This window comes from Cyprinus carpio, chromosome A16 (genome assembly GCF_018340385.1).
Source record: "Cyprinus carpio isolate SPL01 chromosome A16, ASM1834038v1, whole genome shotgun sequence".
In the NCBI taxonomy this organism is placed as follows: domain Eukaryota; kingdom Metazoa; phylum Chordata; class Actinopteri; order Cypriniformes; family Cyprinidae; genus Cyprinus; species Cyprinus carpio.
In genome coordinates, this window is record NC_056587.1 from 2,398,015 (window position 1) to 2,461,375 (window position 63,361).

General features: G+C 37.7%; 2 protein-coding genes across 5 annotated transcripts; one reads left to right on the forward strand and one right to left on the reverse strand.

Moving 5' to 3' along the window:
* The first annotated feature begins 7,024 nt into the window (after nucleotides 1–7,024).
* Nucleotides 7,025–18,172, forward strand: LOC109056576 (CCR4-NOT transcription complex subunit 10-like). 4 transcript variants are annotated; one of them, XM_042772001.1, is made up of 19 exons: nucleotides 7,025–7,208; nucleotides 7,681–7,775; nucleotides 7,893–8,054; nucleotides 8,131–8,281; nucleotides 8,450–8,589; nucleotides 9,005–9,091; nucleotides 9,275–9,358; nucleotides 9,492–9,609; nucleotides 9,850–9,999; nucleotides 10,171–10,376; nucleotides 11,067–11,188; nucleotides 11,486–11,665; nucleotides 11,825–11,905; nucleotides 14,482–14,595; nucleotides 14,997–15,127; nucleotides 15,216–15,251; nucleotides 17,113–17,240; nucleotides 17,389–17,464; nucleotides 17,638–18,172. In XM_042772001.1, exons 1-19 carry the CDS (start codon nucleotides 7,190–7,192, stop codon nucleotides 17,802–17,804), a joined length of 2,247 nt encoding a protein of 748 aa, XP_042627935.1. In that variant the 5' UTR covers nucleotides 7,025–7,189; the 3' UTR covers nucleotides 17,805–18,172. The 4 variants fall into 4 exon arrangements, with proteins under 4 accessions (XP_042627935.1, XP_042627937.1, XP_042627936.1 ...); XM_042772003.1 differs by having other exon boundaries at nucleotides 17,116–17,240; XM_042772002.1 differs by having other exon boundaries at nucleotides 10,174–10,376.
* Nucleotides 18,173–22,349: 4,177 nt separating this feature from the next.
* On the reverse strand, nucleotides 22,350–57,491 carry LOC109080398 (E3 ubiquitin-protein ligase TRIM71). The gene is made up of 4 exons (XM_042772005.1): nucleotides 55,963–57,491; nucleotides 37,363–37,530; nucleotides 31,655–31,789; nucleotides 22,350–28,347 (listed from the first exon to the last, which is right to left on the reverse strand). Exons 1-4 carry the CDS (start codon nucleotides 56,680–56,682, stop codon nucleotides 26,896–26,898), a joined length of 2,475 nt encoding a protein of 824 aa, XP_042627939.1. The 5' UTR covers nucleotides 56,683–57,491; the 3' UTR covers nucleotides 22,350–26,895.
* Between the last annotated feature and the right edge of the window lie 5,870 nt (nucleotides 57,492–63,361).

Genomic DNA, 63,361 nt, shown 5'->3' on the forward strand with positions numbered 1-63,361 from the left:
ACTACGCCGTCGTGGAGAAGGAGGCCCTGGCCATCAAGTGGGCAGTCCTGGAGCTGCGGTACTACCTTCTGGGACGCAAGTTCACCCTGGTAACCGACCATGCGCCCCTACAAGGGATGGCCCGCTCCAAGGACACCAATGCCAGGGTGACTCGCTGGTTCTTAGCGCTCCAGGACTTCCACTTTGAGGTGCGCCATCGGGCCGGGGCTGCCAACGCGAATGCGGATGGCCTCTCACGAATCTGGACAGCTTATGCAGGTCTGTCAGAGGTCATTTCCCGCCCTCCCCTAACTTCACCCCTACTTTCACCGTTTGTCCACAGGACCAGAGCGACGCTTAGGGGGGTGGGAATGTGACGAGCGTCCTAGGAGGAATCAGTGTCGCCCTGGCAACCAACGAGGCACACCTGCACGTCCTCACCGCCGGCTGATCGGTCACCGCTGCATCTCGTTAGAACACGGCTCTTAAGCAGCACCTGCTGAGCAGACAAGACAGACACTGGTCTCGAGCCGATGAAACGCTGGACTAACGCTCGCTCTCATTTTCTCTCCAGAAAGCAGCGAGTGACCGACAGCCCACCACTTTTGGAGCACGTTTGGACACCCACTTTCCCTTGGATTGAGCACTGAAGAGCACCGTTGCGCACCAGCCTACCCACACCGGCTTGCCACCCTGCACACTGTTTGTAAATATAAATCCACCCTCCGGGGCCTTTGTTGTTCACGAAACCAAAACTTGTCGAGTGATTCTTCCCCACGTCACATGCTTTATCATGTTTTTGTGCCTTTCGTGGGGCACAACAATAACACAGAATAGTATACACACAATATCGAATTTGGATCGGTCTCATCTGACTGATACCCGATCCGCTAGAAAATGCCAGTATCGGAGCTGATACCAATTCTGAGTCAAGTCAAGTCACCTTTATTTATATAGTGATTTAAACAAAACAGATTGTGTCAAAGCAACTGAACAAAATTAATTAGGAAAACGGTGTGTCAATAATGCAAAATGACAGTTAAAGGCAGTTCATCATTGAATTCAGTGATGTCATCATCCAGCCTAGTTCAGTTTAAATAGTATCTTTGCAATCTTTTGCAATCAAGTCAACGATATCGCTGTAAATGAAGTGTCCCCAACTAAGCAAGCCAGAGGCGACAGTGGTAAGGAACCAAAACTCCATCGGAGACAGAATGTAGAAAAAACCTTGGGAGAAACCAGGCTCAGTCGGGGGGGCAGTTCTCCTCTGGCAAGACGAAACCAGCAGTTCAATTCCAGGCTGCAGCAATGTCACATTGTGCAGAGGACTCAACAGGTTCATGTGGTCTTGTCCCGGTGGTCGTCTGAGACAAGGTCTTTACAGGGGATCTGTATCTTGGGCTCATCTAGTTGTCCTGGTCTCCACTGTCTTTCAGGGCTGTAGAGGTCCTTTCTAGGTGCTGATCCACCATCTGGTCTGGATGAGTATCGGATCGATGCATCCCTAGTCTCCATGCATCTGAGATCTACTCATTTGCATGATCACATCTGTCCTATTGCCTTGCTTTATTTCAACTTTGTTGTCAATGAACTGTGCTTCACTTGCAACTGAATTTCGAGTTCTCATTCCCAGACAGAATGATCTGACCAAGGATGGATCCAACAAGTGTTGCGGAACTTAGAGACATTCTTACGAGCAGCAATACTCGTAGATCAGGTGTGCCAAACCCTGTCTACTGCCTCCAACTGTCTACTCTGGCGAGCCCCTGTTAAGTTGTTCATTTCTGGGTACATGTTCTCTTCACATTGCTCTCCAGCCTTCACCTTTTCCCACAGAGGAGTCTAAAGTGGCCTTTGTGATCACTCTGCTATCTGGACGAGCGGCTCTTTGGGGAACAGCACTATGGGAGCAAAAGCACAACAGTTGCTCATCGTTTCAGTCTTTCTCGGAGGAATACAAGAAGGTGTTTGATCGTGCTGCATCTGGCAGGAAGGTGGCATGGGAGTTGGCTAAGTTATGTCAAGGAAATCGATCGGTAACTGATTACTCCATCGAATTTCACACGTTGGCAGCAGAATGCAACTGGAACATGGAAGCGCAGAGGGACATGTTTAGGCATGGGCTGGCCAACCGTATCCTCAATGAAATTTGTACTTAAGAATTGCCCACCTCTCTAGGTGGGTTGATTTATCTGGCAATCTGAGTGGACACTAGATTGCGACGTTATGATCAACAAGCTCTACAGAGTCCTGTTGTTAATGCTGAAGACCAATTCTCCGGTATTCCTAAGAATACGGTCATTAACTTTTTCGATCCTGAGCCCATGCAGGTGGGCAGAACTCATCTTTCATGGGAGGAGAAGGAGAGACGCAGGATCCAGGGACTGTGTCCTTACTGCGGGTCACATTGCGGCGCAGTGCCCGGTAAAAGCCAAAGCCCGTCAGTAGGGAGGAGGTTACTGACGGGTGGAGTCACTTTCGAGAAATCCTCTTCTACTGCTACTCTTCTCCCAGTTTAACTGCAGATGGGCCGCACTGCATTCACGTGTAAAGCTTTAATTGACTCTGGAGCAGATGGCAATTTTTTGGACCGTAAGACGGCGCTTAAGCTATCTCTGTCAGCTCTCTCTGCGGTCAGTCTCTTCCACCCGTCACCCATGCCACTGAGTCGGTGAGTCTCATCACTTCAGGCAACCACACTGAGACCATTTCCTTTCTCTTGACTGACTCCCTTTTGGCTCCTATGGTCTTGGGTCACCCCTGGCTCTCACGCCACAATCGCAACATAAATTGGTGCCAGAACACTGTTTCTTCTTGGAATGATTTTTGTCATGCTTCGTGTTTGTTGTCTGCTTGTTCTTTTGTGTCTTGTCCTGTGTTACAGGATGAACATATGGATCTGTCAAATGTGCCCATTAAGCATCTTGACCTGAAGGGAGTGTTCAGTAAGTCTTGGGCTGCTTCTCTTCCTCCACATCGTCCTTATGACTGTGGGATAGAATTATTGTCAGGTATGTCTCCACCTAAGGGCAGGTTATACTCGCTTTCCGCTCTGGAAAGGGAGGCCATGGAAAAATATATTTCTGATTCTCTGGCAGCCAAAATCATCCATCCTTCCTCTTCTCCTGCAGGTGCAGGGTTCTTCTTTGTGCCACAAGGATCTGGAGTGCCACAAGGATCTGTCCTAGGTCCTCTGCTATTTTCAATATACATGTTGCCCCTTGGTAATATCATTAGAAAATACGGGATTAGTTTCCACTGTTATGCTGATGATACTCAACTATATATCTCAACAAGACCAGGTGAAACTTCTAAATTATCTAAGCTAACAGAGTGTGTTAAAAATGTAAAAGATTGGATGACCAATAATTTTCTCCTATTAAATTCAGATAAGACAGAGATATTACTTATTGGACCAGAAAACATTACACAGAATCTCGTAGATTACAATTTGCAACTAGACGGATGTACTGTTACTTCCTCTACTGTAAAAAATCTGGGTGTTATATTAGACAGTAACTTGTCTTTTGAAAATCATATTTCCCATGTTACAAAAAACAGCATTCTTCCATCTTAGAAACATTGCCAAGCTACGAAACATGTTACCTGTTCCTGATGCAGAAAAGCTAGTTCATGCATTCATGACCTCTAGACTGGACTATTGTAATGCACTGCTAGGTGGTTGTCCTGCATCCTCAATAAACAAGCTACAGGTAGTCCAAAATGCAGCGGCTACCAGGTCAAGAAAATATGATCATATTACCCCAATACTACAGTCTCTGCACTGGCTACCTATTAAGTTCCGTATCAGTTACAAAATATTATTACTTACTTATAAGGCCCTTAATGGCTTAGCTCCTGCGTACCTAACTAGTCTTCTACCACGCTACAACCCATCACGCTCCCTAAGGTCACAAAACGCTGGACTTTTGATAGTACCTAGGATAGCAAAGTCCACTAAAGGAGGTAGAGCTTTTTCGCATTTGGCTCCCAAACTCTGGAATAGCCTTCCTGATAATGTTCGGGGCTCAGACACACTCTCTCTGTTTAAATCTAGATTAAAAACACACTTCTTTGGCCAAGCATTCAAATAATGCATCTCATAATTTTGGACTGCAGTTATATCTGATCAAATGTGCATTATTATTCTTTAGCTTGGGTTAAACGAATTAATTTTACTTGGCTGGAAACAGCAGCTACGCTAATTATGTCTCTATTTGTTTCTCTGCTTTGCCACGGGATTTACATCCCATGGTAACTAGGATTTACACAAACTCCAGTCTGGATACAGAACACCTGAGAAGAGATGATGCCAGCCCCTCAGAGGACCTCAGATGATGCTAACCCAGAGACAACATACAGAACTACCACATTTTGCTATAAGTTTGATTGCATAATTGCTGTTAATAGTGTTAATCGTCTGTTTGTTTACGTCTTTTTATTGATTTTTCTGAACATTTCTGCTATATGCACATGAAATGACAGTCACCACTGATAAGCTACTACTAAATATTGTAGAAACTTAATTTTCTGTAAAGTTGCTTTGTAATGATTTGTATCGTAAAAAGCGCTATACAAATAAACTTGAATTGAATTGAATTGAATTGAAAAGAAAGATGGTTCCTTTCATCCTCGTATTGACTACAGTGGGTTGAACAGCATCATGGTAAAGAATAATTAACCTTTCTCGTTGATGTCTTCAGCTTTCGAGAGTCTGCAGGGTGCTTTCTTTTTCACAAAGTTGGATCTTCATAATGCATATCATTTGTTTCGCATAAGGGAGGGGGATGAGTGAAAGACCACTTTTAATACCCCCAGGGGGCACTTTGAGTATCTTGTTATGCCGTTCGGGCTGTCCATTGCTCCCGCAGTCTTCCAGGCACTGGTCAGTGATGTGCTGAGAGACATGGTCGTTCAGTTCATATATGTTTACCTGGATGACATATTGATTTTTTTTCTTGCGTTCTCCTTGAATATGTTCAGCAAGTCAGGTTAGTGCTTCAGGGGCTTCTAGAGAATGGGCTTTTTGTCAAGGTGGAGAAATGTGTTTTTTATGCAAAGTCTGTCCCTTTTTCAGGTTACATTGTGTCGTCTGAGGGAGTGCGCATGGATCCCGGCAAAGTTCAGGCTGTGGTAGATTGGCCAGCTCAGGTGGTCCAGCTCAGTAGGCTGCTTTTCCAATCTAAAGAGTTGCTTTGTTTCAGCTCCAATTTTTGTTGCCCCTGATCCTTCTTGTCAGTTTGTGGTGGAGGTCGATGCGTCGGAGATGGGTGTTGGCGCAGTTCTTTTGCCATACGCAATTACGACATTGATAATAGAGAGTTGCTGGCAATCAAGTTCGCCATGGAAAAATGCTGTTATTGGTTGGAGGGTTTGGGAAAATCTTTTATAGTCTGGACCGACCATAAGGACCTTGAATACATCAGGTCTGCTAAAAGGTTAAACTCTAGGCAGGCTCAGTGGGCTTTATTTTTGGTCGCTTTCTTATAATCCAGGTTCTAAAAAAATTAAACCTGATGCTTTATCCCACGTTTTGACCCATCTGAGCACTCATTGTCTCCCGAGTTCATCTTGCCACAGAAAATCATGGTTTCTATGGTGACTTGGGAGATCGAATTGAAGGTCCATATGGCCTTACAAGGGGTAACGCCTCCACCAGGGTGCCCACCAAGTCGCTTGTTTGTGCCAGAGGATTTATGGGCCCATGTCATCCGTTGGGGTCATTGTTCCAAAATAGCTTGTCATCCGGGTGTTAGTCAAACAATTTTTCTCATGAACTGATTTCAGTACCTGGTGGACTAGGAAGGTTATGGTCCAGAGGAGAGGAGTTGGGTTCCTGCTAGAGATATATTGGATCATACACTTATCAGTGATCGCCAGGTAAGTTCCCCTGGAAGCGCTAATGAATGTGTGTTCATTCCTGCATCTCTGCGTGTTGTTGTCACATCTAATTGCTTGTTAGCGTTGCTCTGGCAACCTCCATGCTGTTGAGCTAATCAGCACGGCTGCACCTGAAGTGCATGATCCACTACCTTTATCTGTCTCGCGTTTGCTGTGCATGTTGTCAGATCGTTTTTAGGTCATGCTTGTCATTTTCTCCAGTGTCTCTGTTGTTCCTGTTTTTGCTTCCTGCCTTGGATTACCTAACATTGTGGATTCTACCAAGCTGTTGCTGGGTATCTCTTTCTGTGTTGGATAATCTGCATGACCACATCTGTCCAATTGCCTTGCTTTATTTCACTCTTGTTGTCAATAAACTGTGCTTCACTTGCAACAAGATTTTGAGTTCTCATTCCCTAACAGAAAGACAACCAAATACTTACCTATTACCACCTGTGATGTGGACGAGGAGAGTGGAATAGATGCCAGTGTTAGGCCAGAAGACATGGCAAGGAAGGCTGAAACCCGGAGTATCAAGGGTTAACCTGAAGTGAGGAGGTCTACTAGGGAGAAAAGGCCAAGACAGATTTAGGCTTATGACACCTTAGGTCAGCCTGCACTATGACCATACCTAACAATTAATGCAGTGACAACTTGTCCCATCACACATATATTTGTCTGGAGTATAGTTATATGCCACAAACTGGTTATCCCACTTAATACACTCATTACACACACATGCCTTACAATTTCACAGTGCCTGTGTGTTAGTTGAACATATGGGAAATGAGAATTTTTTCATGGTGGGATGTCTGATAATGACATAATGACATCTTTGATTTATTTATTTATTTTTTGACTCACTGCTCAAGTCTTTTTGTTTAACTTACAATAAAAAAATCTAATAGATTCCTGAAAAAAAGAAAGAAAAAAAATATATAAATATATGTGTGTGTGTGTGTGTGTTCAACTAGGTTTCCTCCATTTGATTTGTTTTCTTTCTTTCTTTTTTATTTTTATTTTGATAATATCTCTTGTTAGTATTATTATTTTGCCATTTGCCCTAGAAAATGTTATAGACGCTGAGCACGCTTTAAGCGACAATCAGCTGCAATTCATCCTCCAAACCGCTCCGTGGCGAACGTGTACATAAAGGCTTGTTTTAAAAAAAACACTCGCACGGCGGTTGTGGGTAATATTCATGGCGGAATTCTGAATCTGTAGTGGAGAGACACACCTTCTACTTTTCGCTAAAGTGTTTTCAAATAGTGGAATTAACTTACATCTTTACGTGTTGTAAAATAATATTTACGTCCATACACTTGAAGGAATGGCTGAAACAGGCTCAGGTGAGCGGAGTGCGTAATATTCAGTCAGTCTGATAAACACTGCAGCTGTTACTGAGCGGTACCGGGACTGTAAACAGATGGTTTTCTATGAGCGAATACTTATTTAATAGTTGTATTCGTACACAATTATCTTATTAGGTTAAAATGTGTAATTTGGTTGATAATGAGTAAAGAGACCTAAGTAAATAGCTAACTGAAATGAATGAACCGGCCTTATATTGTTTGTACTGTACATGCAATACGTTGTCAATTATGTTTGTGTAATTTGTTTATGCGATTTAAAAAATGCTTTTAAGCATATTAAGATTTTCGTTTTTGACAGTTATTTTTTTAATGTATTTTCTTTTTAGCTTCCATTACAAAAGTCGAAGTTATATATGTTATACAAGTTTAAATCTGTAATTTCTGTCAGTAGGTACTGCATGATGTGAGTCAAACATCTGTCACTTAACTGCATCTGTTCCCTCTCAAGATCAAGCTGGAGACATGAAACATGACAGCGTTTCGTCTCCTGGGATCTCCGATCAAGAGAGGGAGATGGCAACCAGTGCTTTTGAGGCATTTAAGGTAAATAATAATAATAATAATCCTTTAAGGTAAACTAATAATAATCTGAGCAGGCGATTGTATCTATGGTTGTTTTTTGGAGGTCATTGTTGATGATATAAAATAATGTCTCTTTAGGCTGGAAGCTATGACGTGTCCCTGAAACACCTTGACAGCCTTCAGGAGCTTAACAAAGAGGACTACAAGATTACAATGAATAAAGCGATCACTGAGTTTTATAAAAGTGGGCAGACAACAACTAGCACCCTGAAGCAGACGTTAATGACTTTAAAGAATCAGGTTTGATATTACATATTATATCATTCTTATAAGCCTTGTCATTAGAGTACTGATGCTAATTGATCGTTGTTTGCAGATGCACACAGCTGTGGATGATATTGATGGTTTGGATGATGTCGAGAACAGTATTCTCAACTACAATCAAGCAGTGATTTATTACCACATGCGGCAGTATTCAGAAGCTATATCCATCGGGGAGAAGTTGTACCAGTTTCTTGAACCTTTTGGTACGTTTCAGAATGCATTAAAACTTCTTGTACATTAGAGTGTTGAACAATGAAGATTATTATTATTATTATTTTTACTGCACTTGGACTAGCGCCAAAATTATTAAGTGTTTTAACTAGTCTAGTGCAGTAGTGTGACATGGCTTGATGGGTTTCTCTGTCCTAGAGAAAAGTTTGCTCAGGCCGTTTGTTTCTTGTTGGTGGATCTATACCTGCTCACCTTCCAGCCAGAGAAGGCACTGCACCTGTTGGCTGTGCTGGAGAAGCTCACTGTGAAGGATGGGAACAGCAAAAATGGCAAAGGAGAGGTGAGAGATATATGGCTCTTCCCAACAAACAGCCAATATGCTAATAATATGCATGCTAATAAGCAATTACTAGTTATAAGTGAATAGCGTTTCCTAATCTAAAGTGATACTGATTAATTTAATGCATCCTTGCTTAATAAACATACCAGTTTCTTTCAAATATAAATCTTACTGCTTTCAGACCTTTGAACAGAAGTGCACCTTACATATTTGTCTGCCAAAGGGACAGAAAGCATTTTGAATTATCAGTCAGTGTTTGTAAAATTTGGCCTCTGGCTGTAGCTCATCAGACCATGCCCTAGAAAGTAAAGAATGGGTTAATATGCCAGTTTTGTGAGATGATAAATTGAGAGTTGTTGCTCCAGATTCTGTTCTCTCGACTTTTAACTTTTTTTGGGTCATGTGTCATTTGCAGAGCACCAACAGCGCAAATAAGGAGTCTTCTTCTCTGAAAGCAGAGTTCACAGCTATGATCGAGGCAGCTAAATCAAAGATGCACCAGGTGAGAGCTGTGAGCATAATGAATGTTGAACTTGTTCAGGGCTTGGTGCCAATTTACAGCATTAAGATTTAGCATAACTTGAAATAATAAAGGCTAACTCTGAATCTAAAATGCTACAATGTATGCTGATCAACAAAAAGCCATGAGCAACAACAGTTTGTCTAAAAATTGTGTGTGTTGCAGTATAAAGTGCGAGCCTATATCCAGATGAAGTCACTGAAGGCCTGTAAACGGGAAATCAAATCTGTGATGAACACATCTGGAAATGTGAGTAGATTCGCATCCAACCGATTCCCGCATTACATACGTACTGAAAATGTTGCTCGGATTTGCCTGCACATGTAATAAACTTGTAATGTAACTTTTGTTGGCTGACTGTATTTGCATATTTCCCCTTCAGTCTGCGCCCTCACTCTTCATGAAGAGTAATTTTGAGTATTTGAGGGGAAATTATCGTAAAGCTGTGAAACTCCTCAACAGTTCAAATATCGCAGAGCATCCGGGACCCTTGAAAACAGGTACACAGTTAAAAACCATGCATATATGCTTTAAAAAGAAGATATCCCTATTCTAATCTCCAAATATTTATTTTTTGGTTTTATCTGAGATATTTGTACACTATAATCATTGTTTGTACAGTATAATTGATTCATGTTTTGTTCCAAGAAGTGATACCAAGCAACCTTATTCAGTAAACAAAAAGTTTTCTTTCCTAGAATATTTTTACTCAGATTTGTCTCTTTTTTTCCCATTTAAAGGTGAATGCATGAGGTGTATGTTCTGGAATAATCTTGGTTGTATCCATTTTGCCATGGGGAAGCACAATCTGGGTCTTTTTTACTTTAAAAAAGCACTTCAAGAAAATGACCATGTATGTGCCCAGCTTGGTGATGGCAGTAATGGACAGGGTAAGCAAAATTAGGACCCTTTACATGCCAGATCATACAACAGACTCTGTGATAGACCACACCTCTCAGTGTGATAATAGATATATATATATATATATATGCAGATTTTAGCAAACTGTTTAAGAAATTGCTATTTTGCAGCTTGTTAATTAATTCTTTTTTTCCCCACAGCAACTAAGAAGTTCACAGGCATCCCCATGTGTGCTCTGTTAGCTAATAAGCGCTATGAGCTGCTGTATAACTGTGGGATTCAGTTACTTCATATCGGCCGACCGCTGGCAGCGTTTGAGTGTCTGATGGAGGCGGTGCAGGTGTATCACTCCAACCCTCGACTCTGGCTCAGACTCGCAGAATGCTGCATCACAGCTAATAAAGGGGTACAGACATTAACCCACAAATGTATTTAAAAGTTATGATGAAAGACCTTTGGAAAAACTTGGTGTACTCAAACAGGTTGAACACTTACACTGCCGTTCAGAAGTTTTGTGTCAGTAAGGTTATTATAATTTTTTTTTTAAATAAGAAATTAATCATTTTTTATTTTTATTGATGGTTTCTATTTGTAAGGAAGGAAAAATTAAAAGAATCATATCAAAGAATCTTAAAGAAAAAAATGAATCACTGTTTCCAAAATAAATAAATATTAAACAGCACAACTATTTTCAACACTGATAATAAGAAATATTTCTTGAGCATCAAAGCACCTTATTAGAATGATTTCTGAAGGATCATGTGAAGACTAGAGTAATAGTTGTTTCAGCTTTGCCATCACAGCAATAACTTACATTTTAAAATATATATAAAAAAATGAAACCGTTTAAAATGAAAATATTCAACAATAAAACAGATTTGGTGTGCTTAAAAGACTTTTTGTTATTTCTTGGTAATGTTATTAGATATATGTTATATTGGTATATGTTATACATATTAAATCTTACTGACCCCAAATGTTTGAATGAGTGTGTATTATTGTCAAAGACCTGTTCCCATAAAATGCCTATATGACAACAGTATAAAATATTTCAGATGGTGACGCATGCATTTATGACCTTTTTTGCTTCCTTCAGAGCTCGGAGCAGGAAACAAAAGGTTTACCCAGTAAAAAGGGGATTGTGCAGGCTGTTGTTGGGCAAGGCTACCATCGCAAGATTGTTTTAGCATCACAGTCCACACAGAACACCATCTACAGGTGAGGAAGAGTGATTCAACCTAATGGGCCTTGACATTTACTAGTTAATAATGGTGTTGTCTGCCTGGTTGGAGAAGTGTAACCAGTCTTCAAATTGCTGAAAATATTGTAATGTCACAGTGTCTCCAGAAGGTGTCATCGTATTGTTTTTCTTCACAGAAGTATCTTTTAAAGTGATTTCTTACAGAGCCATATCATGCCTTTCAGGATTCAACCTTATTAAAAATCCTTAGTAAAAAATCTTTCTGATGCACTTGGCCTGCTAAAATGGATTTACCCATTTGTGTTTGTGTGCAGTGAGGGCCAGTCAGCAGCAATCCCAGTGGCAAGTATGGAGTTTGCAGCAATCTGTCTGCGTAACGCTTTGCTCCTGCTCCCAGAGCACCAACAGCACGATAGCAAACCTGACAATGGCTCCAAGAGCTGCAGTCAGTCAGGCAGCACAGAAAGTGGCAGCGAGACCAGTGATGCCTGCAGGTACATGAACATACATGCATGCAACATGCTGACAATAACAGATCCCAAACTAGTTTGAATGCCGTAGAAGATTGAATTTGCACATTAAAGGAATTACCAGATAAACTCTTTTCACCCTTTGATCATTCGGTGATGTTTGAATTTTTCTTTGGCTGACAGTGGGAAGACTCAAGAGGGAGACAAGTTCATTCCTGCTGCCCCCTCGTCACCCTTAAGAAAGCAGGAGGTGGAGAATCTCAGGTGAGGTTACAGGAGACTTTTCTGGAATTAATTTCTCTCATATCATAAAATTAGCCTGGAGAAGGTTTGAATGACTTAACATTTGATTTGGCTAAGCCAATTGTGTGGCTGTTTATTTTGTTGTCCAGTACACCTTCTTATTTGATTTTGCAGTACAAATAAACATTCTTAAATCAAGAAAAATTTACTTAAGCAAAATGACATGAGATACTAAGTCTTATGTTAAACCAAGTTTAAATGTGTTTATGCTTAAAACAAGAATAAATATCTACAAAAGGGGTAAGAAAAATAAATGTGCCTTTCCTTTAAATTAAGCTTTTTTTCTTACCCCATTGGCAGATTTTCTTTTCTTGTTTTAAGAAAATGAAAATCACTTTTTCCTCAAGGGGGCACTTGCCCGCTCAGAAAGTTGAATCCTCCATTGGGCCACAAATCTTAAACCTTTTTTTTTTGACCCCTATTATGCCTGACTCATGAGAAACGCAACACGTTTTTGTAATATAAGTAGTATTTATCATATACAGTGGGTATAGAAAAGAACCACCCCCCCCCCCTTAAAATAATCACATTTTGTTGCTTTTGCCTGAAATGAAGACGGACACAGTTTTTGTTTTATCCAGCTGTATTTACTCAGTGCAACTTATAATGTTCAAGTGAAAGAAATAACACCAACATGTCAGAAAAAAAAAAAAAAAGAATCACTGAGTTCCTAAAAGTCAGTATTTTGTTGAACCACCTTTTGCTTTAATTACAGCCTTTAGTCTGTTGGGATATGTCTCTGTCTCTACTAACTTTGAACATCTAGACTTTGCAATATTTGCCTACTCTTCTTTGGAGAACTGCTGAAGTTCATATAAATTTTGATGGTGATTAGCTACACCTGATTGAGTTTACAAGTCATTTTTTAGGAGGGGGGTGTTTATTTGAACCTACACAGACTCCTGGCAACGAGCTTAGCTTCAGGCTTACCTTTAATGCTCTATAATTGTGAACAACCCTCCCCCGGCTAGCCCACAAATATACCTCTCTCTTATTTTATGCACTCACTTCACCATTCGCTCTCACAATACTTTTGCCTCAGGAATTGATTAGACCCCCTTGCTCCTATCTTTGATCCAGTGGGACAGTCTGCTCCAGAGGGCTGGCCGGACGTGGGTTCCCTGTGAAGGGAAGGGGTGTGGTGTGTGGATTGTGTTGACCCTGCACTGATACCCTGATACACTGACACTTTTACGAGCCCAAGCCCCATTTACTCAAAGGGCTGTTCCTGGAATCCTGCAGGCTATTGTGTCACAGACAGCCACTCAGAGCGTTGAGCAGTTCTCTGTTTCCCCCTCTTTTCTTCTACCCATTCTTACTCTCTTTGGCATTTGTAACAAAGCTTGGCATTTAGGAAACTCAGCAAAGATTATATTCAAAATAGTTTTCTTTAAAGTAAGTTTTAATATGCAAGTTCATATGCATTCACAATTGTTATAGTCCGTACACATCAGGATTGAATTTAAAAAGCTGAACAAATTACAAACAAAAGACTTAAAAAAAAAATGCTGCTGGGTATTGTTAGGGTGACCAGATGGGACTGTCCCCATTTTAGTGGGCTGCCTGTTCACCCAAGATTTATAAATATTACCACGTACATTTTGCATATAAATATTACCATTTGTAAATGATTGCTTTTCAAAGTAGTTTGTACTACACACAAATCTCCACAGACATGTGTTTGTATTTTTTAACCGGCTGAAGAAAAATGACTGGTCACCAGAAACAATCCTGTCATTGGACACATTTTTGTCCCTGGTTTTTGGAATTTGTTTACAGCAAATATTGATCATAAACTGTGTTTAAATGCAGTAAAATAATCTGTTAGAGATCAGATTGATGATTGATGGCTCAATCTGATAAAAAAAAAAAAAAAAACATGTAAACACTGTGATTTATCTGATTGTATCAAATCATATTGGTACATTGGTGTATATGTACAGTATATACTGAATATGTTGAGTATTTATGTGCCAATGTATTATTACATTAAAAAAATAATGTAAAATTGGTGAATGAACCAAAACATTTACAAACATAGAGTACATTTATTTAATTATCTGGCTTACCTCTGTCATTCGACACAAATCCAAATGTGTGCACAGCAAATTCCAAGATGTAAAAAAAAAAAAAAAAAAAATTCAAATAACATTCTGGAAAATATGATAAGTAAAAGAATATAAGACATAAGAATATGATTTATTTTTAGCTTGTATGGGTTTGTTCTGAAGGGACACAAGTATTAATTTTATTTGTGTGTGCTTTAAAAAAAAAAGGTATCAAAGTCTTAAATTCGATTTTGAAAACAAATTGCAATACCCTGACTACCTCTGAGTGTGTTTTACTGATCTCTTCTATAAATTATTTGGCCATTTGACACATTTCCTGTGGTTGGGTTTGTTATGGCTGATTCATACAAAGAGTGTATTTCTCAAAAAGGCCTGTGAAGAATCACCTAAAATCCATGAAATAATGTTGTCCTTGTGTTGAAAAGGGTTTCATGTGCTTACTTCTCTTTGGACTCTCTCTCTTCACAGATGCTCAATTCTAGCCTGCAGTGCATATGTGGCTCTTGCTCTTGGGGACAACTTAATGGCTCTGAATCATGCAGAAAAGCTTCTACATCAGACAAAGCTGTCAGGATCGCTCAAGTGAGTCTGTGGCTCTTCTTCTGGCTGATTTACATCTTTTATGGGAAATGCACTTGTAACACTCACAACATTCAGCAAATATTTACCCTCCTAAAATGGTCAATCCTGAGTGATACAAAATGCCTTTTTTTTTTTTTTTGGAGACCATTTTTCCCACCCAGTGTTTCACCTGAATTGCAAATGCTGTTTTGTAAATGTCCTGGAATTCCAGATTGTGATGCTTATTGTAAATGGTTGGGTTTATTTTAGCTAGATTTCCCAGACACAGATGAAGCTGAGACTAAGTGGGCAATACACAATGTAAAGCTGTCAGTTTAGCTGTAGTCTTTTACTTGGGAAGTGGCTTTACATAATATATTCCACTCAATTTTTGATGAGTTGTGTGGTGCTTATGTTCTCAGGTTCCTGGGTCACCTGTATGCTGCTGAAGCCCTGATCTCTTTGGACAGAATCTCTGATGCCATAGCACATCTTAACCCAGAGAACGTTACTGATGTCTCATTAGGTGTGTCCTCCAGCGAACAAGACCAAGGTATGAAAACACACTCATAACCAAAATATACAGATGTTGAAGGACGTGATGTGCGATTACTGATCAGTTTCTCTGCTGTTAATGACAGGTTCTGATAAAGGAGATCTGGAGCCTGTGGAGTCCTGTAAGTTATTATTATTATTATTATTTTAGTTTTTTTTTTTTATTATTATTGGATGGATGGATGGATGGATTCATTTATTAAATCAGTTTATTCCTCTTATATGATTGACATGTCTGAACATTTCTTAATTAAAATTCATTTTTATATTTTTTAGAGGATTTTTATCAAAAAAGTATATTTTATCATTAAAAAGATATAATTCTTTATAAGACAACCTGTGCATAATCTTTTATTGTTATTATTTCAAAAAAAAAAAAAAAAAACGGATTACTATTTCTATATATGGAAAGTCTGTGAAGCATTTTTGTAAAAATATAAATATTTGATAAAAGAAAGCAATGTGATGCAACTACCGTGCAGAAACATAAAAATACTGGTACTATTGATATTTGTTTAACATGAAGAATGTGTAAACTTTTTTTAAACAAAGAAAAATAAATTAATATTTGTACACATTATGTTATATATATATATATATATATATATATATATATATATATATATATATATATATATATATATATATATATATATATATATATATATATATATATATATAATTTTTTTTTTTTTTTTTTTTTTTTTTTTAACACGCTCTGATTAATTGTCCACAATTAGACCAGAGATAAGTTTGGTTTAAGTTTATTTGTATAGTGCTTTTCACGATGCAAATCATTGCAAAGCAGCTTTACAGGAAATGAAAGTTTCCACATTATATTTAGTAGTTAATGTTTATATGGCAGAAATGTACGGTAAAAATCAAGCAGTCAGTTAATGTCAATGTAATGTAATGTAATCAAACAGATGGTGAACACTATTAACAGCAATGATTATATGTTGCGATCAAACTCATAGCAAAATTTGGTAGTTTTGTATGTTGTCTGAGGGTTGGCATCATCTGAGGTCTTCTGGGGGGTTGGCATCATCTCTTCTCAGGTGTTCGGTCATCTCAAGTCTTTGTAAGAGCTGGTTCCAGACTGAAGTTTGCTCAGTTTCTAGTTACCACGGGAAGTCAATCCCATGGCAGAAACAGAGAAGGAAATAGAGAAAAATTAGCATAGCTGCTGTTCCAACTAAGCAAAAAATGATGTGTTCAACCCAAGCAAAAGAATGTTAGTGTGCATTTGATCAGATGTTACTGCAGTACAAGATTATGAGATGCATAATTTGAATGCTTGGCTAAAGAGATATCAATCTAGATTTAAACAGAGAGAGTGTGTCTGAACCCCGAACATTATCAGGAAGGCTATTCCAGAGTTTGGGAGCTAAATGTGAAAAATGCTCTGCCTACTTTAGTGGACGTTGTTATCTTAGGAAGTACCAAGAGTCCAGAGTTTTACGACCTTAGGGAGCGAGATGGATTGTAGTGGGGTAGAAGACTAGTTAGGAACACAGAAGCTAAACTATTAAGGGCCTTATAGGTAAGTAATAATATTTTGTAACTGAAATGGAACTTAATAGCTAGCCAGTGCAGAGACTGTAAAAAGCGGGGTAATATGATCAGATTTTCTTGACCTGGTAAGGACTCTAGCCGCTGCACTTTGGACTACCTGTAGCTTGTTTATTGAAGATGCAGGACAACCAGCTAGCAGTACATTACAATAGTCCAGTCTAGAGGTCATGAATGCATGAACTAGCTTTTCTGCATCAGAAACAGGTAACATGTTCTATAACTTGGCAATGTTTCTAAGATGCAAGAATGCTGTTTTTGTAAAATGGGAAATATGATTTTCAAAAGACAAGTTGCTGTCTAATATAACACCCACATTTTTGACTGTAGAGCAATGCAGTTTAGCAATTTATTTAATTTCTTTCTTATTCATGTATTTCTTTATTTCTTTACTTTTGGTTTGTGTTGCAGCAGGGAAGCAGACGCCTTTATGTTACCCTAGCTCAGTAAGTTCTGCCCGGTCCACAATGCTCTTCAACCTGGGCAGTGCGTATTGCTTGAGGAGTGAGTACGAGAAAGCCCGCAAGTGCCTCCATCAGGTAAACACTCCTCTCATGTTAAGCTGTCAAACTACAATGTCCGTGTATTTAAACACTTAAAAGGACAATAATTATCCTATCTGGATATTAGATACATACACTGTTTAACAGTCTTCAACCCATTTGTTTCTGATATCTGTGTACATAGGCTGCTTCAATGGTGAACACTAAGGAGATTCCTCCAGAAGCCATTTTACTGGGTGTTTACTTAGAACTGCAGAACGGTGAGTCACATACAGAGAGTGTAATTACACAGTGCCTGCTGGGAAATGCTGCTGTATTTCCAGAGGGTGGCCAGTCACCTTTTCTTACCTGAAATTATTTGTCACTTCAGACTGATTTTTTTTTTTTTTTTTTTTTGAGTAATCATTTAAAACTGTGATTGTTGCTTCTGCAGGAAACACACAGCTGGCGCTACAGATCATCAAACGGAACCAGCTCCTCCCGTCTGTCAAGCCCGCCTCCTCCCCTGACCTCCGTAAGAAACCACTTCCCTTCCAGTCGTCCCAGCCTGTACAACCCATACAGACCCCCTCCTCCTTTACACAAGTACAGCGCAAGTGATTCCACTTACACAAAGCCCCCAAAACATGCACAAACACATTTTTTTATTTTATTTATGAGGCTGCAGCAACTCAGGATGGATGGGGAGAAAAAAAAACAAAACAAGCAAGAAACGGTTGTCTGTCGCGGCCTGTTAGAAATATGTCTGTGTTTTGGGGTCTATGAAATTATAAATAAATTTTATTTACACTTATTAGTGGTGTGACATTTATGCGGTCAGTGACATACTGCCATATATGAAATTATACAGATTATGAATAAGTTATTTCTGGAAAATAAGATTGAAAATCTGCATGTAGCCCTTATATTGTGATGAGAGAGATCATGTGGTTGTCAAAAATCAATGGACCAAAGGTCACTGTAATAATCTTAAAAAAATCAACAACACTCTTACAACATCAGTTGTGGCAAAAACTCTTTAAAATGTAGCTTTTAAACATCTCAGTTGTATAACTTGATTCCTTCTCTACTGCATAAGACTCAAATAAATGTCCTGATTTGTGAAGGCTCGTCTCTGGCGTGGGTGGACAGATGTCGGTTTTCTTTTATGTGTGGTCTCACTTTTTTTTTTTTTTTTTTTTTTTCCTGAGGGTGGCCCATCACCTTTCTCATGCTGGGTCTTTCTTATGCTAAATCTCTCTGCCCCCACACCCACTCTCTTTCCACCCACATCTCTCCCCATTGTTGCACCGATCTGACGTGCTGTCAGTATTGCCTTGGAGAAAAAGAGCTCTTTTTTTTAAGCCTTTATGGGATTTTTTATTTTTTTTGTCAGCCATCTGACGCTAGTGCCAAATGCAGCTATTGTTCCCCAAGAGGCCTGTAACACACACAACACACACAAAAAAAATAATAATAACAATATTGTAAAATAATATTTGGTCTATTTTTAGAGAATCATGTGTAAACATTAACCATGCTATTACAGGTAAATCTCAGAGGTCAGCTGTTGGTTTTTTTACATACAGCCGAGCAAGTGTTTTTATTCATAGCCATGCTTTTTCATGCATTAAGGTTAAATTGGAATTTTGTAGGTGGGCAACCCCTAGGAGCGACTGCGGATGAATGATAAAGATATGAAGCGTGCATCTGAGCTGTGGGTGTGGCAACCCATGCTACCCTAAAAAACACTTTTACGAATTGGTAAAATAAAATGGGGCTGCACAGTTAATCAAAATAAAACTGAAACTGAAACATTTTAAACCTCATGTCATGGGAAAATGTAATATATGAATTTGTATAATGTGAATTAGATTTTTAGGAAAAAACTTGAGCATTAAAGGGTCAGTTCACCCAAAAATTAAAATTAGACTGTTTTACTTACCCTCAAAGCATCCTAGGTGTGTATGACTTTCTTCTTTCAGACGAATCCAGTCGGATTTATATAAAAAATTGTCCAGGCTATTCCAAGTTCTGTCATTGCAGTCAGTGGGTGTTACAGCTGAACAGTCCACAAGTCCTCAAATAAAGCGCATGCATCCATAATAAAACGTTCCTTATACAACTCCGGGGGGTAAATAAAGGCCTCCTGTAGTGAATCCATTCGTTTTTGTAAGAAAAATATCCATATTTCAAACATAATGAACACTTTTCTCTTACTTCTGTTATGTCATATGAGAATCTCGCCTTCTTTCTTTGAGTGAACATTTGGGCGGAGTTATGCAAATCTTCCCACATCGTGACACACACATGTGGGGGTGTGTTTAAACGAGGAGTTTTGGAGGGCGTGGACGAGTCTAAACTTTTATAAAGAATATCTCTTTGGGTTTGAGACTTTAGTCTTTGCAACTTTAGGGATCTTATCTATTCACGAACAGCTTGTAACACTCCAAAGAGAAAGGAAAACTTGAAATCGCATCATATGACCCCTTTAATATAACTCAGACTGGATTCCTCTAAAAGAAGAAAGTCATATATAGCTAGGATGCTTCGAGGGTAAGTAAAACAGTCTTATTTTAATTTTTGGGTGAACTATCCCTTTAAAGGGCTAGTTCACCCAAAAATTAAAATTTATTTAGAAAAACAAAAATTTAATGTTTATCTGCTTACCCCCAGGGCATCCAAGATGTAAGTGACTTTGTTTCTTCAGTAGAACACAAACGAAGATTTTTAACTCAAACCATTGCAGTCTGTCAGTCATATAATGTAAGTGGATGGGAATCATGGCTTTGAGAGTCAATTTTTGTTTGTAAACTTTTAAAATTTATATATATTTATTTTTCACCTCTGATTCACCACAATGTCTGAACTGTCCTGAGCATGTTCGGGTCTCCATTGCAGTGAATCAGAGGAGAAAAAACAAAAAAACGATATAAATACTGGTATTAATACAGTTTCTTGCACAGACCGTTCCTTCACGTCTTTACAATCAATGTGTCGTCACGAGCTGTAGGGTTTAATTTGGTTTCGTTTGTCAGTGTTTTTTTTTTTACTCTCAAAGCCGTGATTTCCATCCACTTACTTTATACGACTGAGAGACTGCAACGGTTTGAGTTAAAAATCTTTGTTTGTGTGGTACGGTAGAAACAGTCACCTACATTTTGGATGCCCTGGGGGTAAGCAGATAAACATCAAATTTTCATTTTTGGGCGAACAATCTCTTTAAGGTCCACCTAACCCCACCCCTAAACATAACCTACACAGATAGTATGAAAACATTGAAATGTGCAATCAGTTTGCCAAAAAATTTAATTGCTATGAGTGATATATCTTTCAATTTGTGATTATCAAATCAAAGGCTGCAATTTATACAATGTAGTCTGTATAAAGTCTATTGTGCCGTTTCAGAATAAAAGAGTGGTACTGTGTTTTACACGCATACAACTTACAGTACAATACTGTGTTTTCAGTGCTGCTCACGGATTTCATCTCCGCATGCGCTGAGTTTGTGCACTGGGAACATTTTTACATTATTGTTTTACATATTTGCATACTTGCCAACATTTTTGTGGATCGTTTACAGCATTGTGTAAATTTAAGAAAAATATGTTTTGTTTATATAAATATATGTATGTGTAAATATTTTAAAAGTATAAACATGTATGTTTGTGTATTTATATATATACATAATAAATATACACAGTACACACATATATAAACAAAAACGTTTATTTTGGATGCGATTAATAGCGATTTATCGTTTGACCGCATGAAAATATTTGTAATGTAATTTGTAGTGTTCGTTAGTTTTAGTGAACCCTAGTGTGATTACCCCTAAAAGTATCTATATTTATTATCAAAGTCTTTGTTCTCTGTCATTAGATGATTCAAACATTCCAGTCCAATTATCTATTTCTTATCATTATTTACATCTGTGTCTGTCCCATCTGCCAGACAACAAACATTTTCCTGCAGGCTCAAGCTGACCTTCTGGGCTGCACCCCGCCCCTCTCTGACCTTTGACCTGTTGGTATGCAGGGACGCCCATTCCTCAAACAGCATTGGTGGCCTTAAGAGGCTTTTGTTAAGTAATTTAGACAAAACAAAGAATCCTTGTGATAGAACTCTTTAAATAAGATGACAAATATTTCCCCGAGTGATTTAAGGAGCGGTGACCATAACCTTGCCTTTAAGTGCTTATCAGAGAAAAGAGAATTGTTCTGCAGGCTCTTTCATTAAGGTTAGCAAATAAAAGCAACAGATCTCAGAGATGGGCTCAAATGCCTCCCCTCCAGTCGTCAAATGAACGTATACAGCATCCTGAGGTTGCTTACATCAATCACAAGCTGGAGGGGTATTCCACTGTATTACATTGGAGTGCATGGCTCGATTGTCACTCAGAACAAATCTCATCGCATTACACACATTTCTAGAAGAAAGGTTTATTTGCAGTCACTGTAGATACAAGGAATATTTTATTACTTTTATTACGCTGGTCACTAAATATATAGAAACATTAAGTGAAATTAGTATGTCCAAATTCACAGTTTTCATTCAAAAAGTCCTCAAACAATGTGTAAATGTCTGGCAAACATTGCAACTGGCCGCATATTAAACAAATGCCAACCCGCAACCAATTGGAGATTATATAAATATAAAATATTTTGTTGGTCACATCAATCAGTAAATCTTAACCTCGACCATAACTCTGTTACCATATCATAAAAACTCATAAAAAAAAATTATTTTACCCAAAATGTGTATTCAAATGAACTTTAAAACTTTTCAGTATATAATTTATAAATCTAATGAATGTTTTTCTCATTTTGTCCCAATTCATTGTTATAGGCCTACCCCAAAATAATACATATATACACATAAATATTAGCAACTGCATCAAATTGCTAATAATATTAGATCAAAAAGTAAGATGAAATTCTGACAGTTTGTCATGTTAATCAGTGATGTCTTTAAAACAGTGTAGCAGACTACTTGCATAAAAAAATGCACATATAGATATATGGATAATCAAGAAAACATAAGCTGCTTCAGATCGGTAAGCGTTCATCTTAAAACATACTAACATAAGATATTTTTAAAGTAACTTAACAAAAAATCAGTAGGTTCAGTTGTTCTTCAATGAAGTAAAAACACTCAGCACAAATACAGGATCCAAAGAGGTATAACTTTATTTAAATCATAAACAACCAAACATTAAAAAATAAAACTGCATAGGAAATGTTTAAAGTCCACAAAGACAAAAGAACAAGACTGGAGACCACTACGTATTTCATATAGCCCCATCAGCCTTATTCAGAGAGTAATAAATGACTGTTCTGTTGCTTTGGTTGAGGGGGTGATAGATGGTGGGATAGCGTGAGTTGTGAAACAGAAAGAGATGGAAAGAATGGTGGGCCTCTTGGAGGGCCCCTAAACCAATATCATCCACCTGAAAAGACAACTGACCTGGAATCAGCATTTGCTACTTTTATTCTACGCTAATCATTTTATTTTAAAAGGCAAAACCGATTCCAGGTCAGAACTTACGAGCAGAATCTCCCCACGCCTCTTTGCTTAGCCTGTCTCACAGCCAAGCCTGATGTAAATATCAATTTTCAGTGCTGGGACAAGGAGTCTTAATATCTATTATCACTATAATTCAAATTTAGAGGCAGTCTGTTGACCTCAAATTTCTTGAAAACCTATTTTTCAAGTTTTTTTGATCATCAAAAGGCAATGAATTTTGTAACAGCCGTTGAATGCAAACACGTTTATCACAATATATCCATCCATCAATTAAAGAGATTAACGATTCCTTTAATTACATGAGGTTTAAATGAATCAAATCAAGTTAGGACTTTGTGAAGAATGCAAAGCTGAGACACGGTGTTGTAAAAGTTACAAATTGCTCACCCCCTCACTGACTGTTAACCGTCACATGGAATTCAATAACAGCATTTCTACAAACAAAACACACAAAAGCTCATGAGGTACTAACAAAGGATTCACTATCAAAGTGTAGGAAACAAATATTGAATTTTAATCAAATCTCTACAAAGCTACCTGAGTTGTTTTAATGTGTATACACATCTCTTTTTTTCTCTCCATAAGATAATACAATCATAAAAGGGTCTATGACCACACAATTCTGAACTTACATTTTCTGTTTTTCCCCAGTAAGGAAGAAGTCATAAGCTGGAATACACCAGAAATGGTGACAAAAACCCGTACAATTAGAGACCGGAGGTCCAACGAAAGAAAGAAAATAAAAAAATAATAATAATAAAAAACAACAACAAAAGAAAAAAATTTGCAATGATTTGAAATTCAAAGACAGACTGAGTTTGCTAACACTGACGTTCATGTCCACTGAGCCAGACAATGTCTAGATGACAAAGTATCAGTCCTAAAAAAAAACGAATCGATTCTCAAAGTAGAACTAACACTTTTAAAAGTGTCCAAATCACCGCTAAAGGGGTTTTATATAGTGGCTTTATCTGTACTGATCTCGCCCGATTCGTCACAGCTTTGTCAAATAAAACTCCACCAGCACACAGCTGGAACTGTGGGAGCAGGATTCATCTTTGGTCCTGTAGGCACCTGCTCAGAAACTCATGTTCCACACCGAAGCCATTGTCCAGGGACGTGTTCTACGAGCGTTTCAGCTCTATGTTAAGATATCGACAGCTTGTTGAAGTACAAGAATGATCGATGCCAAATGTATAAATCTTTGGGCAAGCATGAAAAAAAATCGATTTATAAATACATCCACACACTGAGGTTTCATTCAAACGAGGTCTTTGGCAGTTTTCCAGTTCTGATTTGATTCCTAAAGCTAAGGAGCTGTGGTAAGGCATCTGAATGGAGATCAGCGAGGTACCTTACTCTGTAAAGCTATCTAGAAATAGTACAATCATATAGTCAACCACTCACCATAAGCTAACAAACGATATTCTTTTTTTTTTTTTTTTTTTTTTGTACATTAAACATTTTTTCTTCCACCCTCCCTTTGTTTTCCAACATCCTTATTTTACACCCACCCGTCTACCAGGACCTTTAAATATACGTTTAGAGAGTGCAGAGATTCGGGGGGAAGAAAACTTTGGGGCTAAATATTAATCAAATCAAATCTGATATTAATACTGTAAGACAGGGAAGATCTGTGTTGGTGGAAGCAGCAAATCTTTCATTTCTTATTGCATAAGCTCCTTACATCCATTAAACGGGCTTCTGTTACCCATGCTGGTCCTTTTTTGTGCATTTATTATCATCTAATGTGAAGATGTCTATCAATTTTCATAAATCTAACTGCCTACTTCCCATTCTTACCAAGCGTAAAACACAACATTATCTCAATTAACATCTCTCCAACATAAATATGCCTGATGATCCACAATTTGAAGTCAATATTTTGTTTATAATGAGGTAATATTCATAAAGAAAAACCAAAAGCTCAATGCACCCGTGACTTTCTGAATCATTTTTGGCATTTTTTCCTATAGTCACCCATTGGCAAAGAAATTCATTTCCAATTTATCTAGCATCGCGAAAGGCACGGGTAACTACATTGAAAAGCACGTTAATACTCATGATAGGACACAAGATAACTGCAGCCAACAAGAAAACGGCGGGGCAAAACATCATGACCGCTTTCCAACATGTCATCCAGCTCTCCCACAATTTTCTGGTTTTAAATGTTACCATGCAAAGTAACCCCAAAGGTTAAAACTACAAACATATACAGTTGGTTCTGTAAGTGGGCCTGCCACACATATGTCCAAACAAGGTGGTATCACACGCATTCAGAAAGAAGTTTGTACAAAGCTCGCCCATTTCAAAATATCCAAATACACACACTTGATGCTTGCAAGAACAGGAACATACAAATTCCCACGGGCCACATAATACCAGAAAGGAAAAAACTAATGATTCTCATTGCCTCTTTGCAAACTTCATATTCTGAGTTATGACACAACTTCAGTGAGATACACTTTCCTGTTGGTCATAAAAGAACTTCCATAAGAAGTTCAGGCAGACTATAATGGGAGAGCATGTGCTTATGTTCTGCTGTAAACCAGTGCTTTATTATCATATATTATATTTATTCTTTTCCCAAAATGCTTTGCTTCATCTATTTTTTTTTTTTTTTTTTTTACTATTCAATTGAACACAGAAGCAAACAACACTTTAAAGTGGTTACCCACAAGTCAGGCACGAACTATCCAATTTCAAACTGGGCTCAATAGATTCTAAGTGTTTTCAAATGATGTTACACTGACAGAGTGAATAGTCTCCCTGGAGATCTTTCTTAAATGGACACAGGAAGCACTGTAGGCCATACTGTTATCAATAAAACAACAAAAAACAACTTGTGATCTAATGCAGCTGTTTGTAATGAGACTCTTATGAACCTGGTCTTAATATACATCCTATGTTGAAAGAACATATATATATATATATATATATATATATATATATATATATATATATATATATATATATATATATATATATATATATATATATATATAATCCTTACTCTGAGAGGAACTGAATTATATCCGTGTTTGCCAGTTGTGGCGATCAAGTTTACCTTGCCTAAATCATGCATTTGAAAAAGAAAAAACTAAACTATAGAAACACAAAGATAAGGGCTATGTCATTTTTACATTTAGATATACACTTTAGTGTCTACATTCTTTCAGTTTGTCCCTCCCAAAAAATACAACTTTTTTTTTTTTTTTTTTTTTTTTTTAAGAACACCCACCATTTTACTTTTTTATCATAACACATTTAAAATAATCATGGATATCTGTTCTTCTGCAAAACTCTTGATTACATAATGAGGGTCCTATTAAATTACTAAATTCAGATCATTTGTCTAGTTTAGAAGTCTTTTTCATTAGTTATTCAACATTAATTTTTGGTAACTACTTGCATAATTTTCAAATGGAAAAGACCATAAAGTGAGGTAAATGTGTAATGAGGCTCATGGACCCAGAGGTATAATATGGTAAATGAGGTAAAAGGTTTAGATGAGGTATGAGATAAAGATGAATTCTGATTTAAAATGTACACAAAATTCAAAAAAAGAAAACATAGCAGTAGATATATCAAAACGTTCTCCTAATGTTTCTGCCAAAACATGCAGCTTTGTTTTTTTCAATCATTACGAGAAACATTCAGGGACATAACTTGCGTTCTGTGCACAGTAACAATCAGGAAAAAATTGTGCGAACTGTGCAAATACCCAAACATTGCTTCATTTCATTTTCTTTCTTTTTTTTTTTTTTTTACATTCTACGAAAAAAAAAACACTGAGGTAGACGCTTCTTTATAAAACTTCATGGACTAAGTCTCTGCACAAATGTGAATACATTCATACATAAGCTAGATGAGGTAGGTGTAATGCAGAGAGAAAATATTTCAAGAATGCAAGAAATTCCCTGAGAAAAAAAAAGAAATGAAAGAAAAAAAAAGATTTGAAGACACATACAAAGAGCAAAACACTCTTAGCCTTTAGCAGTCAAAACTGTGTGCTGTAACGGCAAGCATTTGGTGTTACACAATCACTGAGAATCATACAAAACTATAAAGTCCCTACAACTGTTGTCACCTTGCTAAATAAAACTGCATTTGCTCCTGATAGATGTGCAAAATCTCCTTTTCCATTTGTCCACAGCTACAGTTTTGTATTTCAAGCCTTAAAAGGTCAGAACATGAGGATTCGGTTGTTTCCAAAGTCCACAGCTACAATCATTCCATCTGGGGTAACCGCTATACCCGAGGGGCGATCCATTTGCCCGAAGCCGTTACCGTGTGTCCCAAACTTGCATAAAAAGTTGCCGTTGGGTTCGAACACCTGAATGCGATGGTTGCGGGAATCGGCCACGATAATACGATCCTCCTGGTCCACTGCTACACCTTGAGGCCGCAAGAACTGGCCACTTCCGGTTCCCTCAGACCCAAGGAAGCGTGCTGACTGGCAGTCGGGCCTGATGACAAGCAGCCGATGATTGTTGAAGTCAGTCACAACAAGGTGGCCTTCCTGATTGAAGGCCACGCCGCGAGGAGAGTCAAAATGTTTCCAGAGGGCACCTTCGAATCCATATTTGTTAAGGAAAGTCCCGTCAGGTCCAAAGAGTTGCACGCGGTGGTTGCGTGTATCTGAAACCAGGATCTTCCCTTCAGAGTTGACGGCCACATCCCATGGGTAGTTAAACTGCCCATTTTTGGTTCCCTTCTCACCAAATTTGAGAAGAAACTGGCCATCAAAGGTAAAGATCTGGATGCGGTGATTGTCCTTATCTGCCACAATGATTCTCCTTTGGCTGTCACAGGCGACTCCAGCAGGGCGGTCAAACTGGCCCGGTCGTGAGCCCAAGGTGCCAAACTTGTGGTGGAACGTGCCACAAGGCTTGAAGATCTGCACACGGTTGTTGCTTCGGTCAGCGACCACCACGTAGCCCTCCTTATCCACGCAGATGCCCCAAGGCCGACACAGCTGCCCATCCCCATCGCCCTCTCCTCCGAAAGATGCAATGGGCAGGCCTACACCGCCGTAACTGCGACCGGATTTGACCATCACTTTGAAAGGACTTCCCTCAATGTGCTGATTGCATATAAGCACAGAGAGCAAATGCTCACCCTCGCACTTGGGCAGATAGCTGACTGTGTACGTTCCATCTTGGTGGTCGGAAACATCTGCACTGGACAGATTACCATCAGGACTCATAAGCACAACCGAGATGCTGTCAGCACCAGACAACCGAGGCTCACCGTCATGATCATACCCTATGACAGTAAAGGAAGCTAGCTTTCCTTGCAGTGCTCTCTTGAGGCCTTCACCGTGAGCTTTGGAAGCTGTGGCGAAGGCTCCGCTGCTGATGAGGCCCATGGACTTAATGGCAATCAGAAGAGCCTGGTCTGGTGGTGTAAACATAATGCGATCGTCTTCTTGGGGCTGCAGGATGCAGCGGATGGATTTAAGCTCCTGTAGCTGATTTAACATGTGCTCTCGTGCTAGCAGGACATCTATGCTACGGCCCTCTTCTAAAACCTGTGTCACTGTGGCGATAGTACTATCCAGCTTGGTGAGACTCTTGTGTAGCTTCTCAACCTGCAGGTAAAGTGATTTTGCCTTCACCTGGCGAATTTTCTCCACCTGTGCAGGAAACAAAAATGGTTCCTGATGTTACAAATACAGTGATGTACAGTTTTGGCAAAAGTTTTGGCAGTGACATAAATTTTGTTTTGCAAAGTTTGCAGCTTAAGCTGTTGTGGTGTTCATTCACATTGTTTCTAGATTATTGCAGAGTGATCAGATGCATTTTGAATAATTGCTAAAACCTTCATTGGCCCAAAAAAAAAAAATGAACTTTTCACAAAAAAAACTAAATCCACTGTTTTTTGATTGACAAAATGACCAGCTAACATTAATTGAATAATCATATCAGCAGCACATGCGAAATGAGTACGAGTCCGGTGAAATCACTATCATGCTAATTAGATTATAAGAGCAGACTGATTGCTATAAAAGGAGGGAAGAAGTGCTTCCAATCATTGTGTTCTTGTTAGCAATGGTTACCTCCAAAGAAACACATGGAGCCATCATCGCTTTGCATCAAAATGGGCTCACATGCAAGGAAATTGCTACAAAAAAATATTGCACCTGAAAGAACCATTTACCGGATCATCAACTTCAAGGAGAGAGGTTTGACTGCAGTGATGAAGTCTTCAGGACGTCCTAGAGTGTCCAACAAGCGCCAGAACTATCTCCTCCTGAGGAGTCAGCTACAGAATCGTGTCACTAGCAGTGCAGAGCTTGCTCGGAAATGGCAGCAGGTTGGTGTAAGAGCATCAGCACGCACAGTGAGGCCAAGACTTTTGGACAATGGCCTGGTGTTAAGAAGGGCAGCAAAGAAGCCACTTCTCTCCAAGAAAAACGTCAAGGACAGACTGAAATTCTACAGGAAGTACAAGGATTGGACAGCAGAAGACTGCAGCAGAAGTTATTTTCTCTGATGAAGCTCCCTTCCGACTGTTTGGGACATCTGGAAAATCGATTGTTCGGAGAAGAAAAGGTGAACGCTTTAATGAGTCCTGTGTTGTGCCAACAGTGAAGCATCCTGAGAACATGTGTGGGGTTGCTTTTCAACCAAGGGAATGACCTCTCTCATAATTCTGCCCAAAAATACTTCGATGAATAAAGAATGGTATCAAAATGTCCTGAAAGAGCGACTTCTCCCAACGATCCATGAGCAATTTGGCGATGATCCGTGAATTTTCCAGCATGATGGAGCACCACGTCACAAAGCAAGAGTGATAAAGGAGTGGCTGGAAGATCATTGCATAGAAATTTTGGATCCATGACCAGGCAACTCCCCGGATCTCAATCCCACAGAGAACCTGTGGTCAGTCCTCAAAAGGCGAGTGAACAAGCAGAAGACAATAAATTGTGATCAACTCCGAGAACTAAAAGACAAGAATGGATCGCCATCAGTCAGGATTTGGCCCAGAAGCTAATATCCCATACACCAGAGCGAATTGCAGAGGTTATGAAGAACAAGGGTCAACACTGTAAATATTGACTCATCATATTTTGTGCCAATATAAGTCTTTAAATCTTATGATATGCTTATTGTTGTTTTTCAGTATACCATAAAAACGTGGAATAATAATCTACAAATTCTGAAGCAGCAAACTTTGCAAAACACAAAATTTATGTCACTGCCAAAACTTCTGGCCATGCTTGTACAGTAATGAAGAGCAAATACATTGTTACTGTACTTAAGTACAGTTTTTGGGTATCTGTACTCTACTATACTATACTTTTACTTAGACCCTTTTGTTACATTTGCGACTGCAAAGTGCAAAAAAACAAAGCAATCTTTGCTGATCGGTCATAGCGATATCCAATTCGTGAATGAATCTTTTGATTCAATTCGGTTCTTCTGAGTTTGTCAAACTGGTTCGTGAAGAGGTGTAAATTATTCATTTTACAAATCACGAAACTAAAAAAACTCTGCATCAGCATAACGAGCAATGCATAATGGATCTCCACTGTGGATCTAAATTGAAGACTTTATTAGTGTAAGTTATAATGTGTGTTTTATCAATGTAAATGTGTTTTAGGCTTACTTAAACATTTTGATCTTATGATTACGTGTGATAAGATGGTAGTGCCGTGGTAGTAATAAAAAAAAAAACAAAAAATACCCTTTCATCTTTTTTGTCAATGTAAACATGCGTTAGATAGACATTAGAGATGCACTGGTCAACCAGCCTAAATCAACCTAAATATGAACCGGCTGATTCGGCCAAACTCTAGACTTGCAAACAAACTGCATTGCATTTTCCAAAATTTAATTTGTGTGGAAATAGTTCAAAGTCTGTACACAGGACGTTAACAGAGGCCAGGGATGCTGAAGATGGACGAATGAGAGAAAATACATCAGCAGGAAGAGCAAGCTTACTGTTCACGATGCGTGAAATATTGGAAGAAAATCTAAATATTGAATTCGGGATAGTGCTTATATGAATGCATCTTTTTGAGGGGATAATGCATATATAAAGCACAAAGCAGTGCAGCGCTGCTTTGTTTACAGCGGTAAACAAGGAAACACTATATCGCTGCTGTTCCACCTGCTGTCAGAGTCAATTTGTGTCTCATTCAGCCTTTCTGCTGTTTTTGTTTCATGCAAAGATGTTTTATGTAGCATAATTCCACAAGTTCCAAGTCATACCATTCTGTTTTTGATTCAGATTTTAAAATTATAGTCTAATTTAAATCAGAAAGTGCTCATGCCACATGTAGCATCTTTGTTTAAATCATGATTAAAATGCAGTGGTCACCTCTAATTTCCAATTGTTACAGATAGTTCTGCCTGTGATACAGAAAAAAACCATCTTGTCGGTTTACTCATATTGTAATTCTTTCTTAATTCTCTTGCTTAAAACGAAGTAATTAAAAAAAATGGCAATCATAACAAATGGCTCACTTGCTTGTAAAAAAAAAACAACAAAAAAAAAAAACCTTGCAGTCGGAAATCACCCACGAAAAAAATCAATTTCAGTGCATCTCTACTGAACATCTTTGACCATCTTGCATCACTTTTTTTCTACTGTCCTGCAAAAAATTCCTTTTTTTTGAACTCATATATTCTCTACATAAAACTATATATTATATAATAGATTTCTTGACTCTCAGTTAGGTTGCCACTGATACAATCAGCTGTGCCATTATTTATAAATTTTACTTAAGTAGTTTTATTATCAGTTACTTTAATACTTTTGCTTAAGTGTTTTTCTTATGAGCAACTCTAACTTTTACTTGAGTCAATTTCCATAAAGGTAGCTGGACTTTCACTGAGGTATGATGACTGGATACTTTATAAAACACTGCTAAAATATGCACAGACTTTCAAAAGGTAGTTGCTACTCCATGAATTAATGTTTGTTCATTCATTCACCTTCCAGAGCAGCTCACACTCGCGTTCCTCCAGAGCTTTCTTGTGACGAAGAGTGATGGTTTTCACTTCGGACTGCACAACCTTAGCCTTCAGTTCCACTTGTTCAGCAATGGCCTGGGCTTTCTCGATGCTCAGCTGAAACAAAATTTAATGAAAGGGCTTAGATTTAGGGCTTACATTTGTGAGGACCATTTGAACTCATTTAAAAGTTTGGGGGGGTACTAGATATATTATGACTGCACAAAAGATAGCTGAAAGTGCAATATCGTTGCTTATTTGAGCAGCTACAGTGCCACAGACTGTGACTGAACTTTACTGCAAAAACATAAAAATCTGCAACAATAGCAAGAGAACCATTTGTGGATTCAATAAATATCTTCAGGTAATTAGCTATGAACTTGTGAATGTCTACCTTCACCAGTTTCGATCAAAGCACACAGAGACTAAAAAGCTATGAGGAACTATATAATAAGGAAGTATATAATCATTTCTTGCACTATTAATTTATCCCGCAAAAAAAAAAAATTCTGCAAGAAAATCTAAATAATAATAAATAAACAGAACCTCTCCTCCACCAATCAAAATCGCTAATATATCTTAATAAAAAAATCAAAAAAAAAATCATGACTTCCTCCTTTATTATATACAAAAAAAGGGATATAAAAGGTCTACCTTGGGGACAATGACCTTTAACATTGGCTTAAACAGCGATTTGTACACAGCCCTACCTATGCATGTCAGCTGACATCAGAACTTCCCACCAATGTAACACATCAGAACCATAATATTCATCTAAATGAAATGTGCTTTCAGGGATTCCACTTTAATCTATTTAAGTGATCCCGGAATCTCAAAACTCAGCTGTGCCCTCTCAAAGGGGAAGTATCTTTTTTCTAGCTCTACGCTTGTGTCACATTTCAAAGATTATGGATGATAAATTACACAATGAGAGGAAATAAAGGACTTCTTGGTCTCATGACCTGGGTCAAGGGGCTTATCCATTAAGATAAAAAAGTCATTTAGTATAGAGCAGATAACTTAACCTGAGCCAGATTTAAGGTTCAAAGGGTCTGGGGCTCTACAACCTATAGTATAAACATAATCTTTAGCATAAATATAAACTTCAAAACAAATGCATTTACAACAATACAAAATCGATCAACAATCCAATTTTCCAGGAATTTCATTCACAAATGTAACTTTGACCTGAGCAACTATTAATAAATCATCAATTAATTTGAGTTTGAAATCTATTTGCGGCAAAATATTTAAGTAAATGCTGCTGCATTATATTACATTACATTGTCTGATCTAAATATTTATAAACTATATAGAGTCCATTAAATGGTTACTTTTGTTAGCATGTACTTGTGGTGGAGCCAATTATTTTCCAAAATTGCACCATTTATTTCCCACTGGTTAAAAATCAATTGTATAAATGTAGTTCTTGATAAAGAATGAAATTCCAAAAAAAGATAATAATAATAATAATAATAATAATAATAATAATAATAATAATAATAATAAGACTATTTATATATATATTTGCTTAAGACTTTGCACTGTTAAGGTTCTATCATCCTTTCATATTTACAAATTTCCTCTGCCAAAAATATTATCCCCATTCTAAGATTGAGCTGTCAATCACAAAAGTGCAAACCAATCAAGTCAGAAACAGGAACGGGGTGAATGGAATAAGCAGCTGCAAAATTACAGGCTAAAATCCAACAAATAGGATTATGCAGCGCTAAGGAAGACTGAGCTGTCAGGGGCTGGTTATGGAGTGGCCCCTTCATGGGCAGCGTGCTTCCAGAATAGAGATTATGGCCCCAAGCTGAAGCCATTGTTAAAACCCTGCATGCGCTTTCAAACCTCTAAACGTTTAGAGGCTTCCCATTTACACCATCCAGTAACAGGATTAGAGACACACTAGAACAAGCAGCCAATCAAGCGCAAAACACAGGTCAGGCTCTTTCAGATGATGCTATGTAGCTGAGCCTGATGAAGCTTTAGGACTGGACAGGTTTAGATAACTGCCTTGTAAACGCATGGACTATATTAAGAATAGAATACTAGCTCAATACTTAAATATACTACTAATGTATACTGTAACGGAAAAACAGTACTATGCTTTACCGAGGGCACAAGTCATAATTAAAGGCATAGTTCACCTAAAAATAAAATCTATCATCATTTATTCAATATCCCCCATTTTGATTCATTTGAGTAAAAATGTGTTTTCTTTACCAAGAAAGTGGCAAGATGTAAACCACTATTTTCTGTTTCAAACTTTCACATAGAATCTTTAGGTTATAACAACATAAAAAAATTAAATCCAGGTTTTGATTTTCAAAGATTTATTATTCTTTTCCCCAAAATGCAATAAATCCATGGTACTTTTTTTTTTTTCTCAAAATGCAATAAATCCATTGAATCAATATGAAAGTTAATTTTCATATTGAAACTGATGAAAATACACAACATAGTAAGTTGATCCACATATGACAGCCTCTGAACTTGGTCAATACTAATCTTATATACAGGCACTGGACTAAAAATACATTCATCAGTCATCGCTTCCAACATGAATTCAGTGGGTCATCTTGTTAATGCTGTAAATTACAGCAATAAAATCAAATTTCATCAAGAACAAGAACATGAACAATATCACATTAGACCACAAAAATACCAAAATGTTATTTCCCTTACATTCAACTTCCAAAAGTGCATTCATCTTTGCCATGTTACATTCATTTAGTTGATTAGTGCTATGTGCTGTATTAACAAAAACATAAATGGCATTAATAAAAACACACTGACAAGCTACGCAATATCGCGTTCATAATCAAATGTGATTTATCTAATGAACACGATATAGCATAGCTTGTCACTGATCTACAGCTCTGTGTATTAAATGCATCTGAATAATTTCCATCTGCAAGCACATGATGGAGATTTACCGGTACTAATAATCACAGAACCGACGAGATGCGCATGACAATCACATGCGATTTATTGTGCAGCCCTTGTTTGTTGATCACAAAGTACAAAGTATACGAGGAAAACTAGGATACCGGGTGTACTCAAAGCGCCGCCATTACGGTCTAGAGTGTGTGGAATGGTGCGCTGTGATTGGTTGAGAGGATATCGCATTCTGCAAAAAAAGGTAGACTGGCGTTTGTCGCGGTTTGGAAAAAAAGGGAGAAAACATAACCTAATAACTCTGCGAATATCGCATTTGCGTAAAATTAAAAATTGACTTTTCAATACCAACCAGATACAATACTGATTTTTGCGGAAACTCAATTTAAAAAAAAAAAAAAAAAAAAGGCATTTATCGCGTTTTGGAAGCAAACTCTTCTCATATATATATATATATATATATATATATATATAAATAAATGGTAGTCAAGGGTCACCAAAATGATTTGGCTTCAAACATTCTTCAAAATATCTTTTGTGCTCCACAGGGAAAAAAGTTATACATGTTTGAAATGATGTGGGGATGAGTAAATGAGAATTTTCTTTTTCGGGAGAACTGTCCTTTTAAGTTGCACTTGATCGGCAACCAGTTATCACTGGAATCAAAAACTGTTATTTTCCATTTTAAGCTACATTTTGTGTCAAAATGCCTTCACTTTGTTCACTCTGAGAAAATGAGTCAATGTGATGTATTAAGAAGCTGTGATTTTTGATTCCAGCCATGTGTTACACTAAAAATTGAAAGTCGAGCACATTGCATAGTGGAATACAGGATTCTGTGTACTGTGCTTTGTTGTGCATACTGTAGAAAAAGAAGAAGCAGTACGTTTGCATGATAGTATTCCAAGCACAGCCACTAAATATGGAGTGGTGTGAGATGATCAAAGGGCACGGGGAATGTTTTCCAACTGCCAATTTATACCTTGAACTCAAAAAAGGTAATATGTTGTATAAACTGGTACAAAATGTAATAAGAGAAATGAAAATCAAATGTGGCAAGACAGTTGGGGGCGTATTTAAATGTAACCAGCACATGTGAAAAGCTGAGGGGTATAAACTGTCATTGGGATTCACACTCTTTAGTGCCTTCCTTTAACTGAAACCTCTTCTGCCTTTCACTTTCAAATTCACTTTTGGGTTTCCTTGACAACGGACTCCATGTCACTAGAGAAGGATGGATTTGAACAGCCCTAATGGGTGCTGTTCTCTCCCCCCACCCCTCACCCATTGTGCCTCTTTGAAGAGTGACAGAGAAATATAAACATTTCCTCTGTGTGCGACTAATGATCCGCCCTGCTAGGGCCATCAGGATGCTGAATAGAGGCTGTAACCGAGCACTGGGCCAGTGCCCCTCCCTCTCGTCTATTCTCTTCATTCAGGCTGAGTGGGGGTGACACACAAAGTGATGCTAATGGGAAGTCAGTTTGATTCAACGGCCCTTTTTAAAAATCTCTTTACTTCCTTGAAGCAAAGACAAGGATCCTCAACACTATCCTATTTAGTTGCAAGTATGTTGTATGTGTGTCCGAAATCACACAGTAACAAAATAGTGACCACTGTCATTGAAATTAAATGTGGAAATAATTTGGACTAAAAAAAGGTTCAAGATTAACAACGTAAATCAATTTACAATGGATATCTAAAAGGCAACTTTACTGGAATTTCTAAAAGCAGAAATAATAACTATTACTATTAATTCACTTAAAGAGTTCCATTTAAAAATATGTTTATTGGTCAGTATATTTACCCAGTTTTTATTTAGGTATGGAACTACTGAATTACATTTCATGTTTATTTGGCTATAATTTTTTTTTTTTAAATACTTGATTATTTTTTACATTTATTTTGATGCTGTACACTTGCTCCTTTTGGTTTTGTAAATGCATTGCTGTAAAGGGCGGAAAAAACCTGAGCATGCCACAGATGCTGTCAAAAGAGCTTAAGTTGTATTGATCCGGAATATTCCTTTAAGAACCTATAGTAGATAAAGAGCTACTGTCATTTCTCTTAAGAATAATAATGGCATACAATACAGTTCATCCGTCTGAGTTAGTGATTATTTAATGTTATATATGTTATGTTTAACACAAACATTTATTTCTGTGATGGCAAACTGAATTTTCAACAGCAACCACTCACATGATGCTTCAGAATTCATTCTAATATGCTAACTTGGTGCTTAAGAGATATTACGTACCATCAATTATGTTGAATTGTTAATTATTACTTATATAATTATTACCAACTATCAAGTGTTGAAAACAGTTGGTCTTTTGTGAAAACAATGTTCAAAAGAACAGCATTTATTTGACCGTAGGAGTGACAATCTAAGAGTCTTTGTCACTTTTAATCAATTTAATGCCTCGTTGCTTGACTAAAGCTTCATATTTGAAAAAAAAAAAAAAAAAGACCCCAAATTTATAAATGTATTGTACCAAAAACACCAGCTCAACATGACACCGAAGCATTGACAATGACAGTGGACCGTAAAGAAGACGGCACAGTAAATGACAACCAATTAATTCTATAGTAATCTTTTTATTGCCCTTATTTATTAATTTTGGTATTCAGAGTAAGAAAAATAAAGCAAGTGCAAGTCTTGTTGCATCTGGTATAACACACTGAGGTCCAAGTAAAACAGCAGGAAGGATAAATAAAGAAATATCTGTTGAAATAGCCAGCAGGTGTTTGTGCTGGTGTATGAGAGACTGTAGTTGTTCACTAACCTGTACAGCCTGTCTGCCCTGCTGTGCGTCTGCGAGAAGCTGGATGGTCAGCGCTCTGGAGTCCTGCAGTGCTTCCTGCAGGTAGGTGAAACTGTGACCCGCATGTCTGCCTAAGCTGCACTCTCTACAGATTGGCACACCGCAGCTATCACAGAAAAACCGCAGCACCTGTGAAGGAAATCAAGAGAAATGATATGAAATTAACTGATTTGCAGTCCAATTGATTGAGAGATCGATTGTGAAGTACACTGCATGTGAATTTTGTAACCCTCAGAGAACCAAGCATTGATAATACTGACAATCATTATCAGTGATGATAATCAGCCTTGAAAGTGTCTTTAGGAAGACTCTGACTGGATATAAACATTCAGATGTTTGGGCATCTTGTTAATGAACTTCGAATTTGAGAAAAATGTGCTTGGAAGAGTGTGTGTGTGTGTGAGCATATGCCGAAATTCTATAGTATTAGTATACACTGTATACTACTTGTATATACAGTGTTGATATTCAACAGATAAGTTTAATTCTGCCACAAACTTAACACCTACATTTAAAAAGAATAGGAATCTATGCCATGACACAAAGAATCTGGACTCTTTCAAATGACTTGGCAAGAAGTAAAAGATCTCCCCCAAAATGGAAATTCAGCCCTGTTTTGGGCTTCCTGTGTTCCGACAGCCTGTTGATGGATTGCCTGAAGTCTATTGTTGTGTCACTCATCTGACCCATTTAAGGGTAACGTCATTGTTGTTTTAGATATATTTCTATATATTGCCTAAACAGCACTTTCAAAGGACAAGCCTTCTTACGCTCCATTAATGTTCCAAAATTAAGCCTTTAAGAAAACAAAAATACAATTATTAAATTATTATTTGTGCATTAATAAATAGAAAGGTTTTTTTTTTTTTCTTACTTCAAAAGCTAACAGATCCCTTCCCTGAGAATAATAAGCAGAAACAGTGTAATTGGCCTGAACTCTGTATCACCCAAACAAATTCTCCGTCTTCCTCCGAGTGAAGCTCAGTGTCAGGTACAGTATTCCTTTTCAAAACCTGCTAGACTGCCTTCCTGCAACCTAATGACTTTACCAAAGACCAGATCAAACGCTAATTATATCTTCACTCGGCTATATGGCGGCAGCAGCTGTGTGTAAATCTAGAGTCATGATTCCACTCGAGTTACCTGCTCGTAAAAGCGGGTCCCCTCTCTGTGGACCAGATGCTACAACTGCACTAGAGGTCACATGGAAGCACTTTTTGGGAAGCAGTTTTTCAGAGTGACTGGAATTAGCAGGAAGCAACAGAGGTGGCGGAAGGAAACTTACCACCCAAGACTCCCGTGTTCCATCTGAAACATTAATGTAGCAATGGCCCTGTTCAATTACATCAAATTTTACATGCACAATGTGTAGCACAACTATATTTGCAGGGGCTCGTGGATCCAGTGACTTTGCATAACTGTTTTTCATGCCTAGGAACTGTGTGGACATTTTTAGCAGAAGTGCCGTCTCCTGGTAAAGTACTAAATTATTCCCATGACGTAACTATTAAGCCCAAAGTATACCTCAGTTTTAACATGAATGTGTGGTTTATGCATACAGCAGAATGCATAGCTTTTTTTTAACGTATAGTCAACATATGCACACTAGGAAGTTTAATCTTTGTCCAGTGTCTGCACTATTTGCACTCTACAGTTGTGTTGTTGCAGTTCCCTGTTGTTGTTCCGCCTTCTTAGTTTCTTTCAACTGTGAAACACTGTGCCGGGCCAGTCTTATGGACCAACAAATTAGTTTTAAAAAATAAATAAGGGGTGTGAGCAAGACAAAGAAAGTGCAGTGTGATTAGAAAAACTTGGCTGCACCCAGTATATTCTGACCGTAACTTGCCTTATTTACTTACTTATTTGTTTATTCATTTTACAGGGAGTTTTTAGCCCCAGTGATGTGGAAAACAGCATGAGGGAATGGGATTTTCTTTGGCTGTGTGGATGATGCATTTTTTCCTCTAGTGTGCTATACATATACATAACTTGACTTTCCTGTTGGCCTCTTCTCCTGTACGCTAAAGCCATCACTGTAAGGACTGACTGGTATATAAATCTTTGACAAAGTACACATGCTTCTTTTCCTGCCTGTGCATAGGCCATTGTCCATTACCTCGTACACTATCTTCTACACTGGACCCAACTTCTTCACTCTTCCCCACCCCTCCACCTTTTCTCTCTCAGATGAGGGCCTCTTGTTGTCCCTGTGGCATCCACCAGTTTTTCCTTAAAAACAGGTGTGGAAAGATCAAATTTCTCCTTTTGGAGTTAAAGAAAATCTAGTTAATTTTTCAGAAACAATTAGAAGTGTTCTGCTGAATGAAGCTTCAGTTTACATACATAACATATATAATTATGACATTCCAATCCAAAGATATGGCTCTGGTCCCTTCAATTTATTTTGTAGGGCTGGTCCGAATTCCATTTTTTGAGCTTTGAAGCTTCGGTAGTAATCAACACCAAATATTCGAAGCTTTGGAGGGAGGGGGCTGAACATATTCTTCTCTCTAACACAGTGTTTACACCAGATGCGAGCGGCGCGGCATACAATAGAACCTAAAATCCATTCAACACATAACGACACAAACACCAAATAAATATCAACAACAGTAAACTGCTGCTGTGTTCTATTTATGACATACTGACACAAATTTCAAATGATTTTCAACGGTCGCTTTGTCGCGTCCAGTGCAGACAGACTTTTAGCTGTTGCAGCGCAACACAACACAACACAACACAACACAACACAATAACTGTCATGTCCGGTGTAGACACGATGTAATATAGGCAGGGACATCTGCATGTCTGTCTGTCTGTTTGCATTTTTATTATGTCAAGAACCATTCATCCAATCGACTTCACGCGTGACGGGTCTGTTGCTGCGGACCCAAGAAAGTGCAGTGTGGCATTTAGGTGCAATATGGAAATGCGACACGTTCAGAATTAATGAACTTTTAATAAACTACAGAACAGCGCGAGCCGGAAGGGGCGCGCCTCACGTGGGCAGGGCTTATATGCTCCAAGAACGGACACTGCACTAGTGATGCAAAACACACAGGTCCGTTAAGAGCAATACTTTTAATATAGACAAATCATCATAAGACCAGACAACTCTATTTTTTTTTTTTTTTTATGACCGCCGTATTCACAAGTATTTTCCAAGCAAATTAAGTGCACGGTTTTATCATGTGTAAAATTGCAGATTAACATGGCAGATAAAAGCAGCACTTTTTTTTTGTACCCACCAACAATATACTATAGGCTTACTACTTACAGAACTTACAGTGATTTTTCAAACTTGATGTGCTGTTGTGGTAGGCCAGTTTCAAATCGCATATTTGGCACACTTGCCTTTGTCTTGTCCTCACTCAATTTAAATTGCTTCCACACAGCTGAGGTCTTGGCATTTTTGTCTTCTCTTCCAGATGAACTGAATCATGATGTTCACTCATGGGCAATTCATATTCAAGGGCGAATTGAGAACCGTTTCGCGTGTTTAGCATGTTTAGTTATTTCAAAATTGAAAATCAAATGCCAACCCACCGAACAAATATTCAAATAATCGAATATTCTGGTCCAGCCCTAGAAATTTGTCTCTCATTTTATTGCATACAAGAAGAAAAAAAATAAAACAATTTGCAAGTCTCTTATGTGATGCAACAGCAATGATTCAAGTCTTTAGGACAAATGTTGCAAGACGAAGAATGTGCTGAAGCCTAACACTTTTTATTATGGGTTTTTCAAATCCGTAACCATAAGTATGAGCTATAGTTACAGTGATGCATTCCTTAGAAAGTACAAATACAATCAATGTTGGAAATACATAGATCCCAATGGTGAAAGTAAATGTATCTGAACAGATTCTTAATGTCTCAACCACATTTTTAGGTGAGCATGTGTGTTCACTTTATGGAATTAAAGAGAAGTTTTATCTAAAACATGTTTTCCTAAGTGATGCCACGTTACTGCAGTATAATAAAACACTTGATTTATTGCAGTGTATATCAATACTTCATGTATCACAAAAAAAAAAGACTACGAATCAGATCATGGCCCAAGTATCATAATAATGGATTGTTAATATCCAAGCGATTTACACCCTTATGACAGAGTATTCCTTGGTTGCAAACAGGTTTGAAAGCAATTCAATCCATCTTTCCGTAGTTCTACACCATTATAAAGTCAAGCTGAAGTAGAGGGATGTGTTTTACATTTTTAAAAGTTTTAAAATTTAGCATTTTCAATTCAAAACCACAGTGATTGCTAACTAACACTACATAACTTTGGTTATGAAGACCAGCTTCCCTCAAATGCTGGGCATACACTGCTCACAATTTTGCTGTCTTAGGACTTCGCAATATATATTTTTTACCAATCATTGATGCTTTATGAACCTCCCAAACTCTCTTTTAAATCATAAGTAATATTATTTACACGTATCATTTACACAATTTTAATATAAATAAGTTTGACCAATATATATGCTAGCCCCTAGTAGCCCCTATTCACAAATCACATGGGATACTCACTGTTAGGTAACCCTGTAACACACACACACACACACAAACTGTTTTGAGAACAGACATGCTAAATTCTCAGTTATTCAGCAAGTCATTGAACATGTCTTTGTTTTCTTTCTTTTTCTGAAGCTATGGCAGCAATATTGAAAATGTCCATCTCTTTTTAGTTTGCCAAGTCTTTCTTAAAACGTACAATATGCCATTTTATCCATTTACATATGCTGCAAAATCAACTAACAATTTAAGCACTCTGAATTAACCGTCAGGCAAACTTAAACTGCACTCTACTTCCTAATCTTTTTTCTGGGAAGTCACACATCCCCTTTGAGATTTCTGCTCTTCCTAAAACACACATGGACAAAATTTTCTCTCTGCACACAGAACCACATGGCCCTACACCCTCCCACCCGCTGTGAGAGGTGTCTGCCCATTTAAATGTCCCTATTGGCTGCTCGTGAATGACAAAAACAAAATCAGCTGGGCCCCGGTACACTGGATTCTAGAGTACACACGTGTGTATGTGCGAGTGTTTTAGTGAAGCGTGAATGAGTTTGTACAGACATGCCATGCAGGTGGTTGAGGTTTGGTCTGGCTTCTTTGAACAAAGATATGTATTTCCTTTGCACCTTTAAGTGCCAGTCTAAGAGAGGCTGGTACAACACTATATGACATTAGCATTGACTGGGTCAACAGTAATATTAGCTAAATAATAAATGGAAACACCAGACAAGGAATAGATGTCAAGCTAAAATCTCAGTGAGTATATATATCAGTGAGTATATCATCCTTGCGTGATAGGCTTCAGTCCTTTGTTGTTGTTGGCCTTTTGTTTAGTTTTAAGCTTTAACTGCAAATATCTGATCTAAACAGTGGGTCTTCATCACTAAGTGTGCACAAATTGGTGCGGGAAATCTGCGTACGAATGCTATCACAAACAAATTATGATTCACCAATAACTTTTGTACTGAAATTTATTCAAAATTCTATTGCCTTTATTATGCAAGAACCTTTTGGGGTACACAATTCTCATTGTCACACATTCTCAGATGGACCAGCTTTCAGCTGCTAAGCATTTCACACCTAAATGTTTACAGCCTAAATCTGATTAAATGAAAAATTTTTAAAACATCACAAAACAGTTCTAATCCAATTAGAAACAGTGGGTAAAGAACTAACTTCCTGTCTTATGATCAGTATACTGCCACAGGGAGAAGATCAAAACACATACACAAAGACATAAGTCTCTAGACCTATAGTCTCGCATAGCCAGACGGTAGAAGGTCTGGGAACCTTCACCACTTTGAATGGCCAAGGACCACCCAAGAGCCCATGTGACTGACAGGTAAAGCAACCAATCATGTTTCGTTTTGTGCTGCATCATGTTTAGGGGCGTGGAAATGTCCCCACAATAACAGTCCAGTCTGTAAATTTTATTTTAAAGATTCTATACCACAAACTTTACACTTTATCCTGATAAGTGCTCATGGTCACAGTTGTAAACATGACGGCTTCCTCCTGCCATGAGGAGGGTTTGGCGACATGGCATTATTGTTTCCAGGTGGAACATTAAAGAACGCAACACACATCTCCCGGAAATCCTGTATATTTCAGCCAATCCGATGAGGACTTCGAAACTCCTGAAGCGTTTCCAATTGTGTGTGCCATATGCATCAGACAGTCAGCCAACGTCTGTGACGTCTGAGGCTGAGATTACTAGACCCATCACTATCTCAAAACATGATCTGCGTACCCTTCTTTGATAAGCTGCCAGAGGTTTCTTATATAAAATTATGAAAGCACTTCCATGTGGCATTGCTGTATGTATGCTATAGAAAAGAAGAGAAGAAACTCCATCTGGATTGCCGCTAAACCCCTCAAAGCATAGACACAAATCTAGGCAGGTCTACGCTCCACATACTTGTCAGAGGGGAAGGCTGAACAGTTCTAATGATGAAGTCAGATTTGGAAAGGGCTTGAATTGCTTGCATTAGAATGCAGCACTGTCCACTACCACACAGTGATGGTATTTCCAGCATCTCCATGAATGAAGCAAATTCAGTGAGCTTACGTACAGATTAATATCAGCTCAAGCTCATAAAATCCATCTGCCACCAATGGATGGACTGTCCAGGACGACAAAAGGGCCGTTTGTTGCCTCCATGTGTGACAAATGGCACCCTACATAGCTCTTAATAAAATCTTGCTATTTGAGGTTTGAAAAAAAGCAAGTCTAGACAGAGAAGTGGGATGTCTGGTAAAATTTGCTGTGGAGTGTTTTGACTGGTGGAATTACTAAAAAGTTTCCACTGTGGGTCCTACTGAGTGCACTCCCTTTCTCCATCCTGCCTGGCTATATCTGTCTTTCTTCCTCTAACAGCATTAAAAGTTCAGACATATGTTGCGCTTTCACTGCATCCTGCTTTACAGCTCTGGGCAAAGCCTCTGGCCAGACACACTTTTAAAACGCTTTTAAGAAGGGCTTGGGGGAGGATGGAATATAGCAAGTAGGGCTGCAACTAACGATTATTTTGGTAATCAATTAGTTAGCCAATATTTTTTCTCTCTCTCCAATTACTTGGATATTTTTAAAAAAGCCCTTTTTTTTTTTTGACAAAAACACACTATTCCACATTCTGCCCAAATGTCCTTCAAACAAACGTGCCAACTTTATGCTATAAAAACATACAGTGCTTAATTTATTAGACCACCTTCCAAAATCAAGAGAAAACACAAATATTTTAGGAATCTTTTAAAAAAACTTTTTAAATCTAAAAATGTTTTTGTCTTTTTTTTGGGCAAATAACAAGAGACAAATAAATAGTATTTATTCACATTACAAAAATGGCCTCCTATGCCTTTTATAACAGCTTGCATTCTTGCTGGCATTGTTTAGGTATTTTTTGACTGTAATTGGGCATCTGAGAAGGCTACTTTTCCACCTTTCCTTCATAAACAACAGCAAAAATTATATTATAGCATTAGATATAGCCTACTGCTGTTACTAACCAATACAGAAAGCTAAAACATGATTTTGGTAATCAACAATACTGTTAGTTTAGAGCAGCAGTGGCACAAAACTTAAAACATAAATTTGTTTTAATAAATTTGTTAAGCACTGTATATTGAATATAGTTTAAATCTCTACATTAAAAATTAAAACAATAATAAAGACGAATAAAATCACAAACTCAGTGGTGACCAATATAAGAGTAATTTTCTGCTGGGACACACATTCACTTTGATCACAGTCACGTCTTAGTGTCATTTCCTTATCCTGTAAAAGGCGGTTATTAAGCATCTGATATTTATATTCAGACAATTACATGCTGTTGTTCCTTTACAGTTCCTATTCTCATAAAATGTGTGCACTGCATGTTGACTTAAACCTTAATTTAACATTCAATAACAGATATTTCAGCACAATAAATGTTTTTGCACCGAGTATTAATTGTCTCCCTCTGTCCGTGTTCCGTCTGTCTGCCGCGCAGGCGCTCATTCAGTAAAGATTTAAACTAAACACAGACTGTCGGGGCAGGCCTTTATGCAAAAATGGAAATGCTCACATGAATGTGATATTTACAGATACGAATATTACCGTAAACTGAAAGTTTTTTGCGCTGAGGACACACACGCATCTGTCAAAGCGCCTGACAGGGCAAGCCATTACACTAATGCATTAGCTTAAAGCTTAAAATAAAGAACTCTCATGTTTTGGGCAGCTTGGATCACATTCTTCTCACACAGCATCTCATTCTGTTTCCTCCACTATTTTTAGATGCATTTTGTCCATAGAAATGCGTAATTCAGTACTATAATTTGGCACGACTGGCTGAAGTTGGATGTGCACTGTGGGCAGACCCGACAAATCGATAATGAGAATCGTTGTCGATTTTCATTATCAATAATAAACTATTTTTTCGATTACTTGTTGGAGCCCTAATAGCAAGTCATGTTAAAATCATATTTAAAGCTCTTACTGTTAAAGATGCTCTTCATAAAACTCTACAGAGTAGAAATGTCTGTTTTTGAGCCCTTATGGGGAAATATTTAGAGGGAGTCTTATAGATGGCTAGACATTGTATCAGCGAGGGATCTGCAGCATAATGTGCTGACAAGTTCACATACCTCTCAGATGTCACCTCAATCAGAGGAAAACCCTCTCGGCAAACTCCTCTTAACCCCTGAAAGGCTCTCTCCTCCATATGGCTTGTGTCTTGGTTCCTGAGAGTTCCGTTTGTTTTAAGTGTGGACCACCAGATTCCATATCAAAGCACTGAGATGAACGCACGTGAAAATGGTTAAAAACAAAGAGTCCCAGGGTAATGGAGTTCCTGAGACAGGGCTGTAAAACACATGCCGAACAGCTCTTCTGGCCCGCGTTCATGAAGACCCCCTACTAAATCCAGATACAAGCCATGAAAAGTTCGCAAGACACTAAAAGATTCCTTTCAGGAGAAGAGCAGCAAGACAACTGTCAGTGATAAAACGGTTTTATCTTAACACTGAATTAGATCAGCGTAACAAGATGTGTTGCTTATGAGTAACAGTAGACTTTGGTCATATTTACAGCTGAGGGAGTCGTAATTTGTGTAAAACCTGATAATTTGGTTATTTTTCCATTCCTCGTCATAATTGTAAGAATTTAAGGAAATTTCTTTTATACTTTTGTTTCTGGGTCATATATTTAAGGCATTTGAAATGAATAAATAAAATTTGGGGTCAACTTTATTTTTCAAAAAGGCCTTATGAAGGCTGCATTTATTTTTTTCAAAAAATACAGTAAAAACAGTAATATTCTGAAATAGTATGAAATTTTTTTTTCTTCCCATTTTAATATAATTTTCAGCAGCCCACAAAATTCAGACTTTTGATTTCAATATTTTATATCATGGGTCAGCTCTCAGCATGGGCCTGAAAGAAAGGATGAACACATAATATGGAAACATAAATGATGTCCAGCCAATCAATTCCTCCATTTTTGGCTCCAGCAACTCTAAACTAAAAGAGAAAGGAATTTGCTTTCATGTCACAAAAATGATGGATAGTTCACAAGAGTGAGCAGGGTAGGGGTTGGTCTCTATGGTACTTCACTGACCCAACTAATCCCACACAGAATTCATTCTGGCCATTTGGGATGACCCTTAACCCACAGCCTTAAGCAAAAGAAGACAAGTTTTTAGATATTATGCTTTCCCATGCTTTACTACCACCCAAGATCAGGCAGTAATGTGGCACATATGGTACAAACTAAGCAATATTCTTAATATCCTATTATTTAAAAGTTAGTTTGTATGCCATGCCAAACTAAATATTTGGGACAAATATTTGCACATACTGACATCCATAGATATGTACAGGTAGATGCCACAGTTCACCACTCCAGACACATTGACGCGTCCGCCATCTTGGAATGGTCAATGTCACAATAAAAAAAATAAAAAATATATATAAAAAAATAAATACGATACCACAACATTACACATTAGTATTGGGCAATATTCTCCATATTCATATCATCAGCCTGTGAGACTGCCGATACACGATATGAGCATGCTAATTTAATTAATTATTTAGTTTCATAGCCGGAGAGTGAAACAACTGTATACAGATCAGATGGTCACTGTAGCCACCCAGATCCAGTCCAGATGTTGGATCAGCACCTCGAGATGACCTCTACACACCTGGATGTCTGCAGAGACCATGTCAACTAGACGAACCCTAGAGACAGATCCCCTGCAAAGACCTCGTCACCTTGACGACCATCGGCACAAGACCACAGGAATCAGATGAGACCTCTGCATAATCGGAGCTGTGTTGCGGCCTGGAATTAACCACACCATGCTGGTTATGTTTGGCCACAGGAGATCCATTTCTGTCACCGAATAATTTTTGGTTCCTTGCCACTGTCACCACTGGCTTGCTTAGTTGGGGACGCTTGACTGATTGCACAGACGCTATTGAAAAATAGCTGAACTGGATGATGATGACGACATCACTGAATCATAAATGAAGTGACTTTAGCTGGAAAAATGACTTTTGATTTATCGGGGATTAAAAAATAAGGAGTGGGTGGATTTTTATCATTCTAGGGTGGTTGTGTTCACACACTGCCAACACACATTTATGTCCAAACTAGTTGTCGACCGATATATCGCCAAGGCCGATATATCAGCCAATATTTGGCATTTTTCAAATATCGGCATTGGCTGATAAGTTTTTCTGCTTGGCCGATGTGTTCTGGACTTCTATTTTGACGGCGTTGAGAAAGGCAGCATCTGAGCAAACAGTGCTCACATTCTCCCTCTTGCTAATAATCAGATAGAACGGTTAAACAAAGGAATTAATGTATATATTTACATTTATGCATTTTAGCAGACACTTTTATTCAAAGCGACTTACAGTGCATTCAGGCTAACATTTGTTTACCTAACATGTGTTCCCTGGGAATCGAACCCACAACCTTTGCGCTGCTAGCGCAATGCTCTACCACTGAATCACAGGAACACAAAAGTATACAAATGTATTATAACGATTGCTTTTATATTATTAGTAATAGAAAGTCAAAACAATATAATACTTTCTCGTTTGCCGTCAGCATTAAGCAAATACGCATTTATATCATTTAAACAAATCTTTGAATGGCTAATGAAGATTTAATTTCACAAACCTTGCAAACTTAGTCGAATCCAGCTGTGAGATCTTGTGAAGTGGGCATTTTTTTTCCCAGTATGATCTCAGCATGATCAGCGTGTTCTCTGTGATGGTTGGTCCGTGTGAATTGAATGCTTTAAATTTTAAACTCATGATTTCAAATTATGCTGCACTTTATGCATTTGCCCACTGCCATATTCATATAATTTTCACCGTGTGCTGTATGTAAAATGAGTGTTACCCTGGCTTTATTTGAAAAATATGATTCCCAGTGCACACAAACTTCCCAGAATACTGAGTGCCCTGTTGGTTACAGTATTTACTTCCTTTTTAATTATATTTTTATTAAATATTTATTTGTGAAAAATACTTTGTCATCTAAAGTATGTTTATTTTACACATTTATTTTTTAATCCATTGTCAAATGATTTCATATTTCTTAAATATTAATTTCAAATTTTACAAAAATTATATTGCCTTTATATCGGCATCGGCTGTCAAAAAAAAAACAATATCAGTCGACCACTAGTCCAAACACCAAGTAAAAGTAGATTTTGCATAATAGGTGCCCTTTAAATGGTTAGTTCACCCAAAAACATAAATTAGTCTGTGTTTTACTCACCCTCAAAGCATCTTAGGTGTATGTGACTTTCTTTTTTCAGACAAATCCAATCGGAGTTATATTAAAAATTGCCCTGGCACAAAAAACAGTTTCCTCTTGGCTTATATCGAAATCTTCCAGCATTTTTCTTTACAAATCCTTGTTTTGTGCTTCTAAATCTCTGCGTTCGTCACTAATCACGCAACGTCGACGTCTCACGTCATCCTCTGGAACGGCTTCCACATATGACAGTCAGCAGAAGTAACAAAAAAGTGTTTATTACATTTGAAATATGGATATTTATCTTACAAAAATTCATGGATTCGCTACAGGTGGCCTTTATTTAACCCCCGCGCCGTCTGAAGGACATTTTATTACAGATGCACGCACTTCATTTCACGTCTTCTGAACGGTTGACAACCAACACCCGCTTACCCCCATCGAAAGGCTTAGAGGGGCCAGGACAATTTTTTATAGGGTTACACCGATGTATCGGCCACCGATAAATTTACAACCATTGGCATATTGGCTATATAAATAAAAACACAGATAAAACAAACCGATGGATTATTAATTAACTGCTTATTAAAGCACTGAGCTGTATAATGTCTGTTGCATAATCCTAGCACTGCCGTCTGCACTTGAATGCTAATCAAATAACAAAAGACAAAAGATCACACACACTATTCTTGACTAAATAACTTTTGTAACTTTCATAAGTGTAGCGGAGCTCATCTGAATGATGACCAAAACTTTACTGATGTTTTAAGTTTGAGTCCTTTTTCACTCAAAAAAAAAAAACAAACAAACAAAAAAAATTCCCCATAAGAGCTAAACAAAACACAGCTACCGAGAAGTGCATATTAAACTCTCTCTCTCTGTTGCATTATCATCAACATACAGCGAATTACACAAAACACTTATTGCAACTAACAGTAAACAAATATATACAGCTCTTATGCCTTTTCAGGGGGTGCATTTGTTTATTTCTGTACCTGAAAACTGTTAAACCTACCTAACAACCACTGTTTATTTAATATGTATCTTTGTTCTGTTGTATGTATGTAGGCCTGCTGAATGTTAAATGGATCCAATCCATGTTCATTAGAAATTATTTGATGATGCGGCAATAAAACTGCTAGTATAATTTAATGCAGGTGTTTTTGAACTTTGCTGATTTAAAACATGACCAAAATACTATCTATTTTGATGCCAAAATTTCAAATAAGAGGAAGTGACAAATATCGGTATCAACCAATAAGTGTTTGTTAAAATCGGTATCGTATCGGCCCCAAAAAGTCCTATCGGTGCATCCCTAATTTTTAATACAACTCCGATTGGATTCGTCTGAAACAAAAAAAAAAAAAAAAAAGACACATACACCTAGGATGTAGGGCTGTGCGATATGGACAAAAAAAAAACTCACGATTTTTTTGATCAATTTTGCGATTTCGATTTTAATCACGATTTTGACACACAGTCATAAATGCATTCAGTATAAATTTGAAACATATTTCCAAAAGAAAACCAATGAGAGCTTTATCAAAAAGTTGTAACATGCCTCTAGAACAGACATAAGTCAAAATAATCACTAAGTAAAGTTGTCAAACACAATTTCTAGACATATGAAAAAAAAAATAATAATAAAATAAAATAAAATAAAATAAAAACATTTTTTTGCCATGCATTGGTCATAGAGCTCATTGTAGCAGTGCCTCAGGTGCTGAAATATATTTATTGCCCAAGGTTCACACGTACTCAGTCTGCAGTGCGTATACAGTATGTGTATGCGGTTCAGAAGCAGCAGCGAGAGCGCGTTATTGTAAAGCGAAAGCACATGAAAATAATGCGCAGATTTCCTTTGCTTTGTCACAAAACCAGACACGCGTGCTCAGATATATGCTGATCTCGTCCGTGCGCGCAATAAAAACGTCTCCTCTCACTCACTCACAACTCTCTCTATGTCAAGTCAAGTCAAGTCATCTTTATTTATATAGCGCTTTAAACAAAAAAGATTGCGTCAAAGCAACTGAACAACATTAATTAGGAAAACAGTGTGTCAATAATGCAAAATGACAATTAAAGGCAGTTCATGCCTTTCTATGCTCATGCGCTAGATATTCATTCTTTTCGCACCTTTCGATTTCTAACCGTTTCTGTTCACATCTTTTACCGCGTGCAGTGTGAACGTTCTGATCCATTAACAAGGGCTCAGAAAAAATACGCATCACAGACAGTGTGTACCTGCAGTTAGGCATATGCCCAGTCTGTTCTGTACTCGCGCTCCACTTAGGTGCGCTGCATTCTGATTGGATCGGATAGCATACTGCGGGAGGTCGGGCCCGCGGAAAATCGTGCTATAAAGCGATTTAGAAATTGCGCACGCTCAAATCGTGATTTTATTACGATTTCTATTAATCGCACAGCCCTACTAGGATGCTTTAAGGGTGAGTAAAACACAAACTAATTTTCATTTTTGGGTAAACTAACCCTTTAAAGCATTCAAGCAAGACGCAAAAGACAACTACATTCAGTACTCACACACTGTGTTATGTGTGTACAGTGTGCTTTCATTTAGAGAGACGTCTTTGACAATGTGCAAGCCCCAAATTAAGTTTTTCTTTTTTTTTTACATGCCTCGTTTGAACTGACAAATACATACAAAAGTATGTAAAAATAACTTTTTTGGCAAGCAACTTTGTAGCTTTAACAATGGTTGATACATATTTAATTTATACAGTGGAGTACAGATGCACCGGTCTACCTGCCATTTTTTGTTTCATTTTAACTGATCTCTCTTCCGGATCTGCATCCAAACTGCACTGCAATCATTTTCCAAAATGTCATTTGTGTGGAAATATTACTGTGTGTGTAAACGGACATTAACACAGGCCAGAGACACTGAAGATGGACCGAAGAGGAGAAAATACTGTAGCAGGCAGAGCAAAACTCACGGTTCACAATGCGCAAAATACTGGAAGAAATTCCTAAAAATTTAATTGGGGGTTTATATGAATGTATCTTTGAAGGGAACTGACTGTTTTCAGAAAAGTTTACGCGGCGTGTTCTTTTCATCTTGCCTCTGTATAATGCATTTAAAGTAGCGGTAATATGCACAGCATTCACTGATCGATTATAGATCAGTGGCAGCTGCTTTGTTTACAGCAGTAACCAAGGAAACGCTGTATTACTGCTATTCCATAAGCACCACCTGCTGTCAGATAGTGAATTTGCATTCTCATGCAGCCTGTCTGCTGTTTTTCCCAATAAAAAATAAATAAAATAAAACAAAAACCAACATATCATTTGTATCTGTTTTCTATATTGTGCTATTGTTTGTAATTTGTTCATTTGTTAATGACTGTTCACTTAACTTTAATAATGTTTCAGCTTTATATTTGTTAGGTTAGTAGTTTCTGTAGGGGTATCGAAATTAGAATTGAGAATTAAAAAATGTATTTGGTATCTTAAATTTTGGTGTCATATAAGCTTATTTATTAGAATAAAAGATAACGTGGGTCAAAAACAATGATAACAGCAACTATATTATTTTTTTTTGTGGCAGAACCAGTGAAAATATTGGCAGGGCAAATAAAAATTTTAACCACTGGCCCGACCAGGCCCATAGAAAAAATCCTTGGTGTTCAGCTATGAGTGGGTACAAAACACGTGATGTGTGAGATACCTGCATGATCAGGGTCTGATGCTTCATGCCCAATATGCGACTGGAGCCGTAGGAGATATTTAATGTCTATAATATTTAATGTGTTTATCATTAAGCACGTACATTAAGTGAGTTATATTTTGATAGTGCAGAATTAGATGTAATAATGACTATATATTTAAAACTAGGCAGCGATTTTGATCATCTGGGTTATTTTTGATATTTTGGTTGTGGCTAACAGAAGCTCTAAATGGTTGGTTACTTCATTTAGTAGACAAACTGGGTGGCGAGTAAAAAAATAATTAAATAAAAAAAACAAGTTAACCTCTGAGTTTAGTTTTAATGAAAAATATCAGAATGAAATACAAATTAAAAATGTTCTCTATCATTTTTAATCTAATTCAGATTAATGTAAATGCTGACAGCTTTTTCCAGATGTATGAGACATTGATGTAAACATTCATTCACAGTCAATTATGTCTTAAGTGAATGTAGACAGGTGAAACAAAAATGAAAAGATGTGGAAAAATATTGTATCTGGGCATTAGACTTGAAGTGTAAATGCAGCCTAATAGACCAGTCCTTTACATGACAAAAGAAGTCGATGGTGCAAACTGTGGACAGTGCATGAATAATACAAAGATATGGACACCATTAGTCCTTCCATTAATTAAAGAGAAGGACAAGGATTATAGGTTAGGTTTCAATGTGTTCAGGTTTATGAGCACAAAACGTTTAACATCTGCAGTCTTACAATCAAAAAAAAAAAGCCTTTCTATTTCATGGTTTAAATGGGTTTAAGCAAAAAAGCAGATGTCATGATGGCTGAAAGTGGTGTTAAATGTAAACTCAGTTGCTTCAGGAGCAGAACGGAGTTGGATGTTACTACTGTTTGACCTTTCACCTGAAGAATTACTTTGCCTCTAACACATGCACCGAGAAACAGGAATGTAAAAAGCATCTAATGGCCAGATTGGTTCACTCCAACAAGACCAACCTGACAGACAGATGTAGACAGTGATTGAGAATCCCACCGGTCTCCCAGGTGGCTTCTGGGAACTGATGTCATAGCATTCCATTCCATAGATACACCCTCCAAGCAAGAGCTTCCTGCCCCCCCTCCTCCTATTGAGGTACTCCACTCTCTATAGAAATCATTTCATATTTATTCACCACAAACACACTTCTCTTCATTCCTCTTCCATAAACAATGAACCTGCATATCTATGAAGCCAACAACATGACACATAAATCTATAGCTTAAATCTAAATTTTACAATTCAATAATTTGTCCTGGGAGAATATAATTCTGGAAAATATGGCCTTATTCACTGAGATCACTTTATGCTCAGCAGGCTACAAATAAATATGACAATGAATTATGTCATCTTATTAGTCACCAGTTAGGCATTAAATCACAGGTTAATTTGTTCATAATGTCAGTGGAACACGCATAAGTTATGCTGTTATCCGACTGATAAGCAAACTTTCATGTGGATATTATTGTTTTTCTCAACATTAACATTATGTATGACAATATAAACACTATAAACAGGCCGACTCGAGTATATGTACTGTACTTGTCTGCTTTATTTTTTTCTGTTTGCTCTGCTTAAGCTTGAATGCTTTTGTTTTATATTTATACTTTTTTTTTTTATACTCACGTTTTCAACGTAGTTCTAGAAAATTGTTGCGTATAATGCCTAATCATAAGCATGTCCAGAAATGGTAACTTCAGACTTCCAATAAGTATGTTTCTCAGTGATTTATCGTTGACAGCAGTAGGATTCGACTGGCTAAACAATCAGACTTGTCTGTGCCTACATGAATCTCAGTGCAAAGACCACAGGTACAAACTACAAACACAATAAGAATTTATATACTATAGGCCTGTGACGTTCATGCAACACTGGGCAACAACATTGCTCTAACAGAGAACACCATGTCCCAGATAAAGACCTGGAGGAAAAAAAAAAACCTTCTGAAACAGCAGTGAAAGCTCTCACATCAATCTAGAAAACATATGGATGGCTGAAGCCATTCTACGCACAGCTGCCCTGCATATTGCACTGGAATCCATAACACTGCTTAAAAAAAAAAAAAAAAAAGTGCTGATTTCTAGAAAGCATCATGACAGGGTGATCAAAGTCTGAGAAGCTAACTTCCAACAGGAAAATAATAGGAAAAAGACCTGTTATTTAAAACCCTCCAACAGATGCACAGCAGGAATTCTTGAAATGACAAGCCCTTATCAAAAAGAGATCATTTGAAGTGACGCATAAATAGAAATGATCAGTGTTTGCAGCTATATTCATAATTGTGTACTTCAGTACTCATGGTTTTTGATACTCAAATAAAGTAAATTCTGATACATCTATTCATTCTATACAAAATACACAAAACATTTTATGCTTAACACCCTAAACCTTACTCATAAATCTGAGACCATTTAGAGGAGAAAATAATAAATATAGTAGCATATAATTATAAAAAAATGGTAAAACAAAGCATAAACTAATATTTTAAAATACATAACATTTTAAATGCATAACTGTTTTTTTTTTCTCATGTAACTAATGATTACTACGGACTAAAAACAGAAATTATAATATCTAAAAACTACAATTAAATTAAACTTAAATCCATACTGTAATTCTTTATCTGTGGTAAAAACAACAACGGCAGATCTCTAGAATAATTTATAGCATTAATTCTTAGCAATAAGCACCACAAAACAGACTCATACCCACAATCGAAAATGAAGACGTCATATAAACCCAGATTAGTGGTCAACTAATATGGGTTTCCCAATGGTTCATCCTTTAATTGTTACATATGTTCCCCTAAATCATGAATAAGTGGTTACACCTTTGACCACAAAGCTGTGCATCTGAGACAACTTTTTTGTATGTCTGACAGTAAAGGAGCAGATGGTGTCATCCATAGTAAATGTACAGTACACTTATTACAGTTGCAGTCAAAGTGTGGACACAATAGTAACAGTCTTGGTATGGTGTTCGAATGTTGATCCTTTCAGCAGCCATCTCAAATCTTTAAAACACTACACAAAATAATTGGAACATGCACTAAACAAAAACTAAATCTTAGGAGACAAAACTCACCGCATCATCATGCTGCTGGCAGAAGTCCATCCTCTCCTGGAAAACATTCAGCATGGAGAAGCTGTTATGGAAGGACTGGGAGATGTTGATCGGGGTGTTGGAGTTGTTGGTGCGGTTGGCCAGGTGTAAGCTCTCCAGAAGCCCCTCGATGAAGTGGTCTTTGGTGAGTCGGACCCTCTGGTGAGCCCTGACGCAGTTATCGCACAGGTACTCCTGGCAGTCCAGGCAGTGGGAAGCAGCGGGGTTGCCCTCATCACAAGAGCTGCATTGAGGGTCTGAGAGGTGCTGGGGTCTCAGAAGACCACCGTGATGGACCACCGATGAAGACCGACCGTTCTTGCCCTGTTCCTCAGCAGAGACCACCACATCCAGCAGGTTGCTGAAGAGAAAGTTGGAGGAAGGCAACGCGTCCACGCCTGATTCCGACAGAGACACTTTTTGGTCGCATGTGGGGCATCTGAGCTTCAGAGGGTCACCTGGGCTCCTGTGGCCCTCTAGGCATTGCCTGCAGAAGGCGTGGAGACAGGGCAGGACGTGCAGTCTCCTGGTGGATGAGGTAGATGAGGAGTTGGAGGTCTGGGAGGACGAGGAGGAGGTAGATGAATTGGAGGAGATCGGAGCAGAGCAGCCGCACAGCTCCTTGCACAGCGGACATGTTTGCAGGTCGGAGTCTGGGAAAGACGCCATTTGCGCAGAGGACCACAAAATAACTTCACACATAAAGACGCGTTAAGATACACAAAAGCTTCCGAAACGGTTCCCTGATCAACTCAAGCAAGTAATACAGATCATAGACCTGGCATGCTGTACTGGGTGCTACATTCAACAATACTTGATATATACATTCCCGTTTAATGACTTTAAGCTGAATTGGGCTTTCAGCTTTGGTTATTATCGATAGAAATGCACAGGAAAAAGTCTATACACAACTTCTTGAGTGCACATTAGGAAACCAGGTGTCATTTTGAGGCCTTATAATCCCTTGGTATGGGGCATTAACATTGTTGCGAAACATGAAATCCGCTGCGAGGTCCCTGCTCCGATCCTCCCCCACCGCTGCATTACGAGAGGGGCCAAACACGCTCGATACAGTGTCAGTTTTTACCTTCCCAAACGCAAATACGTCCGTTTTCCATGAACGCGCATTAGTCTACCATCTGCGCGTCATTATACTCAATACGCGCTTGCGCGAGCCGCAATTAAATAATTCAAAGTATGTCCCATGTAGCTCGTTAGCACGCAGCGCCCCTCAAGATCCTGTTACTGTGGTGAGGCTGAAAAGCCCCTTTAACTTCCTTCAGTACGGTTACAGTAGCACTTTGGCGAGGGGTATAAGGTAACCATTCAACCTTTCGTTTCCACTCGTTCCCTAGCTTTCAGCTGCCCATGTTCGCAACCCAAACGCTCTCTCCTCGCTCCTCTTCAATCCGCACTCTTTTTCATCAGGAATGACGCTCCCGCGGACGACAATTCTGCAGCGCGCGACCATCAAGTGAACGCGTCCATACTAAATAAGCCTAGAGCGCACTTCCGCCTGAGAACACTCCGGAGGGGCGTGGTTTATGTGGCGAGGGGGCGGGGTCGGGCAGGTATTGACTATTAAAGTAGTACAAAGTCAGCAAAGGTCAATTATTTATTGGCAGCGGCTATTTGCACTAAGTGTAAATAGCGATAGAGGCTATTTAGCAGTAAATAGCAATTAGATGCTATTTACACTATGCGAAAACAACATATTTTCTTAGCGATAGATGCTATTTACACTAAGTGCAAACAGCTGCATTTATTAGTGATATGCTATTTACACTAAGTGCAAATAGCTATAGATTCTATTTACACTGCTAAAATAACAGTATTTTCTGCTATTTATACTACTTATTGCAAATAGTGTCAACTATCTGCACCTCAGTATTGTAGTACATTATAAAAAAGTATGCAATAGTAACTTATTGAGTGTAAATTTTAATTCAAATTATTAAATGGATGCCACCTTATTGGGACAATAAAGCCCTCCCTACACCTACCCTAACCCTACCCGATACTTTATTTTCAACTTTTTGATTATTTCCTACATTTTCATTGAAAAAAAAAAATGCTTTTCTGATGTGATTTGAAATCTGAAAAGGGAGAAAAAAGTTTGCCGTAAGGCGATTTCGAACCCGGGTCGATAGCGTCAAAATGAGTACAACACACGTTTTACTATCTGCACAACTAAAGCTGAGAGTTGTCAACTGTCTTTTGTAATTTTGACTAGCCGAATCACACGTTGGTGGGTGGAGTTAGTGTAAATAGCCTCTGCCAACAAGGTGGGCTATTTGCACTTATTGTAAATAGACACTTCGTTATTTATTTATGTATTTATTACCTGAAAGTAGAGCATGGTGCTCAATGAGACATTATAATGTCATATTTAGGATAGGCTATATAGTTAGTTTTCAAGAAACAACAGAAAGCCCAAAGCTTTATGTTTCACTGTCGAAATATCTTTATTCAATTGCAGTCATGTTTGTCATCCTATATTATATTTTCATCCAATATGTCTTGCTCCTTGGCTTTAAAAAATGTTGGTTGTTTCTTACCTAAATATCTTTTGACTAATTATTATGGGTCAAATTTATCTGGTTAATCTGAAGGCTTGTTTTTATTTTATTTTATTTTATTTTATTTTATTTTATTTTATTTTATTTTATTTTATTTAAATTATTATTTTATTATTATAATTAATTTGTAATATTATTATTCTGTTTTTGTGTGTTTATTGATTGATTAGATGTGAAACAGAAATCACAATTCAATACTAAGACTGCCATTAAATTTAAATAAAGAATCATGATAAATCCCATGATTGGCCAGCTCCTTTTTGAGGATAAATACACTTTATACTGATTACACTAAATTATATTCAGCATAATGTTTTTTAAAAGGAACACAAGTCTGGATTGGTGTCAGTTATGGGATGATTGAGCATTATTGATGGGACTGTGGGTGTACATAAGACTAAAAGGTTGGTAAACATGTTCTAGGACATGCAGGTCCCTTTGTATATCCTTAGTTCTAGCATTATTTCTCATTAATTCTCCCAGCCATCATCTTTCAACAGTACATGCTAATTTCCCCATACACCTGAACCTATGAAATCAATCTTAACCTTTTTGTAATCAATGCTACCCCTCCCGAGGGCCCCTCCTGTAATAGATAGCTACCACATGTAGGACTGGCCTTTGTGTGCATTTATGGGCACTTCGGATGGGGTGCTGGGGTGGCTCTTGTGACAAGGGAGGAAGCTTCTCTGTGGGGCATAGGCTCCAGAAGCAGGCTGCCCAATAAAGCAGTGGGATGCCAAGCTGAAAGACAGAGCTTTGGGAGGGACCCTTTGACCCCATTATTATGGTTGGGATTAGGGGCAGTGGAGGCTGCCCACACTCAGCTGCAGGGCTCTGGCCATCCCAAGGACATCCCATTGATCTACATGAGGAAAAAGCCAGAACGGAGGTTGGGTGAGGGCAGGGGCTCAGCAAAACCAAGCAAAGCAAGGAAGGGTCATGTCACATGGTGGAAATGACCACAGGCAATGTGGACAAGGGTTATGTGTACGTGTGAGTGTGGACCTGTGTACATAATGAAGCGCTGATTCTTCCTCAGACCCTGGAAGTAGCTAGTCCTTTTAACTGTCACTCATAGTCAACATGTAATGAATGAGTTTATTAAACTCCTATCTTTGTGGGCAAAAGTGAATGTTCCTTTGTGGCTGTATTATTTGATTGCGACTAGTGTGATCCCAGCTATCAGGATTGTCAGAACTTTGGCTAATGTTTTGCTAAGGTTCTCTCACAGTTCTGAACAAAAATTCCCTTACAATAGAAAGTTTGTTCAAAGTTAACTGGTCTTTAATAATGTTCTCAATTGTTAGCAAAAAAGCATTATTTCTCCATCATTCATGGAACTTTTTTTTCCCCCTGAAACATTTTAGTTTAAATGTTGCTACCTGATTTCAAATACTCTGAGAACATTTCAGGAGTACCTTTCTCATAATGTTTGCAAGTGAATGTTAGGTTAAAGGGTTACTACGCCCCAAAATGAAAATTTTGTCATTAAACCCGTAAAAGCTTCATTCGTCTTTGGAACACAATATAAGATATTTTGCATGAAAACCGGGAGGCTTGTGACTGTCCTATTGACTGCCAAGTAAATATAAGTGTCAAGGTCCAGGAAAGTATGAAAGACATCATCAGAATAGTCCATCTGCCATCACTGTAGCGCCATTTTGGAGAATACCCGCTGAACACAAGAAGTGTTCACTCTTCTGTGTCATCCACAAAACAAGGATATGTTTTCTACGCGTATTTATGCTTTGATTTGAAGGAAAACAGTCCATCTGTGCAGTGCGGCTGACACAGAAGAGCGTACCTTGCCTGCGTTCAGCGGATATTCTCCAAAATGGCGCTACGCTTATGTGGAGTGACACAGAGGAGACAAATTGTTGAATAAAGTTGTTATTTTTGTTTTATTCCCATACAAAAGGTATTCTCTTCGCTTCATAATGTTACGGCTGAATCACTCATGGCAGATGGACTATTCTGATGATGTCTTTCATACTTTTTTGAACCTTGACAGTGCAATTTACTTGGCAGTCTATGGGAAAGTCACAAGCCTCCCGGTTTCCTCCAAAATATCTTAAATTGTGTTCCGAAGACGAACAAAGCTTTTACAGGTTGAGTAACCCTTTAATGTTTGCAAAACAAAGCAAAAACTTTTTTAAAACATGAAAAAAAAAGACCTAGAACATTGAGAAACAATGTTTAATGTTAGCAAAACGTTCCTAGAACATATTTTTATTAGCTGGGATGTGGCCCAAATGAAGCTCTCCATATGTGATTGTCCATTTTTGAGCCGCTTTATGAGCTTAAACCTCAACAATGCAATTGATAGACTGGTTATCAGCAGGGGTTTCCTGCAGGCCTGCCTTAATCACAGGATTACATTTATATCCACTTACTTAACAAAGAGTCTTGCCCTGTTGTACTTTGTCGTATCACTGTTGTCCTGACTAATTGATAATTAGTCTCTTGTTTAGCTTGTGACATTTTTAAGATAGCTTTCACTTTAATTGTTATGAGATACACACTGCTGAACATACATGGAATGTTGTCAAAAATAAATTATTGTATATATTAATCTGTTTCATTCATGTGACTTGTCCACTCATCTGCCATTTGTAAAACAAAGTAATGGCAGTGAATACAAAAACACAAAAACCTTAAAAAACACATCTTATTAAGTCTAACATTCATTGACATTTTAGGGTAAGGGTTAGGGTTAGGGTCACAATCCAGCAAGAATCTGTGCATTATTAATTTTGGCATAATCTCGGTTATACAGAGATTGATTGTGGGTTAGATTTAAGTCCACTGATGTTACATTCGGTTGGATCAATGCGAGATCTGTTAAAATGCATTCTGGGACCTAGTATGGATCAAACCTAATGATCAGCATTTTTTCTTGGTGTATTTACTATGCCCCTTTGATGGTCATAAATATGGTGAATTATTAAAGGAAAAAAGTCATTGATTGGAACAGATGAATAGAGAAAACTACAGAATTTCTTTCACTCACTTACAGGTTGTAAACTAAGATGCAATGAAGAAGTATGAAGAAGTATGAAGGTGTTCTTGGTTAAATGTGGCATGGCGCATGATGCAAAACAAATAAATCATTATTTCAAGTATTAAAAGTTAGTGTAACCAGAGCTGCTAATTGTGAATGTTGACGAGATGAAATAGATTTATAGCAGTAGCATAGTCTTGGTTTGTGTTGGCTTGATACTTTAGAGAAGATATTTGTGTTCTCTCCTTCTCTTTAAAGTTCCTCTTATATTCTAAGGGGGTTTCTTAAAGTTTACTAATGAAGGAAATGAAGGATGTCTGTCAGAGGACCTGTGGCTGACCCATTTATTACCCTTAGAAAATAAGATGTGGTTGTATATGAACATGTCAAACATAATCTTAAAACGACACATCTGCATACTGTTACAAAGCCATAAAGCATACTGGGTATTGGGTTGGATACAAACACAGCTTAGACATTTAATTACTATTTTTTTTCTTTTTCTCCAAACCAGCTCATCATTCAAGTTTTATCTGAAAAAGACCATTTGTCACATTCTTACTAGTGAGATAAGAGTAAGCAAAAACTGTGTGATTATGCTCTCATGGCAACATTCACATCTTCAACATGACAATACATGCTAATTGCATGTGTGATCAGTCTTATTTGTGTGAATGGATATAATTTTTCATGGTCTGACTGTGGTTCAGGAGAGCAAATAGCAACTTTTAGTTATAGTGTAACCTAAATCATTCAATTTGCGATGCATGAACAAAACGGGGGAAATGCATAGAAACACATTTTAATAGCTATTGCCTTTATGTATGTATGTATATATTAATGTATTTACATTATGTAATTGATTGTTTGTTTGCAGCCCTAACAACAGTGGTTGATTATAGTAGATGTAAGTATTTTCAAGTAGTTTCATTTAATATGATAATTTATTATAGACTTCAGGCAGGGTTTTTGACTAAAATGAGAAGAAAAAAGAAAGTCCTCCCTGCCCACAGGGAAGCAAATACGTCTGACTAGTCTGTGACCTGCTTGCTGATAGCCTCCTTGAGTAAATCTGTCTAAACACAGACAGTTGAGGGGGGGCAGAGCATGAACAGACTCACAGGTAAAAGTGATGATTCATGTTCATAACAGAATTCAGGGCTGAGATAATACTCAAAAATGTGAGGGTGCCTGTAAGTTCAGCTTTGAGATGCATTATAGGACATCTGTGCTACCAGTCAAAGTTTGAAATAATTGGGATTTTTTTAAAAAGTTTTTGAGTCTCTTGTACTCACCAAAACTGCATTTATTTGATGAAAAATATGTTAAAACAGTAATATATATATATATATATATATATATATATATATATATATACACACACACACACACACACACACACACACACACACAATTTTACAGTTTTATATTTTATTCCTGTTATGGCAAGGCTTAATTCCAGTCTGCGGTCAGTAATTTATTTATTTATTTATTTATTTTGAAGAAAATAATACTTTTATTCAGCAAGGATGCATTCAACTGATCAAAGGTGACAGTTACAGGAAAAACTAATTATTTACTTAATCACCAATAGTAATTGATAATAAATCAGCATATTACAATCATTTCTAAAGAATCATGTGTAACTCATGTCAAAATTTAGCTTTGCCATCACAGAATTAATTTACACTCTAAAATATATTAAAATAGAAAACAGTTCTTTTAAATTGAATTTTTTTTTTTTTACAATATTACTTTTTATTGTATTTTTATCAAATAAATACAGCCTTAGTGAGCA

What these genes read in the sequence shown, in the direction of transcription:
- LOC109056576 (XM_042772001.1), top strand. An exon ending in CTCCAGCGAACAAGACCAAG is followed by an intron (nt 15,128 to 15,215) that starts GTATGAAAACAC and finishes TGTTAATGACAG; the next exon opens with GTTCTGATAAAGGAGATCTG. An exon ending in TTACTTAGAACTGCAGAACG is followed by an intron (nt 17,465 to 17,637) that starts GTGAGTCACATA and finishes TTGCTTCTGCAG; the next exon opens with GAAACACACAGCTGGCGCTA.
- LOC109080398 (XM_042772005.1), bottom strand. Translation starts at nt 56,682, where the DNA reads ATGTGTGAAGTTATTTTGTGGTCCTCTGCGCAAATGGCGTCTTTCCCA. An exon ending in GCCAGCAGCATGATGATGCG is followed by an intron (nt 37,531 to 55,962) that starts GTGAGTTTTGTC and finishes TTTCCTTCACAG; the next exon opens with GTGCTGCGGTTTTTCTGTGA. An exon ending in AGGGCAGACAGGCTGTACAG is followed by an intron (nt 31,790 to 37,362) that starts GTTAGTGAACAA and finishes ATTTTGTTTCAG; the next exon opens with CTGAGCATCGAGAAAGCCCA.